General features: G+C 31.7%; 5 protein-coding genes and 1 pseudogene across 7 annotated transcripts; 4 read left to right on the forward strand and 2 right to left on the reverse strand.

Annotated features, from left to right (window-relative positions):
* The first annotated feature begins 833 nt into the window (after positions 1-833).
* On the forward strand, positions 834-6,212 carry LOC145576268 (protein CANDIDATE G-PROTEIN COUPLED RECEPTOR 2-like). Its single transcript, XM_081634050.1, has 6 exons — positions 834-1,271; positions 4,379-4,570; positions 5,247-5,406; positions 5,517-5,613; positions 5,710-5,791; positions 5,884-6,212. The coding sequence occupies exons 1-6, from the start codon at positions 969-971 to the stop codon at positions 5,959-5,961; spliced, it is 912 nt and encodes a 303-aa protein (XP_081490176.1). The 5' UTR covers positions 834-968; the 3' UTR covers positions 5,962-6,212.
* A 517-nt stretch (positions 6,213-6,729) lies between these two features.
* On the reverse strand, positions 6,730-9,395 carry LOC145574559 (acyl carrier protein 2, chloroplastic-like). 2 transcript variants are annotated; one of them, XM_081632379.1, is made up of 4 exons: positions 9,169-9,395; positions 7,989-8,081; positions 7,558-7,680; positions 6,730-7,120 (listed from the first exon to the last, which is right to left on the reverse strand). In XM_081632379.1, exons 1-4 carry the CDS (start codon positions 9,223-9,225, stop codon positions 7,001-7,003), a joined length of 393 nt encoding a protein of 130 aa, XP_081488505.1. In that variant the 5' UTR covers positions 9,226-9,395; the 3' UTR covers positions 6,730-7,000. The 2 variants fall into 2 exon arrangements, with proteins under 2 accessions (XP_081488505.1, XP_081488506.1); XM_081632380.1 differs by having other exon boundaries at positions 7,989-8,078; positions 9,169-9,384.
* A 17,518-nt stretch (positions 9,396-26,913) lies between these two features.
* LOC145576269 (vesicle-associated protein 2-2-like) lies at positions 26,914-33,072 on the forward strand. Of its 2 annotated transcripts, none has more exons than XM_081634051.1 (9): positions 26,914-27,471; positions 27,900-27,994; positions 28,184-28,257; positions 28,404-28,485; positions 30,011-30,126; positions 30,213-30,323; positions 30,938-31,276; positions 32,099-32,176; positions 32,465-33,072. In XM_081634051.1, the coding sequence occupies exons 2-9, from the start codon at positions 27,949-27,951 to the stop codon at positions 32,576-32,578; spliced, it is 960 nt and encodes a 319-aa protein (XP_081490177.1). In that variant the 5' UTR covers positions 26,914-27,471; positions 27,900-27,948; the 3' UTR covers positions 32,579-33,072. The 2 variants fall into 2 exon arrangements, with proteins under 2 accessions (XP_081490177.1, XP_081490178.1); XM_081634052.1 differs by having other exon boundaries at positions 26,921-27,471; positions 28,187-28,257.
* Positions 33,073-37,278: 4,206 nt separating this feature from the next.
* LOC145574555 (sodium/hydrogen exchanger 2-like) lies at positions 37,279-46,376 on the reverse strand. The gene is made up of 15 exons (XM_081632376.1): positions 45,934-46,376; positions 44,769-45,149; positions 44,531-44,649; positions 44,301-44,398; positions 42,492-42,551; positions 42,361-42,407; positions 42,075-42,269; positions 41,916-41,962; positions 40,090-40,156; positions 39,809-39,909; positions 39,621-39,722; positions 39,344-39,482; positions 39,187-39,249; positions 38,960-39,043; positions 37,279-38,020 (listed from the first exon to the last, which is right to left on the reverse strand). Exons 2-15 carry the CDS (start codon positions 44,943-44,945, stop codon positions 37,664-37,666), a joined length of 1,656 nt encoding a protein of 551 aa, XP_081488502.1. The 5' UTR covers positions 44,946-45,149; positions 45,934-46,376; the 3' UTR covers positions 37,279-37,663.
* Positions 46,377-59,994: 13,618 nt separating this feature from the next.
* Positions 59,995-60,540, forward strand: LOC145575195 (F-box protein GID2 pseudogene; annotated as a pseudogene).
* Positions 60,541-63,532: 2,992 nt separating this feature from the next.
* Positions 63,533-65,442, forward strand: LOC145576270 (large ribosomal subunit protein eL36y-like). The gene is made up of 4 exons (XM_081634053.1): positions 63,533-63,672; positions 64,694-64,798; positions 64,922-65,121; positions 65,212-65,442. The coding sequence occupies exons 2-4, from the start codon at positions 64,697-64,699 to the stop codon at positions 65,240-65,242; spliced, it is 333 nt and encodes a 110-aa protein (XP_081490179.1). The 5' UTR covers positions 63,533-63,672; positions 64,694-64,696; the 3' UTR covers positions 65,243-65,442.
* The last annotated feature ends 6,647 nt before the right edge of the window (positions 65,443-72,089 follow it).

Genomic DNA, 72,089 nt, shown 5'->3' on the forward strand with positions numbered 1-72,089 from the left:
TTCCCCTTCTTTTGCCTCGACCTCGACCCCTACCATAAACCGAAAACTGGCCACCCCCTTTCCATATCACCACCGGAATCGGCCCCTCTCCCTGTTCTCTCCACCGAAATCGACCCCCTCCCCTTCCCCTACCCAAAAAACGACACCCCTAACCCTAAACCACCTTAAACGAGTTTTAGGGTTTCGCTTATGGTGGTTTTGGGTTAAGGGTGGCCGAAAAGGGTAGGGGAAGGGGGGGTCGATTCCGGTGGAGGGAACGGGGAGGGGGCCGATTTCGGTGGGGGTATGGGAGGGGGTGGTTTCTGGTTTGGGTGGGGGTTGTGGTCGGGGCAGCAAGAAGGGGAAAAGGGAGAGGGGTTGGCTGCGTAAGTGGGGGAAAGGGAGGGGGTGTGGTTGCCGGCGCGAGCCGAAGCTGTGGGCGCCGGTCGCCGGCAGGAGGGGGGGAGGGGTGGCAGTGGGCTGGCTGACAGTGGTTGGGCCCTAGTAACGAAAATACTAACGGAATAAGGCATTAGGTAGTTAATTTTAACAAAGTGTGATTTGGGTGGTAGTAAAGTAAAAAAAAAAAAATTAAACCGATAATAAATGTGAAGCACAGTGTTTTTAGTGATAGCCAATGTCAAAATTTTCCATTTTTGGCTGAGCAAAAAAACTAAAAACTAATCTTGGTTTCATAATGAGATTAACGAAGGTAATGACCACTTGACAAGGGTCCAATTCTTGAGAATACCCAACGTGTCATTGAAATTTCATTTTCTCTCTCCTAATCAACCACTAATCAACTTCTATTCAAAAAAAAAAAAAAAAAAAAAAAAAGCCTAATCAACTTATTATCAAATCTCCAGCAGCAGAAAACAGAATTCCAGTAGCAAGCAAACTTAGGGTTCGTAATTTCCCCCAAAATCCCCAAGTTGATCCCTCTCAAATCTCAATGATCAGCTAAAACCCCTAAAATTAACAGAAGAAAAATGTCATCTCTACCACTATCTTCATCTCTTGAAATCCCAATTTCATCGGAATCAAATTCTTCAGCCGAAACTATCAGTATCAAACCAGATGATCATCAAGTTTACAACTGGTTGTTGAATTGCCATGGATTTTGGCACAATATCTTGCTAATTTTACCTTCCGCTTTGTTCCTTTTGTACTTGGCATTTCAAGTGAAGAAGAGCTACAGGAAGCTTTGGATTGGAAGGTCTCACATTATTAATTCGTATTATGGGATTGTTTGGCTTGTTAGTCTCCTTAATTTCACTTGGTGTTGTCTTCAGGTAGTCTCTTTTTCTTTGATTTATGATCCTGTGTTGTTTTAACAAATTGGGTCTTATAGACCAAAAAGTCAATCTGGGTCATTTGGAATTTAGTGTTGTAGTTGAGTAATTGTGTTGATGTTGTTGAAATTTGTTGTTGTTTGTCCTCTGATTTATGGGTTTTTTTTAACTTAAGAAGATTAGCTGAATGAAATGAAAGGGGTTGTGATTATTGGTTAATAATTGAGAAAGAAGTTAAGTATTGAACTTATTTTAGGTAGATTAATATTGTGTCATTGAGACGGAACATGGGCCAATGTTTTGTAACATGAAGGCATTTCTTGGGAGTGGGAGAATAATCTGTTTAAGATGTGGACTAAGGTTTGCTTGGATCAGGGTGTGGAAAGAGAACATAATTGGTTTGCTGGAAGATTTTGCAAATTTGATGGAATGACGTGCTGGATTATGTATGTCATGATTAACCGGCATTTGTAGTGGGATCAATATGGGGTGTTAAAAGATTTGGAACCAAGCATGTATTTGTTATTCATGTTTGTGCTTGTGTAGAAGCTGCAATGATTATTAGAGACTTGTTATTCTTACGTTTTTTTTAGTTTAAATTTAAATACTCATTGGGTACTAAGTTAGGATTATGCAAATCTAGAGTTTTGCAAATCTTACTCCGCAACCTAACACTTCTCATTGTAGGAAACAGTTAGTTTAGTGTCGAAACAATCTTAACTAATAATCTTGTGTTAAACTGGGAACTCATGCCAAATTTGCTCATTAAGGCAGCCTATGAAGTACTAAATTTGGATCATTTTGGTTAATCAGCTTGTGACAACTTTTAGTGAGACAATTAAACCTCTTCTTTGACTCCTTCACCCTCCCCTTTTTGCCTTCTACCGAGTGTTTCCTATGATTTTGGCTGTAGTGGGATGGAGTGGGATAAGACTGGAGTTTGCAGTAGCTTATGGCAGGCTTTGATGTAGCTAGTTGGCTAGTAGAATCTATGCTAAGTTTTTCTTTTGAGGCATGATAAAGATTTGCATAAAAAGTGAATTCTCACTAATATGTTGAATGTACAATATCTTACATCATCTTTCCATATTTCATCAATATCAAATTTCTTATCATTTCATATGTAGTACTATCTAGTAGCTACTCTTTCCAATATTCTAATTGCATTTGGGAATACAATCTTTTCAAGAGACATGGAATCATTGTGTGAAATTGTATAACCTTTGTAAATTGTAACTATAACCTTTTGTCTGCTATCTATATGTCAAAAGTTGAATTCCTTAGCAAAGGTGAATAATTTGGGGATGTTAAATGAGAACAGTGACTGTACATTGCAAGGGGATACAATTTCATGACATCTTTGTCTTTACTAAGGAGTTAGGTGCTTTAGGGAGAGAAGAAATCCGCAAGAGGGCATATGCGTCTTTAGTGGCTTGACATCCAGGAATCAATCTCCCCTTCAGCTTTGAGATAATTTACATGGCCTGCTGCAAGCCTGCTAGATCCTAGACACTGCACCCTTATAATCTTCTCATACAGATTTGGCTTGTAGTGGCTCCCACCCTCTCCTTCCATTCTCACATTTACTTTCTTTTGTATGCATATATGCTCATAATTGTGCTGTTACTTTGTGTTTCTCTGCTCTAGATTAGTACAAACAGAGCAGTCATGTTTATTAGTTTACCATCACAAATTCAGTATTCACCATTTATGCTTCTCTCGGTTTTTTAATATCTTCATCATTATCTTTTACTTCCTTTTCCTTTTTCCGCCGCCTTCTTTCATTTTGCTTTGTGAAATGACTGATGGTCAGAACGTACAGCATTGATTGATTTAATTTCTAGAGATCACCTTCATCATTGTTTTCTTCCTTAGCCTTTTTTCAGACTTTTGTTATGGTGGCAAGGAAACTAAGACATGACTTGGATTTTCAGGGAATTCCTTATGCTCTTGTTTGATATTGGAGTGACTGATTTTGTATCTTATCTGGGTGTACATTGGTCAGAATAATTTCTTTTGGTTGAAAAAGGTTTGAGTAAGGTATGTTTTACTTGGGTCTATAGCAGAAATTTAGGAGAAGGCTAGGAGTGGGGCCAGAGGAAGGTCAATGGGGATCAAAAATATTTGACTTAATATTATCTCCACTTACTACATGCCTTGAGATACTGTGAGCCAGTGTATATTATCTTATTACTCATAAGAATAGAGTATGGTGTGGATGAATTCGAAGAGGTGTGTATTGAATTATTTGAGCTAGGGATGAAACCTGGAATTTTGTCCGTTTTTGGGTTTGGGAAAGCATGGATCAATAACAAGAATCTTATGATATGCTGAGAATCTTGTATGATAATCATCGACACCTAATACATATTTTTTTTTTTTTTTTTGCCCTCGGGTAAATTACAGTCTTTATACTTATTAATTGATAAGAGTGTGATTTTCACTTTAAGTTTGATGATATCTAATCTGGTACAGCTGCACTACCATACTATTTTAAATATGAGAAAATTTGACTAATGTGCTGTTTTGTCATACTGTCATAATAGAACTGCGTATCACTTTGCTCATTATTTATGTTTCAGCTAACATTCGAAAGCTCTATTGTATAGTCTTTGAAACAGTTATGCTCTCTTTATCACTTCCTATCTTAAGCTGTAGTGACTCGATGTGGTTATCGTTAGATCTGTTATATTTTAGTTTCTTCGACCTGTTAAATATTTCTTTACTTTTTGAATGCTAATTACCAGCCATATCTGATAGGTATTATCTCTTAATTCATTCCCCTAATTGACTTGAGGTCACTTGATAGTTTGTGTTACGTTTTCTCATTAGTTTTCAGCTTGACATATAGAAGAGTCAGTTTCAACACATGCTATTAGTAATTATTTCTGGTCAATATTTTGGTGAGAAATATATCAACGTAATTCTTACTTTACCTTCACATATATCTAAAAATAATTATCCCTGGTGTTTTTTATCCTTCTTTTAAGAGACTGAGTAAAATCTTTAGGAATTAAAAAAAGTCAAATTTCTTTTGTGCATGGTGCGGGTGTCTGAATCTTTATATTATTTTATCTCATAATTTTATTTATTTATTTTTTTTACAGACTTGGGAGTGTACTCCAGGAAAGACACTACCATGGAACCTTCTATCACTATTCACTACTTCAGGGTTACTTTTTCTGGAAGTGAGTTTGATTGCATTTCTTCTACAAGGAAATTATGCAAGTGGGACAGAAGCTTTGACTCGTACTTTTGCTATCTCTGCCATCTTAGTTGGTTTTGATGTCTTTCTGAAGGTATTTCTTGTTTATTCTCTACAATTCTTTTTGAGAATTGGCTTAATCAACTAAGTGAAGTTGACGAGTCATGAATAGAAAATGAGGATATTTTGAATGATGGCACATTGGCACTATTGACCTCTTTTTTTTTTCCCTGTTAAAGTACCTTGTGCCCTTAAGAGTTAAGACTATCAAAGCAGCAAAGAATTGTCTCTTGCCAGGCCAGATAGCTGTAAAACTAATCTTTGGGGTTGGTGGCTTCAGGATCGCCCATATAATAATATTCTCTTAATTACCCTGCTAAATACCTATATCCCTTGATTTGATAGAATTCGTGTTTTTATCTTTCACCAGTACGGTAGTTTTGTGAATTTGTAGCCATGTTTGATATTAACATGTAATTGCTGTATCTTAGAATTGAGGTGAATTATTATGAACTTCATTAAATTCTTATTGAGGCATTTATAAAATCTGTTGATGGCGTCCATTTTTAGCTTCATAACTTTGCCTCATTATTTTGATAATCTTTGGTGTTCATCTGGCTTTCGTTTTTCATGGCATACTAAATTACTAGTTTATCTGTGCTAAAAGATGTGTACACTTACATATAAACATCAAATTTTTGGTCTGTAAGCTAAATGCAGTTTCTTTCATGGACTAAATGATGATCCAGTTTATACCTTTTCCTCTTCAGGGAATTTATGTATTTGCATTTGGAGTCCCATTGTTCATTGAGAATAATGACGCGCATCGAATGAAGTGGGGCTTGTGGATTGTGCACAAGCTAGTGCTTACTGCAGTCTATGGCTTCATACTTTTCATGTACCATTCCAGCTGGAGAGAAAGACTGCCTGGTGAGTTTGGCGTATACTGTTTTTCACTTTTTCATTACTAGTAAGAGTTATAAATACTGAAGATGCAGTTATTTTTTGCTTTCTTTAACATGGTATTTATTGCTTTGCAGCAAGACCTGCATATCACAAGTACATCACTATCATGTTCGGTGTAAATGCGTTGGCTCTTTTTGCTTGTATTCTCAGTGGAAGTGGTTTTGGGTTCTGGTAAGATTTCTGCTGTGTTGGTGGTTGTTAGTTACCGCTTCACTGGTAGTCCGGCTCCACCAGCTTTCAATAACCTTGTTCTTAATTCTTCTGCAGGCTGTATGACACCCTTGATATATGCTACCATGCATTTTACCTTCCTCTCATATATGTCACCTTTTTAGCAGATTTCTTTCAGGTAATTTGTCTTTGCAGTTTTTTAACTTTCTATCCATGGTAAATGACGTGCATTCTGATGTCATAATATTTGCTTATCTTGGTTGAATTCAGGAGGAAGACTTGAATTTGGAGCATGTATACTACTCAGAGATGAAAGACGCTGGGTTCTTTGATTCTGATTGGGACTAAAGACAGCTCTAACCTTTTTGTTTGCTACTTGTAACTTTTTAGTTTGTAAATAGAATTGCTCGTGTAGTCGTGTATGTTAGTATAAATAAGTATACTAATTGTTATGTAGAACCTCCTTTGTTTTAATTTTAAATTTTAATGCTCAACACACTAGTCTACAATGTAAATGGAGGCCTCTAAGACATTTGCCATCTTTAATTCTTAACAGTGTATCCGTGAAAAGTACTCTGTAAGTCGGCATTACCCTAAAATATGTGCTGGTTTAATCGCAGAAGGAAAAATTCTCAGAGTGACTTATTCTGTTTTTACTGAATAATAACATTGTTAAGTCAAAATAAATTAACACCTTTTACATAGTATGTTGAAAGAGTTTTGTGAAGAAGCTGATTTACAGTGGTATTTGACTCGCGAAGCCCCAGGGCAGATACCAAATTACCAATGTGTTTAGAAGGGTTTAAGCTCATGATGTTTGGTTGATGACTTCTAATAACAATTTTTAATTTATATCTCAAACCCCTAAGGTGAGTTTGGCGCTTTGGCTAATATGAGTACCAATACCTACTTTGAATGGTTGTAACATAATGAGCCTTATCTAATCTTTGGAATGCAACAAATTTGTAATTTTCAGGTGGATTCTCTGCCCTAGTATGTTTTTGAAATCAGACACAAGTTAAAAAAAAGTCCAGCTTTAACAAGTTGGCAAATGAGCTGTACAAGATATCAACTTGGAAAGCCAATTTACAGGATTGTCAATTGGCTCTTCAGATAAGAGGCTTTAATAAAAGTTGGAATTCAATCAAAATTTTACTATTGATAAAGAAAATTTGAATTAATGTCTTAAGGTGTAATATCAACTAAAGCAGAACTGTAACACAAACAATGCTCACACGAGGTGACCAATTTCATATACTGGTCAAAACGTTCAAACAAGAGGTCTAGATCTAAAGAACATAGATGAGGAAACGCAAAGAAAATCTTCAAGTGCTCAACCCTACAAACCCAATATTTCCATCCATTGATGAAAAATCCTATTGTCTGTCTACTTGTTCTGAAGCTTCTCGATCATATCTGCTGCTTCTTGAATGGTTGTGATGGTTTGCGCATTCTCTTCTTCGACGGTGACACCAAATTCCTCCTCAAGCTTCATCACAATCTCCACCTGTAAAATAAAGTTTGCAAGAACTGTTAGCAACTGAAAATCAAAAGTATATAAAATCAAGAGTATCTCCTTACTCTTAATAATAGACGTCCACTCTACAACAATAACAAGAGTATGAATAAACAACAGGAAATGCACGTGCACACAACTATTACCCCTTATTAATCAAACATCTATGATGCCCTCTCCTTGTGCTTGTGAACCGCTCATGAAATATTTAGAAAGGCATATTCAAAATCTTCATCTATTGATCCACCGATTTGCATCACAATCAACAACTCATGCTTGATCAAAAATCACAAGACTAGAAATCCTACCAAACTAATCACTTCTTAGAGTGCACTTTCTAGACACAAGAAAGTGATGAGAAAAAGAACAATATACATTACGAGTTTAAGACTCCTGTAAAATTAGAAAACATAACTAAGGATACTTACTGTGTCAAGAGAATCAGCTCCGATTTCTGAAAATTTTGTTTCACCAGTAACTTTAGTATCGTTTGTCATAGCTAGCTGCTCCCTCACAATGCTGCTGACTTTCTCAAGTGTCTCGGGCTTGGCCTGCACAAGAACACCAAATGTAGAATATTACAATCACAAGCTCTCGTACAAAAGCAGATTCTTGTTCCCTTTAAAAAAAAAAAAAATTAAAAATAAAACAGATTCTTGTTCCATGAATGTCCATATTGTTTGTGAATTGTGACAAACATAACTTTTACAATCATACTTAGAAAATTTTCCATCATATTACATAATGATTACCAAAAAAAACCAAGGGAAAGCACTGGTCATTGCTGCTCACACTTCAAAAAGAAGAAAAATGAAACGAAACAAAACACGGATATAAACTGGGAAAGGAGAGAACATACAGCACATGAGATGCTCAAGCCTCGTGGCTTCACTTGATTTGCCCTCCAGAATGACACTGATGACTTCAGGCCATGGTTCTTGGAGTTAAACTGCTACGAAATAAAATTAACAAAGCATAAGTTCACAACTAACTTACAATACAATATAAACACCATATAATTTTGAATCCTATAACATAAACTGAAATCATTCGCTTCAAGATTCAAATGATGATAAAATCATACAAATTCCAACAACGAACAAACAAAAAAAGAAGCAAAATAAGCATTTGGGACAAGACATGTAAAGAGACTGATCAAACAGCCTTATCAACAAATGTGAAAGAGTGAAACTCGAGAACTCGACAATAACATAGTAAGATCACAGCTTATGGCATAAAACCATAGTGACTTTATCAAACGAATTTTGTCACACTCCATATTAATTATCCTGGTGCAGATCTCCCCTGAATTAGGCTATTTAACATTCCAAATGACTGATATCTCTAATACTAAAGATAGAACAATCAAATTTAACACAAAAAACAATGCTGTAAACTAGGAATTTCCCAATTATCAATTTATCATTATTCACAAATTTATATAGCTCAAAAATAAATCAAACTAAATAAAACTTAGCTGAGAAATCAAAATTCAAATAATTTCACAATTATCAATTTATCATTATTCACAAATTTATATAGCTCTAAAATAAATCAAACTAAATAGAGTTTAGCTCAGAAATCAAAATTCAAATAATACAATACCAATACACTAAATTCTTCACACTAAAATTTCGAATGATCAAAATAATTTTTTAATATATAACATAAAAATTTCCGCCTTATAGTACAAGCCGAATTTGACTTATTGAGGTCAAAGTAATAAAAAATTAGCTACAAAATACTCCGTATGAGATCTTGTTAGTTTCATCTGAATGCATACATTCAAATAATAATATAATATTCGTTTTAACTACCAAAACGTAGAAATTAATTAATTATGGAAAGGTACATATCAAACTACCAACAAAATTAAACAGATGAACAAAAATCACAACATCAATGCAAATCAACAAAAACAAATCAAATAGAAGAAAAATCGAATGTTTGAACAACAGATCGAAAACCTAATCGACAAAAACAAAATCAGATCCAAGCAAAAAAACGGTGTAAATGAGAGAATAGAGAGAGAAATATACCGAAGAAGGAAGAAGGGCGCACTTGAAGGAGACGGAAGAACTGGTGAGGGAAGCCATTGAAGAAGCTTAGAGAGAGAAAGAGAGTGGAAAGCAGAGGAGAGAGAAAAGGAGAGAGAGATATTGAGGAGGAAGAAGAGAAGGGGTTAAAATAGTAGGGAAGGACGGAGAATACGAAGAGCGTGAGAGTAGTGATGGGATATAAACGGATACACCAAACTCTCTCTCTCTCTCTCTCTCTCTCTCTCTCTCTCTCTGCTGACCTGATCTTCCCTTTGCCTACTACGGAGTACTGTCTATTGTGTTGCCCCTCTTTTTTTACGGATCGTTTTTTTTTTTTTTTTTTTTTTTTTTTTTTTTTTTTTTTCCTTGGGTCTTTTCCAATGTATGTTGTTTGGTCTATTGTGAGATGGTGGGCTAACTAAAAACCAAAACTATTGTGAGGGGAATAAAATTTTAAGAGTTTTTGATTCATGTCTCTAGGTTGGGTTTAATTAAAGGTGTCAATTTAGGTAATTGGGTTGATTTGATTGAGTCAGGTAGGAATCTAGCAAATGGGTTATTTAGGTCAAGTATGGGTTGAATTAGTTTGGATTGAGTGGATTAATTTTGGGTCAATTAATATTCAGGTCCGATTGATTTTGGTTTCAGGTTAGTTTCGGGTCAGGTCAATTTGAATTTCGGGTCAATAGTTATTCGGGCCGAGTATCGAGCCGATACTTCAGGTTAAGATCGGGTTGGGTCACTTTGGGTTTTGGTTCAATTCAAGTATCGAGTCAAGTTCAGGTTGGGTCAGTTTTGTGTCACGGGTTAGGTCATGATTGTCAGGTCTAGGTTGGGTGTGATTTAGTTCTAGTTTAAGTCATGCTAAATCATTATGCTAATACAAGTCAAAATCTAAATTGATTATTTTTCGTCGAGTCATATTTTTAACACTTATAGGGCTTTTTAGGTTTGACCTGATTCAATTAGGTCGGGTCTAATCCAGATTTGAATCATGCTAAATTATTGTTGTTACACTGGTCGGATTTTGTACTTGATCACTTAGATCGGGGTTTAGTCAAGTTTGGTAAGTTTTTAATGCATATAATATAGATGGGTTGATTTCGAGTTATGGTGAAAATAATTAATTTCATAATTACCGTAATTAGTAACTTAAATACAAGAAATGATAAATGAATCAAAGTCGAGTTGATTTTGTTTTGTTTGAGTGTTTCTTTCATTTTTTTTTTTTTTTTACTAAGATTTAGATCAAGTTTCAGGTTGGGTATAAGATTGTCTAGATTAAGTATGTGATAAATTTCTACTTATTTTTACTCAAAATAATCATGTCACTTGAACTTTCTTAGGGTTGGTTTGACAACACTATTAATATAAGCAACTTTCAAATTTATGGTTCAAATTGTAATATAATATAGGTTGTATTATAAACATTTACTTCCTCCGTTTTTTAATACTTGCAACAATTTCCTAAAATGAAAATGTCACAATACTTGCAATACACCATAAATGGAAGTTATTTTAGGGAAAAACTATAATATTTCTCTTATTTAAAGCACATGGCCCACTAAATTACATTCCTAATAACCACTCACTCCATGTGAACTCCACATACCTTAAATACCGTAAAAAAAAAATGTGTTTTGCAACTATTAAAAAGCGGAGGAAGTACGAAGTAAATCATAATCATGCTGTTTTTGAAAATGTACAATTGACCACAAAAAAAATATATACGTATAGAATTAACTTTTGTTATTTTTGTGGTTTATATGTTTTGGTTTTGGTTTTGGTTTACAAAAAAATTGAAAGAAAAACCAATAATAAATGGTCCCTTGTGTTTAGAAAGTTGTTTTGTGGTCCATTTGTTATGGTTATGTTATTATAACCTTCCGTAGTAGATATCGGGTTATTGACATTGTATTGGAGATTTTGATGTGAAATGAGAGAGCGTGTCCAAAACGAAAGATTTTAATAAAATTCTATGCTGCATCTTATACCTCCGTTCAAGATTGTGGATCAAATCTTATTATACAATCGATTACCTTTTAATTGTTTGCCTAATTTGCTCAACTATACTCGGTTATGTTCTATTGTATATACTTGTTTAATCCATCTCTACATTTATAAATACCCAAATGTTGAAGTATGCTTAAATGATTTCCCAAAGGACGTACCAACTATACTCACAATTATGCATCTTCATTTTCATCAATAACTCAATGTCACTTTTTTCATGGTTGTTGGTGATATCAGACTTATTAGTTAGTCGCTTTCCATGCTTATGGAGCTCAATCTAGCTTCTTGTTTTCTCCCTTTTTGTATTCATTTCCTCTAACATTAATTTCCTCATTTTAATTTACATTTTTCAGCTTATTTAATTTCATCTTATCAAGCTATATCTTCATTTAGGCATCTCCGAAATTAGCAAACCCAAAGCATGTAATTATGATATTGTCATCTAAAATTTGGTTTTTTCTTTTTTTCTTTTTTTTTTCTTTCCTTCATCGAGAGTGGTAATTTTTTGCTTATCGATTACCGTTTCCTTAACTACAATTAATAAAACACAAACTATTGAGTCAGTCAAGCCTGACCAAACATTTCGTCAGTCCAACTATTATTCGCACGACAATACAAATTTTTCACACTCTCATTTCCACTCACCATCACCAACAGTACTCCCACTCAATCCTATTTCACTTTCTCTCTCCTTCTACACCTTTAACCCACCCCTATTTTCTCTCTCCTCAACTTTATGCTAAATTCTTCTATTTTATATGTCCATGATTTATGCTTAAATTGAAAAGGATGGAGAGGAGAGAGAAAATAAAGATTGTTGATATATTTATCCATGATTTATGCTTGAATTGGCTTGATAATTAATTGAGATTCTCGGATTTTTCGAAAAATGCCCAAAAAAATCGATTTGGGGTTTTCATGTGTGATGTATAATTGTTGAAATTGATTGTCTTATGTGATTGTATATTGAATTGTGAGTGTTTTAATAACATATCCATGTATTTTGGTTGATAAATGAGCATGTTATGTTATACCCATGAGCTTAGTACGGGACCTTCAATGGTGGTTCCGCCATTGTTGACCTTTTAAATTTTTTTGTAAAATAAATTTTATTATGTAGATTATGTCATCCATAAGTTGAATGATATCCTCCATAAATTAAATGATATCATGTATTGTGTTTATAATATCATTTAATTTATATCTCATGATATCTCCTCTATTACCTCGACGATAAATTAGAGGGAAATATTACAACTTCACCAGGTGAATTGCATGGGAGAGGTAAGGGGAGGAACCCTACAAGCTATGCCACACATACGTACCTTCGTCAAGGTGGAGAGTGTATGTGCCCAACGGCATGTCCCTGTCAAAGGATCAATCAACCTTTTATTTTATTTTTATTAATTAAAAAAATATATCAATTCTCCTTCAAAATAAAATCCTCTTTTTTTTTCTTTTTTTCCATTTTTTCAATTTTTTTTAATTAATTAACTTTGTATTTTTATTTGCATCAAATAATACATATCATCCAACAAAATTTACATATCCTCTATCAAACAAATTATACATACATATCCTCCATCAAATAATATATACCCTCTAATAAATAGTACATATCATCCATTAAATAATACATATCCTCCAAAAAATTATACATATTCTCTAATAAGTTGTACATGTCCTCTATCAAATAAAATATATCCTTTAATAAACTGTACATATCCTCTATCAGATACTACATATTCTCTAACAAACTGTTCATATCCTCTATCAAATAATTCATAACCTTCAGCAAACTGTACATACCCTCTATTAAACAATACATATCATATATAAATTGTGCATATCCTCCCTCAAATAATATATACTCCCTCTGTTTTTTTTGCATCAGTTTGACCGACACATTTGCCGACACACAATTTTGACCATTAATATTTTTAATTGTTAATTAGTAAAAATTATAACAAAATTATATTATGAAACTAGACATTATGATAAATCTAATGATATATTATATAATAATATTTATTTATTTTATAGAGATGAAAAAATTAAGTCAACCGTGGTATGTGAATAATGCAAAAATCAAAGTGATGCATTTAAAAAAAAATGGAGGGAGTAACCTTCAACAACTTGTATGCATCATCTATCAAATAACACATATCCTCCAACAAGTTATACATGTTCTCTATCAAATACCACATATCATCGATAAATTGTACCTATGCTCTATCAAGTAATACATATCTTCTAATAGACTGTACATATCCTTCATCAAATACTACGTACATATCATCTAATAACCTATACATATCCTCCATCAAGTAATACATATCATCCAACAAATTATACATGTCCTCTATTAAATAATTCAAATTCTCCAACAAATTATACCTATCCTCCATCAAATAATTTATATCCTCCAATAAATTATACATATCCTCTATTAAATAAAACATATCCTCTAACAAATTGTACACATCCTTCATCAAATAACTTATATCCTCTAACAAACTGTACATATGCTCCATCAAATAATTTATATCCTCCAGTAAACTTTACATGTCTTATATCAAATTATATATATCCTCTAATGAAATATACATATTTTCTAACACTGTACATATCCTCTATCAAATAATATATATCCTCAATCAAATAATTTATATCATCTAATAAATTATACATATTCGATCCTCTATTAAAAAAAACATATCCTCTAACAAATTGTATATATCCTACATCAAATAATTCATATCTTCTAACAAACTGTACATGTCCTCCATAAAATAATTCATATCCTTCAATAAACTTTACGTATCCTATCAAAAACTATATATCCTCTAATTAAATGTACATATTTTCTAAAATATTACATATCCTCTATCGATTAATATATATCTTCCAACAAATTGAACGTATCCTCTACAAAATTGTACATATCCTCCATCAAATAATACATATCCTCTAAAGAACTATACATGTTCTGTAACATAGTACATATCCTCAATCAAATTGTATGTATCCCCTAATAATTTTTAAAAATAGAAAAAAAATTTAAAAAATTTATATAAAAAAATTATTTTTAAAAATTAATACGTCAACAATGGAGGAACCTCCATTGAAGGTCCCAACTAAACTCATGGGTTTAACATAACTTGCTTATTTCTCAACCAAAGTACATGCATTTGTTATCAAAACACTCACAATTCATCATACAATCCCATAGGACAATCAAAATCAACAATTATAAATCATACAGAAAAGCCCCAATTTGATTTTTTTAGGTATTTTTGAAAAATCCGAGAATTTCAAGCAGTTATCAAGGCAATTCAAGCATAAAATATGGACAAATATAATCAGCAATCCTTATTTTCTCTCGCCTCTCCATCCTCTTCAATTCTCTTCAACTTTCTCTCTCTTCCACCATAGATGACGTATTTGATCCTGACGAGTTTCTCACCATTCAATTGTATCTCGCATAGCTTGTGATTGTTGTTGTTGGGATGATTGTTGAGTTTGTTGTTGTTGGGATGTTTATTGCCACACGAAATCCCAATACCTTCTCTTAATAAAAATATGCTTTGCCACAAAATAAATTTGATAAAATTATACTTCCTCCGTTTTTTTTTTTTTTAATAGTTGCAACAATTTGACTTTTACACTATTCCTGTGTTTCACTTTGATTAGCTTTGACGATTTATATATAAATAAAAATATAGTCATATGGGATCTTGTTAGGTTCGTCTCAATTTGTACAATTTTAATATCTAAAATTTATAATTTTTACATATTGGTAAATGATATTAACGATTCAAAACATGCATCGGCAAGCGTGAAAAGAGAAGTATTGCAACTATAAAAAAAAACAAAGAAAGTATTATTTTATTAAATTTTCTTTAATTTTTTATACTACATAATACCATCCATGGATATTTGAGAGGGAGACATATGATAATTGATAAAATGTTACCAATTGGAAGTTGATGTAGTGGTGATTGGGATTACACTTGGTAGGGAAGATCTGTGTTTGATCCCCCGCAACAACAATTGGGAGGGGACTGGAAGTATGGAACCTAACCGCCCATAACTGCTCCTCAAATCCGGATTAGCCTAAAAGGGTGAATCGGATGGAACACCAAAAATAAAATAAAAGTGTTTGTGGAATTATAAGACAAAATTTAACAAGATTACCCCTTGTCTTGTTTTAAGACTTTTTTTCCATGCGGCCATGCCACATTAATTTTATTTACACACTTTCCCATGCCACATCAGAATTTAATAATTTTTATTATTTTATTATAATTATGTTAAGACTCGCTCTTTAAGATTCAACTAAATTTAGATTTTCATTCCTAAGAGTTATTTAAGATTTCTTAAATATACTTAATATATATATATATATGATACATATTACATGGCTAAAAAATGACATCGAACCAATAGATACATAATTATAAATAATATTGAAATCATATGAATATTGTAATGTATTATAATTATACATAATACCATAGCTGTACAATTTACATTTTTTCTTATAATTTAAACTTGTTGAGGAAAACAATGGCAATAATAGAATACTATAGATTAAAATACAACAAAAAACAGCAAATAATATTATAATTTATATTAATATACAACAAACAATTATATCAATAAAAAAAACAAGAATCAATTGCAAATAAATGTACACTTTGGTATACGTATTTAGGCACAATACAGTATATAGAGTAATAAGTTGAGTCTTATGTTGAGCCTTGAATTTTCAAGACTCCATTCAAGACTTTGTTGAGACTTTACTTCATAGCTACGTAAAATTTTATAAAGTCTTAGCAAGAAATTTAATAGTGACTTGCTGATGTCATGTTGTCCAACAAGCAGAGCTCCTTGAATTGGATCCATTTTTCGCGAATATTTTTTTCTTGAATACGTATTGATTTGAACCCATAAGTGGGACCAGGACCACCACCCAATAGCATGTTGTCGTCAGAAGTAGAACCCGTATTTCTTCTAGGGGAATCTCCTGATTGGGCTAATCTTGCTCTTACACTGACAATTTGATTGTTCATTGTGAAAATGAACCAAAAAGAATTGGATCAATATAAATGAGCAAAGAGTTATACATTGTAACTTATAACCAATTGTATTATAGAAGTTGCCACCTTTATTATGATGGATCAATTTAACTTGTTACAGATTTAAATAGATTAATGATGATCAATTTAACTTGTTAGAGATTTAAAGAGATTATGTTTATGAAAGAGATAGGAAAAATGGATCACTCCCTCTCTTTTCCCTTCCCTCTTCGAATCCTTTACCCAACCAAGTGAGTTTGTCCTCCTCCCTTCTTCTTCCCTTCTTTTCCTTTTGTATTCTTATATTCAAACAAAGTGTTAAATTGATGGCTTTCTGTCCCTAACTTTTACAAGTATGAGAGGACTATTATGAATAGTATTTGGACAATTATACTATTTAAAGTGTTTATTTACTTAATTACCCCCATTAATAGTGTTTGGACAATTATGTAACTTTTTTTTTAAACTCTTAACAATAGTGTGCGGACATTTATACCCCTAAAAATATTAGTTTATATATCATTCCTCATTAATTTTACTAACAACTAAAATTCTGACGTAAAGTCAAATCAAAAGAGTTTCCCAAATATTGCTAGTTATGGCTCACGCATTGCGCACGTTAGCCACCTTATTTACTACTCCCTCCGTCCCCAAAACTTCGACCCTTTTGGGTTGATTTTGCGTTTATTAAGAAACTTAAATAAAAAGAAATAAAAACATATTAGAAAGATAAATTTACATGGGATTTGTAAAAAAATAGAGAGATAAAGTATTAAAAATACATGAAAAAATAAAATTTTATATAAGGAAGTTAATTTTGCACAAATATTGTTGTAAATTGGTGGGTGTATTAATGCAAATGGATCGATTATTTTGGGACTAAAATTAGGCCAAAAGGGTTAAAGTTTTGGGGACGGAGAGAGTAATAAAAATAATTTGAAACAAGAAGACACTTCCTTACTAATATCTAGAATTTGAAACAAGAAGACACTTCCTTACTAATATCTAGAATCTGAATTTACACTTTAATTTTGAATTGGGCTATAAACACCTACGTGGGCCCTTTCCAATAATGAGCTGAAATGGGCTCCATACTTTCATTGGGCTTAGTGTTCACCGATTAGGCGACATTGAAAGCGTTAAGTGTTACGTTGGATTGGATTTCTTTTTTTATTTTTGACACATGATTGGATTTCATTCATCTGTACTCCATTACTCCTACGCCCAAATTTAAGTTGTGAAGGCTTTGAACAGTGTGCAATTTAATTGTATTATCTTGCTTATAATTATTTTTCCTACCATGATTGTGTTATAAATCCGATCTGAATTTTAAAATCTTATGGATACTGTTATAACATTTTCAATTATGTAATCAATTTTGATCTTAAGTAGACATAATTCAATCTTAAATTTTAGATATTCAATACCTTGGTTTATAAAATTGTGTAATTTTAATGATTTAATTTTATACGAGTACTAGTAATTCGATTTCATGTACATCTACCCATCCAAAGGATAACAACATTGTTCCCACTACTTGAGGTTCTTCTTTAGAATGCCTTTCAATTCTCTCTTTCAACTAGGTTTAGTTGAGAAATCAATTCAAATTATATTATTAATATGAGTAATACATTTAAAGAATCGGGAATGAAATAGTTGAGAAATCAATTCAAATTACATTATTAATACGAGTATGATACATTAGAAGGATAGGAAATGAAATTGTCATCAAGTATTCAAGTTTTGCTAAAATTTCAACACCATAAATCCATAATATTTTAGATGTTGCATCTCTTGAAAAAGACAACATAATCATTGTACGAAGTAGGTCCTCACTTTCTACATTTTTTGATTAATTAGCGTTTGACTGTTTTGCACTATTCATATACTTGTAATATTTTGTCTATACTAATGTACGACTTATAAATAAAATGTTATCAAATCATGTAATGTAATATATTGTCATATTAATATTGATACGAATATATCTTCATATCAAACTTCTATAATTTATATTAATACTAATATATGTGGTCAAAACCTGTTCATTATCGAGTATGTTCAATCAAACTATGTAAGAAGTATACATATCATTAACTAGATTTAGGGTTTATTCACATTTATTGAATACTAAGCTAAACTGAACTGAACTGATTGGAGCTAAACTGAACTGAACTGAGCTGAAATGAATATTTTATGAGAGAAGGAAATTAGAAGCTGAACTGAACTGAACTGATTGGAGCTGAACTGAATTAAACTGAAATTAAGCTAAAGTAAACATGCCCTTAATTAGTTCTTAGTTAGTCGAATTTGAGGTAACATTAAATATTTACTCTGTATAATATTAGAGTTAGGCTAATAATCTTGAACAGTTTAAAAAGGGGTAATTAATAGTCAACACTCAATACTGATCCAAAAATGAAGGATGATCAAGATCAAGAATTTGATGCTACAAATCATTGAACAATGTGTTGCTCTCAACTTTTGTAGGTCGTAAAATATGATGATGAGATAAAGTCATAAATGTGACTTGGCAACGGGTTGGAACGTGGTCCAAATCTTAGTTGAGAAACTTGAAAGTACCAACAAGCAAGTAACTTAATGTTGGCACACTAGTAGGGTTGGTATACTAAATTTCTCAACTAAACCCAGGCCATACTTTTATTTCTTTTTCACTAATTAAAGTAAGCCTTTTTCTTCTTTCGGAAAATATGGTTGGTTTGATTTCATTTTCATTAATTAAACTAAACATGGTATATTTGAATGGTCCATATAATAATAATTTTTGGTAATATTAGGTAAAATGATACTCTATGATATATAATTTAGGATTTTCAATTGAAATAAACATCAAAATTAAGATTTAAAACAAGGAACATTACAAATAACTAGTTAGATCAACTAATACGACCGAATATTCTAATGGTGTAAGATAAAGTAAGAAAGTAAATGTAAAAAAAGGTGAAATTGTGTAAGAAAATTAAAGTGTGAATAAAGTGGGAGAAATGGTATGAAAAGGTGTAGTTATTGTGTGTTTAAGGGGTATGTCATAAATAAAATAAAGTAAAATGAGCCGAATAAGAAAGAACGACCTAAAATAGAAAGTGAGTAGAACAAAAAAGGATTGAAGAGTACTTCATAATCAGTATTTTTCAAGACAAAAAACATGCAAAAATTGTATACTTGTAAAATATAAAATTTTGAACATATCGGGAGTGCGTGGTAAGTTGGTAACTAGTGCTTTTAGCATATAATATTACTAAGTTGTCGTTTTTCCTTTATAAAAAAAGAAAAACTAAGGGCCTGTTCACTTCAGCTTAATTTCAGTTTAGTTCAGCTCCAATCAGTTCAGTTCAGTTCAATTCAGCTCAGTTTAGTAAATGCGAACAAGCCCTAAATTGTCGTTTGGTTGCACTAGGAATGAAATCACACTTTCTATGAATTTGTAATTTCTATGTATAAATATATTTACACTTATTCCTATACTTAGAAATTCAACACGGAGTAAGGACAATGATACACATACATTGAATGTATGTGGTTCCAACATACATTACCAATTAAAAATTGACAATTCATCATTAGCTAAAAAAATGAGAGGGAAAAGTTTTTGGTGTTTGGCGCCATTTACCATAAGAAGGCGGGACAAATTTCATTGGCGCCAAATAATCTTTCTTGTTACTAAAAAAATATTTTAGGTTACTAAAATATACAATTTTGTTACTGAGAAAAATAGCATCCTAGTCAACGTCATTAATGAAGAGAGATGTTTATTAAAAGAATCGAATAATACTTTATTTAACGATATTTTATAAACTACAAATCAAAAAATTATTATAAAAAAAACTAATGAAATTATTTTTTAAAGATCTTTTTATAGACATCCATATTGATATATTTTCAAAAAATTTATGAAGTTGGATAATTTTAACCTTACTATGTTAACTTTTTTAAAGAAGTGTTAGTAATTTGTCATTATTGTTACTACAAAAATTTCAAACATACAAAAAAAGTACAGATTATATTTTTATTACATATAAGGAACTATATAAAATTAAATAGGTGTTAGCTACAATTATTCAATTATCAAGTGTTGTACGGATTAATACATACATTGGAGGGTTTTATTCATTTCTTGAAGGTTTTTAATCAAATAATTGAGAGTTAACATGAAATCACAAAAGCTAAGGCTACACACAAATTATTATCACTTATTGCTAAATACTTTCGTGTGTTTATAACTTATCTTTTTTATTTGCTTTACTAAATAAGTTGGTTTAATTTTTTTTATTTGATTTTATCATATTTTTGTATACTAGTTTACTCATATTATGTTTCAATATATATATATATATATATATATATATATATGGAAAAAGACTAGTTTGCTTATAGTATTAATAAATACAAAGTGTTATTGAAAAAATGATGCTTTTTTTTTTTAAAAAAAGGATGAATTATATGCTTGTAAACATCAAAATTGAAACATTATTGAGGCCCTTGAGAGTTACAATCTAAGTGCATTAGATTTACTTTATAGATTTGAAGATTTAAATAAAATAATTAAGAGTTTACATTGAATCATGATTGGTTACACACAATATAATTATTGTCACTTATTGCCAAATATCCCATGTGTTTACAACATATTTTTTTTAATAATAAGTTATTACTTTTTGTTTTTTTTTTTTTTTAAAAAGGTTGTTACTAAAAAAAAGTATCATATATGAATAAAATATATAGTTTCTAATACTATATTTTCATTTTTTGTTACCATATAATTATGTGATTAAGGAAACTGTATTAAAAAACCGTTGTGATTAAGGATGAGATATGAATCTGGTACCAAATTTAATGTATAACAATTTATGAGCAATGTGTTAGTGACCAACATCGTGAGATATTCTACTATTCACCATATAAACATTTAGCAAACAAAATATGTTATTCTTCATTGCATTGTCGGTAACTAATCATATATTTACAGTTTTCACATCAATGGTTAATATTGATGTGAAACTCGATTACTATATATTTACTTATTCAACTTTATTTCTTATGACTTTTCAGTGACTGTGTCTATTTCACATCATCAATAAGTTTAAATACTTGTCGCCTCTTTTTCTCGGACATGAAAAAAATTTAAACAAAAATCATTACACGTGATCAATATAATGTTGCCTTATTTCCTATAACGATTAATGTGTTTTATTAAGTTAAATTATAAGGGTAAATTGGTAACTTTGAAAGTTATAACTATGGTCTATGTATAGTATTCAAAGTTTGAAAAATTATTGAGAATTATATTCAATATATCAATTTATTACTAATAATTATATGTTCACAATTTTTTTTGGGTTTTGTTGTTACTAAAAAGTGTATTTATAAAATATAACTTACTCAACACAAGATTTAGGATAATATATTTTGTTATATCTTTGTAAATATCAATTGGAGGGTAAGGACAAATAAAATTTGAAAAAAAGGTAACTCATGTTCTTGTGAGGGATCGAATTCGGAGACAATATTTTATCGGTGCAAATTTATGTTCATCGTTAGTAATCAAGATTGCAATATAAACATCGACATTTGTAGGATTTTTTTTTTGTTAATAATAAATAGTGCCATGTCTCTTATATTTGGTTACCAAACATAACTGCTTGTGTTACTAAACAATCTACTTGTGTTACTAAATAAATTAGTAAGTTAAAATGTTTAATATTATCGGGATTTTATTTGCCATTTTCGCCGACCTTTTATCTTTTTCAGCCATTGTTGAGGTCATTCGACTCTCCATTTTTTTTACTAACGAATACGACTTTGACCACTTTTGTTACTTTAATAATTATTGTATTTCAACACAATTCCAAATTCAATAGAAAACGAGAAGAAGAAGAAGCAGATGACCAATTTCAATAGTTCAATAGAAAAAGGAGAAGAATACTAATTTCAAATGTTGTAGATGATTAAATGATGAAGATTAACTCAATTAAACCACAAACTGTATTACACATTAACTTCTGATTTGACTTTTTTACGTTTTTTTTCCATCTTCCATGGCGGCCATTGTACTTCATGGTGTTGACTGTTGAAGATGAACAAGGTTTTTTCTAAAATAAAATGTTGTCATGTAAAATAACTAATAGGCGGCTATGATCGGTGTGATCTTATAGACTAGACAAATATATTATACAACAATATGCATGTATGTGGGAAGGGAAAGACAAACAAAGCAAAATAAAAATTTAAGGCTAAGTGTTTCTTTGCATTTTACCGAAAAATCAAAGAACCATAAAAGATGTAAAGAAACACTAATCCAATTAGAAGAGGGTTATCTTTTCTTCAAAGGGTCATCAGACTCATCACGACTGCAGTAACACTTATGCAAAGAAACACTAATTTAATTATACATTTATTTTTTTTAAAAAAAAAAAATTTACATTGGAAATGACAAAAAAAAGGAAAGAAAAAAAAAAAAAAATTGAAATTCAAAGTTTAAACCAGAAATTTATTTGAAATTCAAATAAGAATTTCATATATAGTGGATTTTGGGACTCATTTTACTAACCAATGAAATGCTGCTATATCACAATGTATGTGGGAACCACATACATTCAATGTATGTATAGCTTTTTCCTACGGAGTAATATTGTTTGAGTGAACAGGAAGTTAAAAATGAAATTCTTTTATTAAGGGGGAACTAGATAAGCAACTTCCTCCATTTTATGAAAAATTAAACTTTGTAGAAAATTCTGCTCACACTCATGTCAACCATTACCTCTATAGTTTATAATTTATTTCATGTAAAATAAAATTTCCATAAATTGTCAACTAAAAAAATACATGAGAATCTAAGCTCTTGAGACCCATAAAAAAACAAAGCATCAGAGAAATCATCAACAACTATGACGAAACATTTTCTAATAATTCAGTGCATTATATTTCCACAAATTAAGCTACTCCATCAATCACATGAGAATCAATGAATCACGTATTCAAGATCTTGTTGGTCAAACTAACTAATCATAATCTTTGGAGTAATTAAGAAATCTTGCATGACATGACTTGTACTGTAAGAACGAACCTTCAAGAAGATGCTGCACGTATTTATCATTTATACCACATCATGAAAGTGAGGCTACATAACGAAAAACAGTGATATTGGCATATTGCTCAAGAACAATTTAAAAAATAAACTTCATTTGTTTAGGCAAAGTTATTGTAATTCACACAATCATGTTAACTATCCATTCCTTTGAATTCGATTTGAGGATCACTACTGTCTGAAACAAATTGAACTAACGAAAGGCTTCGATCTCTTCCTGAAAATGCTATAGTAGACGGTCCATTGTCATAGGTTTACGATCACTTTGTACGATCACATAGTGCTGTATAGGAGACGGTCCATCAGACATGGCGTGACGAGAAAAGGCTTGCTCGACTTGGATGGAGAGGAAGAGCATGATTCGCTTTGAAATTCTTCTACTGGTATTTTAATTTTCTAGCACGACAGAAGAGTCCTGATGCATGCTGATTTTGTTGAGAAATTCTAAATTTATAATGGTTTTAGTCAGATATGACTACAATAAACTCCAGTGGTAATAGATTATTTTAGATGCTACCAGTGGCGGATCTTGAAATCTTTTCTTTCGGTGGCCAATAATATCTAGCATAAGTGTACGTCTAAAACAATAATAATAATCGATAGACCTTCTTCATGATTATGTATTCGGGTAGGGGTATCTTCATTAACTGGATTATTTTCGTCGGGTGTTGTGTCATTTTCTGGCTCTTTTCGTTTGAAAAAGGAGGTAATAGATTTTTGTTTGTTCATATTTGTTTACCTGAAATTAATTATATGTTAAATTTATTTTAGAAATGTCAACAATTACGTTTTAATTAATTATTTAATTCTAACAAGTAGCAACCAATCAAAGAAAATAATATGAAAGAAAACAAGAAACTAACTTTAAGCAATCAAGCATACATTCATAAGCGACTAATTTGTTAATCATCAATGCATTACAATTCACAAATCACAAGTATAAATCAAAAGTTAAAAATAACTTATCAATCGATAAATATTAATAGAGAAATAAAGAACGACGTACTGAAGGCAAAACGTGCTCTATACTTTGAACTAAGTAATTAATTAACTTTGATAACGTCTTGTCACCTAAAATTATCAATTTGTTTATTAATGCTCAAATTAATCATTAGTACATAGTATAATAACATAAAAAAAAAAATTAATTGCAAAAAGTAAAAAAAATAATTGAAAACAAAAACTTAAAAACAAAAAATTGAGAAAGTAGTCGAGTATATACCTGATATAGTGATATTGTAAATTTGTAATTTGTTCTTGGAAGTTGTAATTGAATTGGAACGAAAAAGTAAATTGTTTAATGGAATATGTACTCTGTAATACGGAGGAGTAAAGGGAGGGGAAAAACCAAGGGTTTATAGGTTTGTCAATTGTTAGAGTGCATTTTTAGGGAATTGGGAATTGGGAAGGAATCTTTCCTTTTCTTTGATTTAACTGCCGCCTAGAAGATAGAAAGCATCAGTTTTGGGTTTTTTTTTTTTTTTTTTTTTTTTTAAATGGGCTTTAAAAATTTTTCTTCAAAAGTTATCAGGGGCCAGGCCCCGTTTCGCCCCTATTAAGGTCCGCCATTGGATGCTACTATCATTTTATACAAACAAAGAAATATATTGATATCAATTATCAAGTTATCAACACAAGTATAACACAACACGGCTATTTATAATTATATCAAATTTTAAAACTTTAGTTTAATATTTAATTGAGGCCTTGATATCTTTTTCTTTAACACAAAATAGGAATATATTAATAATAGGAGGAAATCCTTACATAAAAGATACTACAAAGAAAATTGATGAAGGTTGCCCAAAGATACCAAGCATAGAGGCTTAAACTAGAGTTCAAACGATAAAACAGAAGATAAATAAACATATTACACAAACTATTCCATCCTAGAGCATAACATAAGGAACAAATAACCAAATCGAGGATGGAAGAACTAAACATTAGCAACAGCAGCAAGAGGCCCCAATTCCCTCTCATACATATTCTTGACACAATCAGGGATAGTGAGATAAGTACTGTGCCCTATGCTTATATCATTGCCAACTTCAGCTAATTGAAATATTAAATTTCCAATTTAATCGCACGCATCGCGCGCGCATAAGGCTAGTAACCCTGAAATAAGTGAGTGCGTGCACAGAAAACTAAGGGCCTGTTCACATTTACTGAATTGAACTGAACTGAACTGATTGAAGCTGAGCTGAACTAAACTGAACTGATTAGAGCTGAACTAAACTGAACTGAATACAAGTAAATGAATTTTTTATGAGAGAAGGAAATTAGGAGTTGAACTGAACTGAAGTGATTGGAGCTGAACTGAACTGAATTGAATAGCGAATACAGCTGAAATGAATATTTTATGAGAGAAGGAAATTAGGAGCTGAAGTGAACTGAACTAAACTGATTGGAGCTAAGCTGAATTCAACTGAACTGAAATGAAATTAAGCTGAAGTGAACAGACCCTTAGTAAGCCTTAAAATAAGTGAATAAGGTGAATAGAACATGACCTAATTATTATATACGATCAAAGCATAATACATGAATAATGTAAAAATTAAAATATTGCAACTAAAAATAAAAGGACATTATACTTCTATTGACTTCTTTGTCCTTTATTTATAGTCTTTGCAATAAAACAAAAACACTATATGTCCTTTATTTTAATGGTTAGCCTTCTAATGTTTAACCTTGAGATCAAACCAAGAAAGGAGGCTAGGATAGTGCATGCACGCAACATTTTATGGGCCTTTTTTTTTTCTTTTCTTTTTAATGTATAGTACATATAGATATAAATTGTTTCATATTAGAAAATTAAAGATGGTCAAAATGAATCGGATCAAATGGTCATTGAAAGGATCAAAACCATGACCGTTGTACTTTGGCCGATGGTCGGGAAAGAATATGGCCCCACACAACTCATCTATTTGTGCCGTAACAACATAAGATGCACCTAATTATACATTGTATATTGCCATTAAATTAGTTTTTAGTTTTACTCTAATAGAATTTGGTGAGATTAATAATATTTATTCTATGTCAAAGAGCTGAGATTTGACTAAAATCCATTACTCATCCAAGTTTCAAATTCTTTTCATTTGATTGTTTTGGTATATTTTTATACCATGACACATTAATTTCTTTTAATTGGTTTTAGTATATATTGATTTGTTTAATCACTTTTCTCATTTCATTTGTTTGTTAATTTGCATTTATGGTACAATCATAATTTTTCACATGTTTTTTTTTTTTTTTTACTTTCCTTAATTTCAATATAATTCATTTAATTATCCACTACAAATAACTATAGAGAAGGTAATAAATAAATTGTTTTTATTGTGTTCAAAGTTAATTTATAAATAGTACAAAAGTCAAACCTGCATTACAAACATCACACCCCGTTAATAGTAGAAAATATGTTTTGATATCAAACATATCAATCTACTCGATATCAAATCACTATAGATTACAAACAAACTTTACTCATTTTTAAACCAAACCAATTCACAAATTCAAATAAACTCTCAACCCAAACTCCAATAATTTAAATTACAACCCACAAACGCACAATTCAAATCCAAGATCTAGACCGCATTCTGAACAGCTCTACGGGGACATCGATGTAACACCAACAACTAAAAAAAAAAAAAGAGCAGAAACGGAACAAAGAAGAAGAGAACGGCCGGTGGGTACAACGGCCTCCACTAAACAAAACCCAAAACCCCCAAATTCACAGCCAACTCTTTCTTTCTTTCTTTCTTTCGTTTTCTTTCCTTTTTCTTTATTTTAATTACTTCACACCAAACACCCTTCTATACATCACCATCTCACCATTACTCCGCCATTTTTACTTCCCTTTCACTTCTTTCTGTTCTTCATCACTCCCATTTTTCTCTCTCCTCTTAATAATCAACCCCCCATTTTTGTTTTTCAATTTCATCAAATTCAACAGCATTAATTGATTGGTTGATTGATTGTACTTCTGGAAATTTTGAAAAACAAAAAAAATTCAAATAGTATTGGGTTTTGAGTAATCTTAACGCCATTTTTCACGCATTCCCAATTTTAGTTTTTGCCCATTTCTCCAATTATTGCGATCATTTTCTTGTACGATCTCTTTCTCTCATAATTTTTGTTGATTTATTCGTACAATTTTGTTCGCGAATCTGATTCTGTATTTTGAGTTCAAATTCCGAGTCAAATTTTGAGTTCGATCTATTTTATTTCTTTTAATTTTGTCCCCCTTTTTTGTAATTTGAAAAATTTTCGTCGCTTTTCGAATATTCTGGTAATCTCTTTTGGGCGCTTTAATTTATCTCATGATCGTGCTTTTATTGCTCTAAATATTTGCTACTTTAATTTTCTTTAATCAATGCAATTATGCAATTACTGTAGAATAACTTTTAGGGTTTTATTTGGATTAATTATTGGTTTCCCTTTTACCCTAAATTATTCGATGCATTTTTTTTATTCGCATGCTTATAAAAAATATGTTGAATTATAATTATGTTATGCTAATTTCGTTGATTTTGCAGGAATTTTTGGTGTATATGCTTAGAGAAACAATCATCATAAGAAGAAATTATGGGTTCTCAGTTGGAAATTCAACCTCGTGAGCTTAAATTCATCGGTTAGTCGCTAATTTTACAATTTTGATTGGATGTTATTATTAATTCATTTGGTTTGTTTTCAGATTTTTGCAATGATTGACTTTACCTTTTAATTATCGCGATTTTTGCAGTAGTTTGACCACTTTTTTTAATGGGATGAACTTAAATGATTGCTATTATTGACGTTTAACTTCTTTTTTGCGGACTAGTAGTTGAATTGAACAAACAGATCAAGTGTACGGTTAGCCTCAGCAACAAAACTGACCAATATGTTGCTTTCAAGGTACAATTTGAATGTCCTTTGGTTTGTATTTGCATTGAAGTATTATGGATTGTACTATTGTCCTGTTGCTTGCTCGAACATTTCTGTATTGGTTAATTGATGATATGAAGGAAATGAGTTTTGTGACCCTTGCATGATTGTTGCAGGTTAAGACTACATCGCCGAAGAAATATTGTGTGCGGCCTAATGTTGGTGTCATTCAGCCAAAATCAGTCAATGAATTCATTGGTATGTCATTATATATCAAAATAAATATTGGACTTCAATTATCATAGTTTATTATTTTGATGACCATGTATCAACATTTGAAGCATTAAATTTGTAATTGTGAATTGCAATACTTAAAACAAAAATATGTGCCTTTGTAAGAGGATACTTCTGTTATTTTCATTTTGATGATATGCAGAAAGAAATAATGGTTTAAGTTAATAAAAGTTGGCTATGTAAGTTGACATGGTCCATTATATTTAGTAGAGTATTTTTAACTTGCCTGGTAAAGGTTTAGCATATGAAGAAAAGAATTGAAGATAACAGGAGTTTTGAGGTACATTTTAGTAACATTTAGAGCCATTTTTTGAGGAAAGCCCTCAGCAATTACTCCTTTTGCCTTGCGGGGTTTGTCAATGTATACACAAATATGGCAGATTTAAGTGATTATAGAATGCTTTTATATATATATATATATTTTTTTATTTTGTTGATAGAGAGTGCAAGATTTACACGAACGTCAAAATGGTAATTAAAATTGAGGAAGCAGGTGAATATTATATTCCCAAATGATGCATGAGAGCACTTTGACGTTTGTGTTGCATGATGATATTCTACTTTGGTTAACTTAACACAGGCAACTCTAATGTGGAGCTGTTGTTTTGTGATTATTACTTTGAAGTAGAATTTTTATACCATAAAGCATCCTCTGTATCGTAGTTCTTGGGCCTTGATATAACCCTTTAGAGAGGATGGTTTAATTTGAATGCTCTGCTGTATACATGGTCACCTTTCTTCTGTTAGCAGATGTTCTGAATTTTTTTATTAATTGTTAAATTCTAAGATTTATAGGATGGGAGGTTTACCAAAGTGGGTACTTAGTGTGTCTTAGCCCTAAGCCTCTGTTAACCTTGTCATGGTGAACTTGCATCACTCATATCCCGTTACTTCCCTAAAATATCTCTATAATATCTTTACTATTGAGATCAAGTGTAGATTTTGTATTGAGGCCTTTAGGAATTGAAACAGTGAAGAATTTTGGGAGAAGTTCTTATATGGGCTAACATAAGTGAGTGTTTTTATCATTTCTAGAAATTTGTTATTACTCCAAAAACATACCATCTGATCTTTAGTGATGATCGACCCATGTAATCTGTTCATTTTCAATAATTTAAGAAGTCAGTTATTGTATATTTGGTGCCTGGGGAATTAACAGTCTCATTTTTGAGTCTTGAAGCATACTATTGTTGCTAGAGACCTGTAACTTATTTTGGCTGGTTCAGCGTCCTGCTTTTCAAGGTTTAGCTTTTGAGATTTGAGAATAATGCGGAAAAGTAATAAGGATGAGTCAGATAATTAGATAGTGATGTCTACTTAACCAGAAAGCAGAGCTACTAGTTCAGCCTCTTTTAACACTCCACCTACTTTATTCTTTGCCTTGTCTTTCTCCCTTTTCTTTCTGCTCCATACCACTGTTTGAATATGATTAATCTTAAATGATGCAGTTAGAACTCAGTTTCCTTTTTCATACTTTTTTTTGGTGCAGTCATTATGCAAGCTTTGAAAACAGCTCCAGCTGATATGACTTGCAAGGACAAGTTCTTGGTTCAAAGCACAATTGTTCCTGAAGGAACAATGGAGGAGGACATTACGTCTGAAATGGTACGAGTCTGTTGCTGGTACTGATAATTTTAAAGTTTGCACATATGCTTATTTTGGTGGACTTATGGTTACTGTTTATCTTGCAGTTTTCTAAGGATGGTGTGAAGTATATTGAAGAGATAAAAATGAGAGTGAATCTTGTTATCCCAACCCCACCATCTCCAGAGTTGTTACCCCTCAACGGAACGGTGAAGCAGGTAACAACTTCTGACATCTGAGTTGGCAGATGATTACTACAGTGCAAACACTCCCGATCACAATTGTATGAAGCTAAGTAGGCATATGATTTGGTCTTGAATTCTCATTTGCAACCCATTCTGTGCTTTAACGCTGAGCTATTTTCATGTTGGGTTATATGTCTACTTCTCTGTTTTTGTTTGATTGCAACACTTCCATATTTAAGGTCAAACTTACTTTGACCTTGCTTTTTTTTTTTCAGCAGATGTTACCATGTGTGGTCTTGCTGGATCTCTTTTAATATTTGTTTGAACACATCAATTTTTCATAGTATGGTACTGATTTGCAATTTAGTATAAATGTTGTCAGAGCTGTGCATTGTAGATTGTAAAAAGACTAGTGTTGCAATGTAAAAGAAATTGGGGATGCATTAATTTAAGAGTTTTCAAATCTTTTGCTTGCTTCATGCAATGTGTTTCTGGTTACATTGATTTATTTTTCATATGTTATGCTCCCTGAATATAGGATAGCAAGTTTCATTTTATTAAATTCTAGAACATCAAGATTTTTGGCAAGAAGGTGGTGGTGTTTATTCCCTTTTTCTTTTCTTTTTTTTTTTGTTTTTATGCTGTAGGTTGATGATCATGTTGAGTCTAAAACAGTAAACAAGGAGGATTTGAAGCCAGTGAAGGATACTGTCCATACGGATGTTGCTCGATCTCAGGATGTGAAATCAGAACCAATTAAGCAGATGAATTTTGATCTAAACAAGGTTGTTGACTCAAGTGTGCAGAAAGATGTTGAGCCACAACTCACGAAGGATAGTAAGGAAATAAAACCAGTAACAAGAAACAATGAGGAATCACAAGTTATTGAGTCAAGAATCCCAGTTATTGAGGAGGATCAAAGATTATTCAGGGATGTTGAAGAGATGAAATCAAAATTACATGAACTTGAGTCGAAATTAAGCAAGGTCAGTTTTTGTATTAGATTTTGCTTCATTAACTGTGACTTTATGCTTCTCCTCCTGTCCTCGTTGGTTTTCCCCTGTCCTCTCCTCTCCTGGGTGGTTCTTCCTTTTTATTTTTTTCTTAAGCCTGTTCTTTTTACTTTGACTTCCTTTCATAGTGCTAATTTTTGAGTATTGTAAAGAATACTCTCACGATTTTGCTGAAACTCAGATATGAAATTAGTGATGCTTTTTGCTAATTGATAGCCTGGTGTACAGTATTCTGTATGTTTTTACTAGGATGACATTGCTGGTTGTGCTTGAGGTTTGGAGTGTTTTTACATCATTACTACATTACATATCTTCTCTCTCAAACATTTCTCTTTTCTGATTGACATATGTATTAAGCAAGCTTATGGGGAGTGCAATATGCGAAACAATGGGAAAATTATCACGTGCTAGGAAATGGCTAACGTTAGGGTAATTGCACATAAGAATAAGAGAATTAAAGTTTAGAACTTTGAATGGACCACATCATGGATTCATGGTGAAATCTCTCTTATAATTTTCTTATAGCATTTCTTTTTTGTTAATTCAACATTCCAAATGCAAGACTCTTTTGAAGTCAACTTACCATGTATATATCTGGCAAATAATAATAATGGGTGCTCCCTTCTGTTGTAGATACTTCAATGATTATTCCAAATTAACCTGGATCTTTATCTGTTTTGCTGAACTTGATATCATCTGACATGACCTCATAAGCCTTGACTGCTATCCTACGTTATCTGGTCTTTTGTTATATGCTTTGCAAATAACCAAAAATTTGTCTTGTGGATTTTGCAGGCTGAAGTGACGATTTCAAATCTGACAGAAGAGAGGAGGCTGGTCATTCAGGAAAGGGAGAACCTGAAACAAGAGATGGTACTTTTCTTTTTATTCTAATTTAAAGAAGTTTAAATTTAAGTTTTTCGAGGAAATTAGCAATAACCTCTTTTTGATCGTGAAGTTTAGACTGAAGACATCTTTGTAATTGCATAATCTGGCTGCACTTAATTATATCTCATATTTTGCCCTAGGCAAGTGTCTAGTTCAGGTTATGGCCATTAGGAAGCTTATTATTGACTTGGCTGCTGCTAAAAATAGACCATGTTGATCTCATTTTTGGCATTTGTTTATGGCTAATGCCTTGCCTTATAAAATTTTCTGCAGTCTTTTCTAAAATCAAGAAAAGTAGAAAGAAGAGTGCAGGATGGATTTCCGCTTATGTTTGTCTGCATGGTAGCACTCATCAGTCTTATCGCCGGGTATGGCTTTCATTTCTGAGAACAACCAGTGTTTGAGGCCTGAGCATGAACCACATCCTTAAGCCTCTTCCGCTCTTCAAATACAAAGCATAGTTGAGGCTCTCTTTGTCAGCCTAGTTTCCAGAGTCAGGGTAATGTGAGAATGTAGTTGTGGCAGCCATGAGGTATTGTGTATATGTTAGAATTTCAGTCGATATTATTTGTACATGACCATAACAACCCCCCCCCCCCCCCCCCTCCCTCCCCTTCTTTCTCCCTTTTGCTCTCTCCTATTTTTACTCTTGAGATGATGAGAATAAATCAATAGTGTTGCTCTGTATGTGTGGATATTTTATATACTCGTAGATGTATGTTTTGCCCTCTAGTAAAAAATACAAGGATTTAATATTTCCCCTGTTGCGATACTGAAGTGGACTGCAATGTAATTGATTTCCCTTTCATTCTGGCAATTTAGCTAAGTTAAGATGTTTTGAAACAGCTTATTCCTCGAATGTTCAGTCCATTTTGATTGTATTTTGATTCAGTATAAGATGGTTTGAAACAGCTTTTTTTTTTTTTGGGTTTTTTTTAATACCTTTCCACTTTGTATTTTGTTTCAATGGTACTCGGTAACTTCAGATTATTTTGGCCGTCTCCCATGCACCATGCGGCTCAAATTGTTGGAACGAGGAGAAAATTTAAAAGCGGGGTGTTATAAGGATGAATTGGGTTGTACTTTTGCCAATTCCAATTTCAGTCCAAGGACTATTCCAATCTAGAAATTTATTTAGTTCGAGAGTAAGGTGCAGCTCAAGTGGTTTGAGCTCTATTTCCGGTTCCAGGAGATTTAGAGATCGATTCTCATCACTTGCCCTTGTGGCTCTCTAAACACTGTAGATAACATAAATTTTTGCATGGTTAAATTTGCTATATAGGCCAAAGATTAACATAAATGTAGATAACATAATATTCCAATGATTGACGACTCTGGAAAGGACTTCATGCTTTTCTGAGTTCTCAATTCACTTGCTATCTTGAATGCTTTACTCTGTAGCTTAGAACAAACCTCAAATGACAAGCATGTCATGCGGCATATTGATCAAACTGGCTTTATAAAAAACAAGACGCTAATGATATGTATTTGGACAATTAAGTTCCATTAAGTAATTGATTATCACTCCCTCTATTTTAGTATTTGTGCATCTCTTTGAATTTTATATAAATTAGTAAATTACGAGTATATATTAACTTAACCATATACTATTACTAATATACATAGATACTAGTTAATGCCCGAGCTATGCTCATATTTTTTAATTAATACATAGTTGGATTATTTTTATGCATAATAGAGAAAATAAATTTTGTATGTTGATTTACTTAGTCGATCAATAACTGGAATCATCAATCGATAACTATATACTAAAAGACACACCAGCAATGACACGTGTCATCACCTGGTGTGTCTAAGTGTCTTTAGTTTTTTTATTTTTATTTTTATTACAAAAATCATTTTTGAAAACAAATCTTTTACTGTACATAAATAAAAGATAACATATGTATACATATATAAAATATTTGATGTATATTTTCAAAACATATTAACAACTATATAAACATAAATAAAAAAAATAAATAAAAGTGAATCAGATATTTAACAAAATTTTAGTCAAATATTACAATAAATATTTTATTTTATTTTTGAATATTATTTATTTATATATTAAAAGCTCCAAGAAAATAATTTGAATATCAAATATTTAAAATTACTTAAGATAAAATAAAAGATTTGATATAATGATATATCCTTCCACAAAAGATATTAATAGCTATAAATGATACCAATTTATTAGTGAAATCAAATAAAAAAAAAAATGCATATTTTAAGATACATATCTGGTCAATCAACACCTTTTATATACACACCCGGGTGTCCATGAAGGCAAGCGTACCCAAAGACGTTATTTCCTTATTTGACAATTTTTTCCTTCTCATTTTATGATTTAAAAATGAGCAAAAAAATATATATATTAAATGAGCAGAAAATACCCTAAGTGTGCCTTGAATCTGATATACACAAATTTTTTTTCAATTTGCTAACAGGTTCCTTTATAAATTCATCATAATATTTGAGACAAATTAATAATTTATAATTAAATGTAGTGTTAATATGAAAACAATTACTCAATTCAAAATTACCATTTTGTCAAAGAAAAAAAAAAGTATCGTGCATGGCACGGGACCTAACCTAGTTATCAATGTATAACGAACTTTTTTATTTTTTATTCGGTCAAATTGAACCTAGGATGTATATGTTGAAATGTTGAAATTGAAATTTTCTGTCTTACCTTTTACCCTGATAAAATTAACTTTTAGCTATTTACTTTTAAATTCCAAACTTTAAAACTAACTTGAAGTTATTTATTTTTTAATGAAAAAAAAAATTGACAACGAAAACAATAAATGTTTTGGGCAGAAATTTTTTTTATGTGGTGTTGACATGTGTAATATGTGATTTTATTTTCCGGAGATTACTTTACTATTCTATATAGATATATAGATAGTAGTTATGTGTCTCTTTGGAGACATCTATTAATTGTTGTTATGTAAAATGTTAATGGATTAATCAAATTGCGTATTTTGGTTTCAAAAAAAAAATGCTTATTTTTATATTACTATTTTTTTTATATAATTTTTATAAATAGATAAGTGATTAAAGATATTGATGATTAAAATTGTAAATTTAATATAAATAATTCAAACATTTAGACTTTTTACATTATTCTATAGTTTGACTACAAATTTTTCTAAAATAATATATAGTTTGACTTTTTTATTAATATATATAATTGTACAAATTTGATGATTTAGATATTCAAAAGTTATGTATAGAAAAAAAAAATGTCTTAAAACAATAAGGTTTTCTTTTTGACCAAACAAGTAAGGTTTTCAATGGAGGAGATAACAATGAAAAAATTATTTCACGAATAACCAGAGAAATCCTCTAATTATTTCTACAAGTTAGGAGACACACGCGCACTGCGTGTGCAATACGAAGTATAAGAAATCTATATGGCTTGATTCTTCTTTTTTTTCCTTAAAATATTATCTACCAAATAAAAAAAATTAAAAAAGTAATAGTGGATTTCTGAAGAATAGGTAGCTTTTAAATGTTTTAGTACGTAAAGAATGGTAATTTTTTTTTTTAAATTAAAATTTATCATCTAAAATCCCCTTTCACTTTATATATTACTATAAACTATAGATTTAATCATTTAAAGTCTAAAATGGACAAATAATATTCATCACCAAAAAAAACCTAGCCGTCCCCTCCTCTCTAAGCTCCTCCTTTTTTTTTTTTTTTTTTTTTTTGAGGGGATCCTCTCTTCTCTTCTAGGGTTTTAATTATTTTTGTCATTTAGGCCAAAAATAATCTAATTTCTGACCCTTTAGTCTTGTTTTCCTATATTGTTGCATTTTAGATTTTAATGAATCGAAAAATTTGCCAATTGCAGCCATTTAAAGTTTGTATTTTGCAAATTGCAGTCATTTAAAAAAAATTGCAAATTGTGGCCCAAAAGTTCTTATAAATTGTAAATTGCAGCCCGATTTAACTTTTTCATTGGTTTACGTGTCAAAAATACTCGGTTAAAGTTTTAGGGGATATTTTAGCTTTTAAGGGCCCGAATTGAGCTCGGAATTAGCAATAAAATAACGTAAGTGCTTCGTTTTGCGTAACAAAAATGTATCGATTTGTGGGGAACTATTTTTTGCTGTAAAACGAGGCACTTACGTTATTTTTTTGCTAATGTTGAGCTCAATTCGGATCTCTAAAAACTAAAATGACCCTTAAAACCTTAATCGAATATTTTTTGACACGTAAACCAATGAAAAAGTTGAATCAGGCTGCACAATTTATAAGAAATTATGGGCTGTAATTTGCAATTTTTTTTAAAAATGACTGCAATTTGCAAAATACTAACTTTAAATGGCTGCAATTTGCAAATTTTCCCAATAAATCTACACATGTGGTGTATATATTCGTTGTCTCCATATTGTGGAATGTGGAGTGTCTCTCTACGGTGAAGTCATTAGTTTTTGTCACTCCATAGTTTAATTGTTTACTTTTTGTCAAGGTTTATTTGTGTGTTAGGGCTTATAAAAAAGTAATCATTTGTTTGCCCTATTATCAATTCATTGGTAAACATTTGTTTGGGATCGCAACGGTTGTCGAATTCTCAAATGCGTTCAGGTAAATCATATAATAATCATCCTTACAGCTACAACAAATCATTAGACGGGCTCTCCGTGCATTTTTCAGCGATGTGTGCAAAAGATGTACCACAGTGCAAGATCTTTTTAACAATCGTAGCTTTGATGAAGGAAACCTTTATTTGATTCTATTTTATATATTTGTTAATTTAAATTTTATTTGTAGATGTTGAATGACTTTTTATTAATAAATTGATTTTGTTCAAAAAAAAAAAAAAAGGTCTAAAATGGACAGATAATCAATGTATGCTCTCAAGTCAATTTTGAAGTGCATTTAGTTGAAAAAGCCCCAAATAAACAATAAAGAAATCAACAAATGTGGAGCTCGTTTTTAATTAAAAAATTATTAATTTTTTTATAATTTTGCCATTTTTTTTTAATCAAGGAGATAAACTTATATTTTCTCCATTTAGTAGAACAAATGGCAAACTTATTGTTTCATAAGAATATAAGTAGACAATGATCAAATACAAACACAAACCTCCAACATTGTTTCTGCTCTCTGTTCTAAGGGAAGTTTATTCTACAGTAAAGGAAGAAAAAAAAAAACCCAAACTTCTGCTTGCAAAAGCGGTTTCGGGGGAAAAAGAAAATCCTAACTGAATATAGGACTACAAAACATTGGAGTATTCTAGCTACAGCCAGATTAAAGAATACATCAACAAATCGCCATACTGTTTGAATATACTGATAATTAAAGCTGCAGATTGATTGTAACTTACTATCTATTAACAGAATTATTGTACAACTCTTCAAACAGGAACGCCCACGAGACCAGACACCAGACTTCGTTGGTATGGGGCATTTTCCGACCTCCCAAACTGCCAGTAGGTTAAAGCCTCAATTTACTTTCCTATGTTCTGTCTGCCAAATTGTGGGTGCTTTGTTCAGTAGGTGAACCAGGGACAAAAGGTACAAAACCTCGGCCACCAAACACAGGCCGCATGAAAGAGTCATCGAATTTGCGCCAATAGTGATGGACGGTATGAGTAGGTGCATTTAGAAGCATGCGGAGGCTACTAGGTCGAACTATAGTAGGCTCAGTGCCATTGTCATGGTTCCCCACATCAACTTCATAATCTTGATGGCCCTCAAGGAGTGGCGAGTATGCTTTTGGACTTCCTAGATCTGACACGGTGCTGCAACTAGTAAAGTGTTTTGGTTGAGGCAGCAAAAACATAATGAGAGGCTTCGTCAGCAACCCAAACACCTGCAGGATTGACAAAGATCAGCAAGGATATCAAAACCAAACCTCTGTTTCTTTCCCAAGCTTGTTTAGTATTAATACTACAAATCTACAAGTACACTCTACAGCTAGCTCAATACAAAGACATTAACTGAGGAAATACCTAGCTGAAATCTTTTCTGAGGGAATAGTAATCAATCTGTACATCCTTTTTATAATAGATACCACAATGTCAATGGTTGCATATTGCCAATTTCAAGAATGTTCTCAACTCTATTGACTTGCATTTTTACTGACAACCACCTCCCAAAATGATAACAAGTGGTAAACTAGTACTGAATAGAAATCATAAGTATAAATGAATGTGCATTATCGTGTTTGGTTCATCAAGTTGGAATGGATTGGTATGGAATCTCATACTAGAGAGGTACGGATTCTAATATCCATACTAGTCCAAAGTTGTTTGGTTTTATTGTTGGAATGGATTCTAACCTTCATTAATAGAATGGATTGTGAATCTTGGGGGGAGGGGTGGGTATGGGATTCCATGGGTATGAGGGGGAGTTAGAACCCCTTGGGTATGAGATTCCATTACTAAAAACCTCAACGAAACAAAAAACTGGATGGAATGGATTCTAACTCCATTCCAAATGATCCAACCAAACGACCCCCTTAGACTAAGTAACACCATGCAAAATCCAAAGTTATTACTTTTAAGGCCAATGCTTGAAAATTGGACCTTCAACCAGGCAACCAAACAGATGTCCAGTGCAATGCATAATGATTACAACTTCACCAAAAACCACTTTCGGTGTACACTGGAGTAAAAGTATGTTGAGATAACTAATTATTTAGATCTCAAGATATTGAGTGATGAAAGTGAAAACAGCAAAAATCCAAGAAATGATGTCGATAATACATTTTTAAGAAGAAAGCCAGGCTGCTGGCAGCATAAATACTTACCATTGTACTGAATAGGACAACAGTTATAGTGCTGGTGATCATGATTGCATTTCCCCTCAGCTGTGTGTGCCCTGACCTCGTAAACTGCAAAAACCATTTAATAAACCAAGGATTAACAAGCATTTAACTGCTAAACTGTAAAAGATGATGATCATGACATGCATAATTAATTTAGAAAGCTTGAGCACTATAGATAAGTGATCATCAGAAATGAATCAGTGACATACCTGATTATAAGCAAGTGCCATGGAAACAGCACCTCTCATAAGACCAGCCCACCATATGACCACCTATATTTAGAAATATTGACCAACAGATAAGATGATTAAGAAGCAGGAATATATACCTTTGAAATTTTTTTAAGTAAACGGGAAATTTACTTACCTGCTGGTTGAGAGAGACCTTTTCGCTATGCGATTTCTTGGCAAAGTTCATTAACCATGATAAGGGGAAAACAAAAGCTGCTCGTCCAACCATGATCAGACCAAGCAATATGGAACTCACAGCAACAGAAGTGCCAGGACTGCAGCGCACATCAAGAGTCAAAAGAAATAAAGTAATAGAGTGAAATTTTCGAAGTGGAAACTTAAACAGAACAGGCCCAGAAGATGGTATTTATGTCAATAAAATATCAACAAAATTCTTCAAGAGATAATAATACCTATCACTCACGAATCTCCACTTCTCAATGTCCAATGCATCCATACCAACATATAGAAAGAGGAAAACCTCAGCGACAAAAGACAGTGTTGCAAAAGCATGCCTGTTGTAGAGAAGTGAGGAAATCACAGATTAGAGCAACCATAAAATCTTAGAGTTTGGAACAATTTAAAAGATAAGCAGTAGTACTTGGTGGTTACTCTTGAGCTCTCTGTCACGTTGTGCCATGTATAATGGGACATGACAATTCCACAGAAGAACACTGTAAGAATTCCGCTTAAATAGAAAAGCTGCAAGAAATAAAAATTATTAGCTCCTGACAAAACTAATACATAATTAACAAAACAAGTACTGGTCTAGTCCCACGAAACAAGACCTGTATAAAAGAAGATTGACTTCTCAGAGAAGTTAACAAAAGATGGGGGAATTCAGAATGAAAAACTTCAATCAAAAGACTTATAGAAGCTTACTTCAGCAAGCATGTAAGATAGATAAGCCATAAGCATCATTAAAGCAACCTCGCGATCAGTGGAGTGCCTGCAATATTGCAACTATTAGTAAGATATCATCTTTACAGATAAGCACATTCTTAACACTCTTGAAGAGGTGGATCAGAGTTCCGAAATACAGATGACAGATTAATGCATTTGCACTACAAAGAACACAAAGCAATAACATAGGAGAGTAATAGTTATTGTTAACTAGTGCAAAAACTAGAGAAAGCTTTCAATTTCCTTCTATAAACGAATTACACATCACAAAACATCCTAGGATATAGCATATAAAGACAATTGCCCCCCCAAAAAAAAAGCTCCAAAAAGTTCAAGATAACAAGTATGTGCCAATTCAGGACCAGATATAGTGAACCCAATAAGCTGTGAATGAAAAGTATGGATCGAATTGGTTTAAATCCATCCCTACAGGAAATACTATGATGTAGTGGAAGCCATAAACTGAAACTTGATCTTAGACTCCAATTTATTTAAAAATAAAAAAATAAAATAAAAATAAAACAAGAATGCTGTTAGTTTTGTTTGGAAGGATATTGTTCAAAATAAGAAGAAAAAAATGTCCATATCAAGTATATAAGGTAATCCCAGGCAGACAGGACTGAGGACCACCCAATTAGTGTCATCTGCATGTGAGCTTCTCCAGCCAGGGATCATTTTTTGCTTCCATAAAGAATGTTTGCACCCTCAAAATATGGAGCAACTGCCAACTATTTATACCTAGCCATTATTTTGAGAAAGTAACAGATAGCTGATGATTGGCAAATGGCATACCATAAAAGGAAAAAGTGGAAGAAACACAAAGAAACTGAGTGGAATGCATGGCTCGGAGCTCCAGCACAATCATAAATGGCAGCTGTGAAATAACTTATCTGTATAGAAATCCCTAATGCAAAGATGAAATGTAGAATGGGTTTTCAGTTTTCTTATTTTTTCTTATCTTGTTTTAATTCTTCCCTTTTTAGAATGAATTGAAGAATAATAAAAGACAAAATAAAAAGATTGCATACTCTTTTTTTAATTAAAAAAGATATTCTGATGATCCATGCCAATGCACCTAATCATCGGACATTCTCACAACTTGCATATATTTCTAGCCAACAACCCTACCTAATTTACACAAGAATGCACAATAGACACCAATCTGATCAGAAGCAACCATTTAAAATGACTGAATGCCGAAATCCAGGTACCTACAACTCTACAAGAATCAAACTATAGAGCAGATATCTCTTTAGCCATCTTTGACAGTTCAACATTACACATGAGTTTTTGTTTGATGACTTCAGGTACATGTGTAATTAAGCATGCATATCTGCATGAAATCATGTAGATTGCTGATAAATGTTCAGAAATCACAAATAAAACTTCAAGAGACAAGAATGAGCATTGCAAATTCAAGCATAGCTCTTATCAATGAAATTTCAATAAGGTCTGGCAGACAGTAACAATTACACGAGGTCCATTGTCCTCCACACATTAAGATAGAATTTTGTATGCTGGATAAAGTTAATGTCCTTAGTTATCCAGGATTCAGACGGGTGATAAGAGTTTTAGCGTAGCATAAGTGAACTTAATAATCTCCATAGGAAGTAGCAGACTTCATGGGAAATGAACATTTAATTTATTTGCATACATATCTTAAATTGTATGATCGTGGACATGAATTATAAACTGGAAAATGTCCATATATATTTTACTACACAAGGCAAAGAACCAATAAAATAAAATGAGTGGAAGAAAATTGCAAACATCCAAGTTTTTTTTTTTTTTTAAAAAAAACATACCTTCCAAAGTACAACTTTTTGATAATGTAAGCACTGAGCAAGCCAGTCTGCAAATAGAACAGAGAATTATTATTCCATAACAAATCAAACCACGCATAAAAAAAATGAAGAAGCAGGAACGGGAACGGGAAAAAAAAAAGGAGATGGGCATAGCCTTACAAATGCTCCAAGAATAGTGCTTGCGATAAATAAATATAAGAAGTTGCCCATAAATTGTAAGGCAATTCTGTGATCGATTGTTGTGAGGTCAAAGCTCTGAATCGCATTGAAAAGCACCACTGATGTGGCATCATTAACAACACCCTCACCAAACACCAAACTGTAGAGCAGAGGGGTCTCATCCTGATTGAGCACCTGTTCCATAATAGGCATCTTTTAAGTTCTGCACTAATAGAGCAAAAGGTCTTTGCTTTCAGATTTTTACATGGGTTAGAAATGGACTTACCTGCAATGTGCAAACAGAATCTGTGGCAGCGAATATTGCACCGATAGCTGAAAGTAAAGGAGAACATTAAAGCTCAAAACAAAGAGAATAACATGTGCTGTGAAACAACATGATGCAAAGAAAATAAATACCAAGATAGTCTGCCAAGTCCAGAGAACCAATATCCAATTTCTTAAAAATTGACAACGCTCCTGCATCAAAATTCAATAAATAAATAAGTTAAAAAAAAAAACAGCAATTCCTTCAGAAACTTATAGTTTGCCAATAAAAGAGACTCGTATAATTTTTTGCAGGAATTTGTGTTCCACTTACTATCACCTACCATAAGCTCATTGGTCAAATCATAAATCCTAATGTTTTTTTTTTTTTTCTTCTAGTCATCACTTCATTGGTACACAAACAAAGAACGAAGATGATATTTAATACCTAGTTTTCTTAGAAAATTCTAGAAGTGTACCAAGTTCCAATTTGCCCGCTTCTGGTCAAGGCTTGAGGGGGATATTCAAAGTAGGTAACACTTGATATAAGTATTAAATAAGTCTTGAAGCAATGTCCCATCAAGTCAAAAAGATTCTGTAGATCCAACAAGAATAATGGAAAAAATGTCTGTAGCACATCAAAATAGTAATGTGCCATCATTACGCACATATGCTATTGGAAGTGACAGATAAAAAAGCAACTCTATCTTCTAGTTAGCGATTACGAGCAGAGAAGATGGTTTGAATTGTCAATGAATGCAAGAAGGGTCAAGGCACTGATAGCAGCACAAGATAACCAACAGGTGTACTTAAAGCTATGAGAAGAAAGTTCGTTCAACAAGTGTCCTTTTTCTCTCTGTCTTGCCCTGTGGGAGGGGCTTAGTTGTTATAATTTATAAAAGGAAGTTTCATTTCACCTAATAAATACTTGTATTACAGAGATCAGGGGAAGGAACCTAAAAAGCCAGTAACATAAAAAGGAAACAAAAATAAAGATATGCAAACATCAATGGGCAGAAATACAGCATTCTAGGAAGGATCCCTATGGGCCCCTCGTCATGTGCTGATATTACACACAACAATAATGCAGCCTACACCAAAGACCGAATCCAAGAAAGCACCAAGGTGAAAGAACCTGGGGGAAACAGTTCAACAGCAAAAGTAGTAACATATACCAATTACTGGTCCATCCCCTCTCTGATATTTCATCAAATTCTTTCTCGCCAAATGAAAATTTATAGAACGGTACAATCACATCAATCAGTATGAATTCCATTAAGAGACAACCTAAGTATGTCCAAAAATACGCCACCTCCCCCCTAAGCTATCATAGAGGATGTTTCCAAAATAACCACAAAAAAAAGTAAAAGCACTAGTAGTGGAAACAATGGGAAAATATATCTAGCAGACTTAGTAAAATCTCACAAGTAGATTGTGAGAGCATTATAAAGGTTTATCATGCATGAAATGTCATGGGGTGACAAAAGAAGATGATTAAGGTATTTTGTGGGGTAATTGATTAGCATGATAATCTACATATTCTTACAAAAGGGATGGAAGTCACAATTATCTTTCATGGGACCAGCTTTAGGATAGATATATGTATTTATTTAACTTCTTGGTAAGCTAGACGAACTTCAATTTCAAAGAATCTGAGGAGTTGGGTTTCCTTTTTGTTTGTTTGTTTTCAACTAAGGACATATTGTCCTCTTGCTTTGTACAGTCATTTAGATTTTACTTCTTTCTTATGGAAAAATTAGTTAGGGCAATACTAGGCTACTAGCCTTGAGGATTGGTGTCACACTTATAGCAGTAGGAAGTCAACACCACCCAAATAAAAAAATGACTTCGTGAATTTTGGCACACTACTAATCCCCATTAAAGACCACATCTACTGTAGTACTGTTTCAAAAGAAGCAAACAAGAGCATAGCATAAGAGAAAACATAGTTGTTTATATTACCAAAAGATATGATGGTGAATGATACCAATGTACCAACAGCTCCAAACAATATGATAGTAATGAAGTTGCGGAAGAACTGCTTCTTCTTCACCTGAAAGCTGGATAAGACAATTGAAGCTAAGAATATCAGTATCCAGACATGAATTCTAAATCTTTGTCGAAAAAATAATAAAGAAACAAGTGAGAGCAAACAGGTTATTTAAACGATTATTGAAAGAAATCTAACATACCCTGCATTAAATATAATCGGTGGAAGAAGGTATATGAAGAAAAGATCTTCACTGAAAACCAAAAGATGCGAACTCTTTCCTCCACTAATCAGCAGAATCACAACCCCAGTAGCCAAACCCTGCCAGTAAGAATCAAACCACGTTGTAGAAATTAGATCGTCAACCAACACTCCAAAAGATAAACCTTGATAATTTAAAGCATAATCAAACCAATCTAATAAATGTATTGGAGTCTTACTATAAGTAGAGCAGTGATGGACTCGTTCATCCAGCGATTCTCCTCCAGAAGATGACCAATTACGATGCAACCACAGAGCAGTGCCACAAACATATTCATCGAGACCACAGAAGCATGATCAGAAGTGGCAAGAGCGTCCATCTTGCCAGACAACAGAGAGCTTAACTGCGACCACATTGTTTAGCTACTTTGTTCACCCACACCCAGACAACCACGATAATGTATACTTTATACAAGTATATGAATATACGTAAGTTTTATGTACGGCGAATCTTCAGTAGCTTCTGAAATACAGCTTTATGAAGCTTAATGATCTTTTCAAATACTAAGTCTCCTCGCTGTCCATATAATGACCCTCAAAGCTCATACACCATCAAAGTTCTGCATATCACGAATTCAACAATCAACATGAGCAAAAAAAATCGTTAGTCCTACAAAACAATCAACAACAATTTACAGCTTCGTTCCATAAGCTTAAATGATTAAATCTCAAAAATCTAAAGCTCAGAATTTAATTATTGGTGTGCATAGCGCCACAAGGGCAGTGATGTAGACGGGATTCGATCCCAGTTCTATGCCACCCCTAAGAGTACAACCTAGACTAGTCAGCATCCTTAAAGCTTTGCCAACATAACTACAGGCTTACAGCTGAATATACTGAGTACAATTAGCCCAATTTGATGATATTATAATGAAGTACTCCCATTTTTATACGCTTTAATTACAGATACCCAGATGCATGATTAGCATGAATTACCATAAAATCACATTTAATAATTCACAAAACTTAAAAGTAAAAAGACAAAACCCCAGTTTTACTAACTTCAAGAACAATAATTTAGCCATTATCATCTATATAAACTTAAACCTTAAAAACCCAAATGCTTATATCAGCAACCGATGATTCCAATCACAAAATTGAGTACAAAAACAAAACCCAAAAAATCAATCGATTAAGATCAAACATGCACTGTGACACCACTTGATTATGCACTATTATTACAAAATAACATCTTAATTATTACATTAAAATTATAATAGTACGGCGATCTCCGAAAATATTTCAATGCCAATCAAATTATAAACATTAAATAACAATTATAATGGCATTAAATAAAAGAAATTTCATCATCATAATTTAGTAGATTAACAAAAAAAAACGTACCAATGCATTTCCAAGTGTATGGGAAGTTAAAAAAGCAGCGATAATTCAGGAACAACACAGAAAAATCTGCTCTTTTTTTAATCAAACTGATTTCCAAGAAAATCCCAATAATTCCCAGAAATTGTGAAATTTCAGGACAAATGAAAACAAAGAAACAGAACAACAAAACGAAAATTCAGGTGAGTAAGAAAGAGATAAAAGGGGGTAAGAAAAGAGAAAACTCTGGAAGAAATGAGAGAAAATTCAGGGGAAAAAATGAAAAAAAATTGGAAGATAATTTTTTGTTTTTATTTAGTTAAATTATTGAAAAGAAATGAAGCTTTTATTGAAAGTAAAAATCAAGAAATGATGCCAAATACGAAATGACAAGTGCCAAAAGAATAAGGAAGAGAGAGAGGCGTGTTATACGGGGTTATATATGAAATTGATGATATCCACGGAGCATCTACATAAAAATCCTAAGCTAAGTTAAAGTTTATAAAAGCCAATTTTTATGGTTTTTTTGTGGGTGTATCACTCGTGATTCTCTCTTCTTATATTATCATTTTATTTAACAATTAATCTTAATCAGTGGATCTTGATCTAGTTTTGCTAGATTGATACTAGTGTTAGAGTGTAAGGTGTCTTCGATCTGTTGACTATGTATCGATTTGTGATGTGATGGTGATTCCTGTTAGAATTATACCGTCGGTTTAGTTACTGAATGCTCGTATGGTCTGGTATAGCTATATAGGTATAGAATAATGTTTGTATTTAAATCTGATTTGCTTTGTTGGGTTGTATGTGTGTGGTGGTTAACTAGATATTGCTACGTACTTATCTTGATTAGGAGGGGAGGGGGAGGAGGAGTTGAAGTTAATGCTCATTGATAATGGAGCAAATATGTATGATTATTTATACTAATTATAAGTATAAAGTTTTTGCCCGTTATAAATAATTGATGACAACTAATCAAAATCAATACGACATCTATAAGCGCTACGAGCTTTTCAAAATGAAAGTTCTCTTTGGAAGCTACATTCTCTGCATCTTTTCCTGTACTATTTAAGCATCGATTGTTGAATCCTTTTCTTAGAAAAAAGTCAGTTTCAAAACAATACTTAAACTTTTGTAAACACGTGCTATCATTATTGAAACTTAATTAGCTTCTTTGAATAGGTCATTGCATATTACATCTCTCATAATACATTGTAAGTTATCATTGAATTAACGTTCTATCATTTTTTTTTTCATCATTAATTGACATCATTTTCTCCATCATAGAAATTCCGGCTCCTATCATAACTAGAGGAGCTTATAAGTCTTACTTTGTAATTTATACCTAATTATTTTGTGAGCTCAAGACACCTTTAAAATTTTACAGCTAACAACTATTTTACCAAGCACACATACTCAATTATTTATTTTCACATGTAACAAACTAGTCACTAGTTAATACACAGACAACTAACAACTACTACAACAGTTACCTGGCCTCTACAACTATATTTTGCCAAACACGTCGACAATTAGAGAAGATAAATGTCAAAGTCATGTTTCAACATGTGTATTTACTCAACATGTAACACTTTGAAAAAAAAAAAAACAAAAATGATATATTAAGATAAGAACCCCCTTAGATTTTGTGTCTTGTGTTGTTCTACAAATGCACGGGCTACGGACCTGTTTTAATTTACTAAACTGAGCTGAATTGAACTAAACTGAACTGATTGGAGCTGAACTGAACTGAATATTTTATGAGAGAAGGAAATTAGAAACTAAACTAATTGGAGCTGAAATGAATTGAACTGAAAATAAGTTGAAGAGTACATGCCCTGCACCAGCTAAGATTCGGGCCTATATTCCAATTTTTGTCAATTTTTGTAATTTTATCATCTAATAATGGTCTACAACTAAATTACATAGATATTTTAAGATTTGCGTATTTTTCCTTGATTATTGATAATAAATAAATAAAAAATAAAAAAAATTGCTGAATAGTGATGATGAAATAGCAGAAAAATACAAGATCTAAATTGCATCTGAAAACGAGACGGTTCAATAAATCTCTCAGTACTCTGGGATTTGGCATTTTAGGTTGAGCTGTTTATCTTCAATATTCCAGCTTGGCATGCATTATTAGTTATTTATGAACAAGATAAGTAACCTGTCTTATACTCACTACTTTGGTGTTTTAACGTGCTAAATTCCAAGCCGCCCATTTTTTATTTGATATTGTCGACACATCTCATAATCACACATATATGAATTATATCCAAGCTTATGAATGAGATTTTTTCTTTTTTTATTTTACTTATATTAAACTATACGAATTACGAAGTATTGGTTTATTGCAATATTAAAAGTAATATATTACACAAAATGTTCTTTTTCATGATCTTAATTACTACTTATTCACGCCCTTGACTTTGAGTGAAACATATGACTCTGAGTTTACCTAAACTTATTCGTTTGTACTACTTGTAGTTGTGTTCTTAAATAAAAGTTCAATTTTTCTTCTATATGCACAATTGTAGACTTCTAGTAGATAAATTCTAGCGGGGCATTAGTGATTTAAGTTTAGGTTGAATATATAAGGGTGAAGCTAAGGTAATGAGAATACTTTTTTCTTTTAAAAATTAATAAGGATTTCAATTATGATATATATACAGCAACCTCATTGGTGCATAGTAAGAATAATTTTGGAAATTTTATTATGACAAGACAACACATCAATGGGTGTAGTTAATGATAGTTAATTCTCATATATAATCCTAGAGCAACTCCAATGGCAAGCTAATTTGACAATTAGCTTAGCATGTCACTTAAACTTTTAAACTAATTGTCATTGTACCTACTTTGACCTCCAATGGCTGGCTATTAGCTTACAATTTAAATTTTTCACCTCCTTAACTAACTTTTTTATTTCATTTTATTGATTCTATTTTTTAATTTTTTTGGTAAGTTTTTCTCCATGCAAATTAGCTCGACAAAGCTAATTTGCTCAGCCAAGCTAATTGCATTTTGTAGCTCCAATGGTCAAACTAATAGCTAGTGATTATTTAATATTGCAAACAACTCCCTAACAACAACCATTGGAGTTGCTCTTAAAAATTGGATGAAATATTAATCTTCATTGTAGTAAAGTGACAACACTATGTAACCAATATAAATTTGGGCCTCATTTTCTCACCATGCGTACATTTACATCAATAATTGATTGTTATAAATACTTTTGAATTTTCCTCTTTATAGGTAGTAATTATTGCCTTTACTTGGGTTACCTTTGAGTCAATTAAAGAGAGAAGTTAGTTTCTTAAGAAAAACAAAGAGAGTAATAATTTGCAAGTTTGCAACAAAAATATCTTTCAATCATATACTCCTTGATTTCTAAAATAAGCAATGTTATTGTTCTTTGAGGTATGAATTTGACAATAATATTTATCTTCTATCTTGACAATATGTAATTTGCATATGAATTCGGTTTTAAGAAAGAACTTCATATTTATTTATTTACTAGTATAAGACCCGTGCCATGCACGGATAGAATTGAATTATTATTATTATTATTAATCATGGTCATTATATAAGATCTTTTTGTAATGGATTTTGTTTTTTTATTTTTTTTTAATGAAGAATTGTTATAGGGCTATATCCATCTATAAGAGATGGTTTTTTTTTTATTTTTTTTTTTTTACGAAGAATTGGAAGTTAAATTAGTAAGTGTTAACCATTCTTATAATCATATACTTTAATACATATATCGTCACAAGATTGTTCTTTTATATTGAATTTTTTTTTATACCATACAACATTTTTGTAGTTAAACTTTTAGATTCATATATAAGGTCGTGGCAGGTACATACTCCCTCCTTCCCTTATTGATAGTCACTTATACCAATTTTAAATCCCAAAATGATAGTCCTATTTGCTTTATTCAAGTACCATTAATATCATTTTTTTACCAAAACTTCCTCCAATTCATTTGCAACAATATTTGTGCAAATTTAACTTTTCCATGTAAATTTGTCTTTTCCATGTTCTTTTATTACCTTGTCAATCATGCATAAAAGTAATATTTAATGGTAAATTTAACTATATTTAGATAGTATGTATTGTGGAGTATAAAAATAATATTGGAAGTTTGAAAAGATTTTATACTGCCTTTTTCACATTATTTCTATTTTGTGAACGATATCGTTGATATATTTACTATGTATATATTTTCTTATATTAGTTTAATAATAATATTATGCAATAGAATCATACACAAATATTATGTTATAATAATATATAAGAATATAAGTATATAATAAAATATAAAAAAAATAATAATAATATTATAAAATATAATAACAATTAAATACGGAAATAATGAAATTGGCGGGAAAACAGTTAATGAAATTGTGCCAAGTGTCATTATAGGTTCGCTTTTAGTATAAGTTAATAGATAGATAGATACCTAAATATAATTAATTAATTACAATCTCAAACCACCTGCGCCACATGTTTCCTTTTCCTTTTATCATCAATATATACATTTTTAATTAACTGTCATTATCATTATTCTTTCTTGTAAAAAAAAAAAAAAAAAGGTATTATCCTTGTATCACAGGCATATCATATGGTGTTTCTTTCCTATTCATTCTGATTTAATTTATTTATGCCTTTAATGTCAAATAGTCAAGCCTCAATTAAACATTGGGTGTTTTCTTAAAAAATAAAATAAAAACAAACATTGGGTGTACTCTGCTCACCCTTGAGATGCGTAATACGGAGTATAAAGTAAGGAAATGAAACAATAATACATATACTAGATTACTAGTACATGTTTAATATTGGTTATTTTATATTCACTTTGATTTAATATCATTAATGAGTATATTTCTCGTGTCTTTAATTTCATGAAATCAAGCCTCACTTAAACTTTTGGTATTACTGTATTAGCTTATTTAGCTGAGATTTTGTAGGAAAATTGTCTTAGCCTTCAATCCTTAATCTTATACGTGAAACAAGGTATACATGCCATGAATTAAATAAATGTAGTAGGGTAGGAAAGAGAATTTAATTCCATCACTGACGATGTTCATGCAAACACTAGGATTAGATTAGGAGTATTGAGTTCATGTCTTGGCTACATTGTTAGTCATACTCATATGTATATGATGTGATGTTTTCTTAGTTGTTTGGTAAAATTAAGTATAGTGGACCTATTGACCTAAACTCGTTGTTAATTGGGTTGTACTAGTACAAATTGTGGGAATACATGAACGAAAGCTTACATTATTCAATCATTTATGTATTTGTCAATTGTATCTATATGAAGAGTCATAATTTAAACCCAAAATAGATGTGATAATGTTCTCATAATTGAGTATGTTCTTTAAATTAGTTAAAACTAAGGGCCTGTTCTGTTGAGCTTAATTTCAGTTTAGTTCAGTGTAGTTCAGTTCAGCTCACCTCCAACCAATTTAATTCAGTTCAATTCAACTCCAATCAGTTTACTTTAGTTTCTAATTTCCTTCTCTCATAAACAATTCATTTCATCTTTATTCTCAGTTCAGTTCAGCCTCAATCAATTCAGTTCAATTTAGTTGTTTTAAGTAAATCAGAACACACCCTAAGATTATTGCCAAGAAGCTAATGTTAGAGAAGAAGAAAATTTAAAAACACAAAACATTGAGGATAAAAAAGGCTTGAAGGCATGATTGAAACTTAGTACTCCGCATTTTGTACATGCAAATTAAGGGATTATATTAGTACTCGTATTAGGGCTGTTCAGAGTGCGGTTTGGACCGCACCAAACTGTAATTTTGCTATTTGGTGTGGTTTGCGGTTTGAAAATTGCGATGCGGTTTTCGAAAATGACCAAATTGCACTTTTGCGGTTTGACGCGGTTTCTAAAATATTTTTGACCAAACCGCACTGCAAATCGTACTTTGATGCGGTTTGCAGTTTAGTTCGTCCAACCGCAAACCGTATACCAATTTTATACTATTTCTTTTTTTTTAAAAAAAAAAGAATTTTCACTACAAGAAAATAACCTTTTCGTAGCAATTATTTTAACCTTTAGTATCGATTATAATTGCAACAAAAAGCTTTCCCAACGAATGGTCATTCGATACAATATCCTCCGTTGCCTTAGCCTTTAGTAGTGGTTTTAATATCGTTGGGGTTGGCCTCAATAATCGATACGAAAAACTACATCCAATCGTGGTGATTATTGTAGCGATTACAATCGCTATAAATGTTGAACTCATTTTCTTCAAAAAAAAACAAAATGCATAACTATGATATTTATAAGATTCGAACATGCAACCTCAAACTCTTATAGTAAATGTTTCACCAATAAGCTATGATATATTTTATGTTTTCTTTGTCAAACAATATTTATATATCTAGTGTTGAAAAGACTTTTCGTATCGATTTTTGGGATTTAGTGGCGATTGTAAATGATACGATTTTCAAAATTATATAAATGTGTAAAAATAGTGTGGATATATATTATTATGTTTTCCGTATCGATTTTATTTGGGAAAACCATGGCGATTGTAAAATGATACGACTTCCTTAATGATTTCACAAACATACTTGCATATTGTAGCGAATGTACAATCGCTACGAAATAATCGCTACAAAAAGACATTTTTCTTGTAGTGTTTATACTATTTCTATTAAAAAGTACATAAAATAGCTTAAAATTATTATGTAATTTTTTTACTATTAGCTAATTAAAAATTAAAAAAGAGTTTAATATTTAAATTATATATTAATAATAATAATCACAAAATAAAATAAAAAGTTTTTTTAAAAAAAAATTATTTACAATTTTTTAAAAAATGTGGCTAAACCGCAAACCGCACCGTATCAAACTGCATTTTGCGGTGCGGTTTGGTGTGGTTTGAAAAAAGTGCAAACCGCAATTTTGTGGTTGGGATCCAAACCGCACCGCGAACACCCATATTCGTAATATACTATTGCATTCATCTTCTTTTATTTGCCCCGTAAATCTATATTATTATTGATAGAGTATATAAACCGATCTAACCATTAGCCTAAGTTTTTGGTTGAGATGGTCCTTTCACAACTATGTTTACTATGCCCATTGTATCTCTTTCTACTAGCTAGTTGTAACACCCTAGAAATTCCTTTCTTTTAAAATACCTGTTTTGCTCTGTTTAAAACTTTAATTAGGAATATCTAAGATATTACCGCCACCGTGATAACGGCTAAGGCAACTATCAAAGACACACAGCGGAAGACTAATTTCAAACCCTTTCAAAACAAGTCAACTTAAAAAGTAAATCAACGAAAATAAAGTCAAACGAAGTAAAATAAAATCAACCTACAACTTGGAATCATTATAGGCCCTTATTAAAACCAAACCAACTTCAAAACCTTTTCGTTAGCCACGCATAATAATATTATCATAAATAATTAAAGCGATAAACACATCATAAACTTATGGAAACTAGCATGATACGCTCTTCACTCATGCCCCTTCATGAATATGCTTCAACACCTGAAAAACTTATCTCTACCTATTTCCACTACTCTCCATTGAAAATGGGTCATCATAGGGCCAAGATAAAGACAAGGCCAACAAACACACAGAACACACAATCAGCAAGGCTGAGTACATAAGCGTAATTAACACACTAATATACAATTTCCTATCAACACACTACTTACCTTGTTGCACCTGTTTTTCAAGCATACCACATTCAATAAAAATTCTCACTAGACACTAAATAATTTATTTAGCATTGATTACGCATCGAACGGGTTTCCCCCTAGCCTCCCCCAATAAATTGAGGTTACTGACACGGGAGCTAACCGTGCCAGCATCAAAAACCACACATAGGTGGCGGAATTCCTGCGCATAATAATAATAAAAAGGAATATACAGCGTCCTGTACTCCATTAGAAGTTATGGTTAAATATAAAACCCCATAACTCCCCCCATATGTTCATACTCAAGGTATATACGTTGCAAGAGTTTTGGTGCGTAATCTCTTTCACTTTACGTTATTTACCGATTATTTAACTTGGTGATGACTCTCAAACCATAATCATTCAATCAACAATAATTATTCAAACAATCAAATACATCAATTTAATTCTTGAATAGTTAATGATCACATAATATTTAATGTTGAACCCTTTTTAATTCTACCTCGGTGCCAATGACACCTTAAACGCATAAAGCGCCACAAATCCTATCCCTCGGTGTTTAAAACACCTTAAGTGCACTAAGGCACCAACATACAATTTATTCCTCGTGTACATAGACACTTATATAGCTCCTTCCTCATGCTTAAAGCATCAATAAAGATTATATGAACCATAATAAAATTCCTTTTCAATATTCCAAACCAAATTAAATATTTAGTTGAATCAAACATGCTCTCTATCATGCCATAAATAAATATGTGGTTCATAATTAATATTCCAAACTATTATTTTCCATCCAATATTCCATCACAAATAAATCATGCTTCATAATCCAATCACCAATAACATCCAAATCATAATTTCCAATCCAAACCTAGCATGATACTACTTGTAATCAATCAAACACATTTAGCATGCTATTACATCAACATAATTATGCTAAGTACGCGAACGTACCTTGAATACGATCTTAATATCGCCACAATTAATAGAAATCACTCACTTCAAAGTCTCCTACAATTTAAAATCATAAAAGAATATTAAAACCCACTCTACACAAATTTCCAGCAATATATACTATTATAAAACCCCTCATAATTTATTTAAAATAAGCTGAAATTATATTTAAAACATTATAATTAAATCTCAATTAATGGGTAATTAAAATTTCTTAAAGAAACTTGATTTCTAATGCTTTACCAAAAATTCCAGCACTTTATTTTAATTAAATCTTGCTGTAAATTGGTCTTAAAACACTTTAATCAAAGGTTTACACCATTATATATCATAATCCTTCAATAATTTATAAATCAAGAACCTAGGGTTTCAAAAATTGGGGCTTTTTAATTAAAAACATAATCTGAAAATTAATTAATATAATACTTCTAATCAAACATGAAAAATCAAATCACAAAACCCATAATTAATATTTAGATCTAGGATTAAATTGACTTTTAAAACAAAATTAACATTTTTTTTTGATAAAATATCGTTTTATGGTTAATAGGGTTTAAGATAATTTATAGTTGTTGATAAAAGGAGTCCTATTTAAATTAAAATAGGGTTTTAAAACTTTCCGAACTCTAAAATAAAAATATGAGAATAGGAAAGTTATTTAATAAATAAAAATAAACTATATATAAAATCATAAAATATTCGGGTATTACAATCTACCCTCCTTAAAACAAGTTTCGTCCCGAAACTTATAATTAGGAAGTATAAAATATATAGATACAGTAATAAAATAGTAGGGGTATTACATACTATCCCCCTTAAAAAGGAGTTCGCCCTCGAACTCAAAGCTAGTCACATAAAAAGAAACACATAAATAAGCACGAGCACATAAAGAAACACTCTTGAAATGACTTAACCTATGTCAATTTTAATCCTAGTTCTTTATTAACAAGTTCATTCCTAAACAAAAACCACGTTGGGATATGAAGATCCCTACGTAAATCCCACAAGTGGTTACGCTCTGATACCACTTTGTAACACCCCAATAATTCTCCCTTTTCCAAACCACTTACTTTAAATAAAATAGTGGAGAACCATTGACATGTTACCGCCACGTGTTAAAACGTTAAGGCTTTATCAAAGTATCGCAGCGGAAAAATCAAACTTAAGTATTTAAAATAACGTTGTTTAGAAAACGAATAAGCCAAAAATTACAAATCGGAACCATAAAGGCCCTTATTTAAAATCAAACCAATAATCAAAGTCCAAAACATAAATGAAATTGCAAAGCATAAATAAGTTCAACACAAAAAAACGAATACACTCAATCACACCATCCCTTGACAATGCGATTGTCAAATCCCGAACTGCACATCATCAAGCTAGCCTGTGCAATACTGCTCCCCAATAATACAAGTGTAATAATTGGATCATCACAGGGTCATTGAAAGGCGAAGGCCATGACCAAAGATAACACACACAAAAGCACGCAATCAGCAAAGCTGAGTACATACAAGCTACAACGTACAAACCTAGCATGCTCAATTAATTATAATAAATAAACATACAACACGAATTCATTAATCAAGACTCCACACTTAAACAATTCAACTATCTCAACATACTTACTAACTAATTCCAAACACTTGACTCATTATATTCAATTTAATTAATTTAGTTTGGAGTAAGCAATAGACCAGGTTGTCCAATCCAGGTCCCAAATGACCATTTGAAATAAAAGTTTAGCGCGATGCAAGAATGGGCGCGACTCCATTCTCACAAAGTTAGTCTAGGATCCCATCTAACTTTCATTATAAAATAAAATGTAAATACCAAAAGAGAAGAGGACATGTTGATCAAACAAGCCTCGAAAAGCCACGGGCTACCACCGTGTACCCCAACCCATAATTGTCAATACTCTAGAAGTGCACGCTTTCCAGAGTTTTATTGCTCATCCATGTTTCACTTTACGTGATTACAATTTTAATTAATAGCCAACTCAATCAAGAAGACCATACATAACAATCATACATCAATTCGTTTTTAATCTTATTTAGGACAATGGTGATCACATCACAACTTAACCTTTAATTCCATTAAACTTCCAAATTATCCAAAATTGTTGAACATAGTCAACTCACCTAGCCATTTCGGCTTAATCCACCTTTACTCAACATACTAACAAGTTATGATTGAGTAATAAATAAATAATAATAACCTTGTGGAATAATTAATAACTTCATTCCACTTAAACCATTCGATTCCAATCCTTTAATCATCCAAATGTGGTTAACAAACCAATCCAATAGAATATGTTTGTATCAAAATTCCATACAAACAATTAATCCAATCTAACTCAACATGTTTTCATCCATAATTCCATACAAACATAATCAATTCACCAAAACATATCTCATAAACATAAGCACATGAATTAAATCAAGGTGTAACCAAACAATTTCCATCCAAGTGTTCACTAATCATAAAACTAAGTTCTTTCCTTTTGGTACCTAAACATGATACTACTTATAACGAAGTAGACATGTACGTACCTCATACAAACAATCCTTTTGAGCCACTTTTAATCACTTAAAATTCTCCTAGGGAATAATCACTTCCTAGAAAACAACCAACAATTAATATTACTATCCCAAGTAATTTCCAACAATATAATATGATGAAAAACTTATTAAAATAAATAAAACATATTTATATGCTTAATTAACTTTAAACATAATTAATTTTATTAATCAAACTCAAGGATAAAATTTTAAAAATAAAAAAAACTTCGTTAAAAATGAAAAACTGCCCGAAAATCATATTTAGAGGCAGAATTTGGCCACGAGAGGGTGGTGCTCACTACCATAGTAGTGAGTCTTTCTTAAAACATCGTTTCCACATGGAAAACACTACTTTTTTGTCAAAATCGGATGAGTTCAGAACCTGATCGGGATTAAAACGGGATTAATATTAACGAACCGAAATCTAAACATTAAAATACGAATTTACGTGTTCAAAATAATCTGGAAACTAATTAGTAATATAATCACCAAAATTTTAAAACATCATTACTATAAAAGCCCTAAATCAATTGTTCATAAAAACCCTAAAATCATGATTTTCAATAAATTGAAACCCTAGGTTTATAATTCATAAAATATGAAATTTATAACATAAGTATAATCTGAAATTTATAATCTTTATACCATTAAAATATAATTTAATACTAAAAATATAATCTTTATACTAAAATCAAAACCCAAAACAATTAAATTACATTAAGCAAAATAATGAAACAAAGTAGGATGAAAATAAGACTAACCTTTTTGTGTGGGAAATTTTGGGGATGTATGGGGTATTTATAGGAGAGAGAATGGTGTAGGGTTAGTTTTAAGATTGGGCCTCATAAAATTAATGGGCCAATTAAGAAAGGAAAGTGGGTTTGGTTTGTTTGCTGGATATAAATTAGTGAAGAAAGGTTCATAAAAAGCTCTTTGTAATAAAATCGTTCATCAAACCCAAAAATAATTTGAAACTTTTGAAATTAAGTCCGAAAAAAATACAAATAAATATTATGAATAAAATATAATTTCATTAATAATATATTTAAAAATACGGGGGATTACATGGTGCTGCTGGCGGCGGCAGCCACCTGCTGCCGGTGGCTGGCAGTGGTGGTGGGGGTGGCCGAAAAAAAAGAAGGGGAAGGGGAGAAGGAAAAGAAAAAAAAAAGAAAATAAGGAAAAAGGAGAGAGAAGTTTACCTTGGGTTTTCTCCACTCTGGGCAAAGTTTGATTCGCCTCATATGTGGGAAATTTATACCCTTCTCTAAAACCCTTCTCCCTAAACTTTCCCATTTTAATTTTCCTAATCCTATCCCTAATAAAACTTTACTAAAATAAACTTTCCTAAATTAAACCCCAACTTAATTAAAATAATTAATTAAATAAACTTTTCTTTTATAAAATATTTCTAATTTATTAAAATAAATAAATAAAATACTTTAAATAAAACATTTAAATTCAATTAAATACTTCTCAAATACTTATTTTAAATAAAATACGTATAAAAATACGAGATATTGCACTAGTATTGTTTATTAATTTCCAAAAATCCACTTGTACAATATTTTACTCTATTCAACTTAACTTCTTCGTATACTAGCCAGTTAAATTGGCACAATTTTTAAACAAAGGACTCGAAGTTTTGTGGTTGAAGGTTAGCATAACTGCATAACCACCTTTTTTTTAATTACTTTGTACTCCCTCTGTCTCCAATTGTTTGCCCCAAATCATAAATCCACTTTATTAAGGCTTTGGGCAAAAAATGGTGCACATGGGTTGACACAAAATATCAACGAGGAAAGAGATAGAGAGAGTGCAAGTGGGAAAACATGCCAAAAGTCGTATGGGGCAATCTTTTGGGGACACCTTAAAAAGGAAAGTGGAGCAAACAATTAGGGACAGAGGGAGTATTATATACTATGTACTACAGTCTACGGAGTACAAATTTGCTCATTTAAGCTTAATGAATACTCGTAAATGTTACTACTGCACCATTAATAGATAGAAGCGAATGTATAGTACTGTGGTGCATGAGGTAAAGATAGAACTGGGCCAAGCCGGATTGAAGCCTGGCACAACCCAACACGAAAAAAGCATGACACGGCGTGACACGGACGCGAAAAAAGCAAGACATGATAAAAAGCACAACACGAAACTGTTCGTGTGGGCCGTGTGCCGCCTTTATTTAAGAGAAGCATGATAAGGCACAATATAATAAAGCATGCTAAAATCAATGCAATTTTTCTTAGACACGCAAGCCATCATGATGACACGTGGGCCTGGGCCATGCACGGGCCAACTTTTCGACAACTTCGGTCCGCGGTCCGGCCTAACCAGACTCGAAAGTCATGAACAAGGCCTAACTAACCCAAAGCACGTAAGTCTGACACGAAGCACGACCCAACACAACCTAAAACTATTTTTAGCATGAGGTGGTGTTATTCACGTAGAATGAACATTTAAAAACGCAAGGAGTATCTCGTACTAATCTATGGAGTATTGTACGAATAATTAATTAATCAAATTTGGGGGGGAAAAAAGTTGATTAACTCAGGGTCTGTTTTGATTTACTGCACTGAGCTGAATTGAAATGAAGTGAATTAAATATTATATAAGAGAAGAAAATTGAAACTGTACTGAAATGAGCTGGATTGATTGAAGCTGAAGTGAATTGAAAATAAGCAAAAGAGAATGATGGTTGTCATGTTGTTGGAAAGTTGGATGACCGGAAACCCGTGAGGTGGGTTTCCCTCTCGCCTATGCCCCCTCTTTTCCACACAACCCACACCCCCTTTTACTCTCTCTCTTCTTCATTTTCTCTCTCCTCCCTATCTCCTCACCTTTTACTCTCCTCCCACCCAACCCAACCCAACCCACCATGAAACGAGCTATGAACTCCGATTCCAATCCAAATCCCTCAACAATCTCCAAAAAACCCAAATTCATCCCATTAATTCAACATCAAAATCATCCCAATTCCAATTCCAATTCCAATTCCGATTCTGATTCCGATTCTCAATTCGCAAAACTCGACGAAAACCTCCTCTACGAAGTATTCAAACACGCCGACGGTAAAACCCTAGCCACAGCCTCATGCGTAAGCAAACAATGGAATCGGACTGCTCAAGATGAACGATTATGGGAGTTGATCTGTACTCGTCAATGGAGTAATAGTATTAATTATAGTACTCGTCAACTTAGATCTGTTGTTCTTGCACTTGGTGGGTTTCGTCGCCTTCACGCGCTTAATCACGCAAAGACCGCCCCGTCTTCTTCGAGCTCTGCTCAGCCGATTCTGCCTCCGTCGACTGCGATTCCGGCGCGTGCTGTTAAAGGTGGGAATAATCGGTTGGGGAAGGATGAGGTTCATTTGTCTTTATCTCTTCTTTCCATTAGATTTTATGAGAAGATGAATTCTTCTAATAAAAGACCATAATAATTTTATTTTATTTTGATTTGTAATTTGTAATTTTTCTTTCTATTTTTTAGGTTTTTTTTTTTTTTTTTTTTGCCAAATTGTTGTGGTTGTTTTTAGATTCTACTATGAGGAATAAATAATGAATGTAATGAGTTTTCATTGTAATTTGAGTGTTGATTTAATTTAATGTATTTGTTGATTGGATTATCTTTGTAAAGGTAATCTCCAATATTCCCGATTATGTTTAGTTTAATATGGAATTATGGAGTATGCTACAATTGACCGGATTTGGTTGTCGGATTGTTAATTCAAATTACACTATCAATGTGAAAATTAATTCCGGATAAAGGAGTATAACTAATTCAGTACTATGCTGAGCAGATGACAGGTTGTGGCAACTGGCAAAGTATTCTAACTTAATTACATTTTGGTTGGGAGTTTAATAGTCAACCAGTACCAAAGAAAACATCAAATTCTAAAATGAACCAAAATTTAATCCAGTGTTTGTGACCTGGAGAATCTAGTTGACTATGCAAAATGTCAGGAGCAGTGTTAACACTGCCGAAGTTCAGTATCATTACAGTTTTCCTGCATACATTCTTGGATTCGAATACTCAAAGATGAAGGTTATGATTTCAAAGGCGGATTTATGTTTAAAATGAATGCCGAATACAAATGACGTAATTTAAAGGAGTACCAAGTATATGATGTCTCGATATACATGTCTACTCGATTGTATAATAGACATGTTGTAGAAAGGTGAGAAGTAGGATACTATAGCTATGCCACATGGAGATCAAGAGGGTGGAATATCTGGCAACAAAAGCAAAGATTATGTCATAATTTGATCTGTGAAATTCACATGTTAACAGCTTATCTGATCATGACTAAAGAGCAGCTAATCTTCACTAATTTAAAGTTGTGAGAGATTAGTATACAGATGAACACTTGGTAGGTTGGAGTTGGATTAGACGTGCATTGACCTGAAATGTCTTTGGTACTAATGATGTTGATGCTAGATTTTCTGAGTAATTATACCATGATGCTTCTACCATGTGTCTCAATCGAGTCCTCAAAATTGTACAATTTTCTTAAATATTTGTTTTATTGCGTAGAAAACATATTTAATGTCTATGCTCTTAATGTTTTTCATATTTAAAACTAAAACTTCATAATCTTAAACATATGGTAAATATGTGCTAGAAAATTGAATCTTGCAATTGTAATCCACTATTTTTTATCTTGATCCTTCATATATAATCCAAAACTACTTGTACGTGGTGATGGATTAATCTTTTAATTTTGATCTTGATCTTGATCCTTCATATATAATCCAAAATTACTCATATGTGGTGATAAATTAATCTCTTAGTTTTGATCTTGATCCTTCATATATAATCTAAAACTACTTCTATGTGGTAAGGACAAGTTCAATAAGGGTCTGTTCTGATTTACTGAGCTGAACTGAACTAAACTGAAATTATAGGAGCTGAACTGAATATTTTATGAGAGAAGAAAATTAAAAACTGAACTGAATTGAACTTAACTTAACTTATTAAAGCTGAACTGAAAATAAGCCGAAGAGAACATGCCCTAAATCCTTACATATACGGCCTATAAGGCTATAAGCCTATAAGTAAAAATATGCCATAAACCTATCAAATTGTTTAACCTTGAAGTAGATTTTGCTTGGTAGACAATTTATATAAGCATTTTTGTATCAATCAAATTGACAAAACTTTGAGTAATTTAATGTTTTTGAATTTTTAATTGAACCATAGAGGTGATCATAAATCAGTCCACTTCAAATTTGGGCCAAAAAAAATTACCCAAATTGAAATAGCAGGAAATGTGTTCTAAGCCATCCAAAAACATGGCCCAACCAATGGAGGTTGATAAAAGCTCTCCTTTCACCTGGGCCTAATATCTTCTACGTGTCAAATTAATTCAATATTCCATATTCTATATATTTTGCTTAAGTGTCTCACTTTGACTGATATAATTAGCGTAAAACTTTAACTAATGATAGTAGATATCTATACTAATCTATACAAAGGTGTTTATAAAAACGTCCATGTGCCACGCAAATCCTTTGAAATTACAACATGTCACTTCACAAACACTTCATGACGCCACATCACCTACCCATCTCTTTATGCCACATAAAAATATAGGATTAAGGTGATTCGAACACCCAATCATTTATAACAAAGTTGACTATTTAAACATCTAATACCCCTATTGCACGATTACAAAAGTAGTAACCCGGGGCAACGCTCTGGTTACTCACTAGTAAATTATTAAAAGATAGTATTTGAAAAAATTATATTGAGACGATTCTAACAAGTTTCCACATATTATTAATCTTATGTATAAAGCACAAATACTGGTCAAAGTGATTTATGCGATCTTAAATCAAACTTGGAGCACTTAAACAGCAAGGAGTGAGAAATTTTTATTTTCATTTGTTAATCGTAACCCTTTAGTAAAATGATGAGAATTTGATCAATGAAATACGCATATCAAAGGGCAAGGTTGTAAAATTTTGGACACAATTACTTAGATAGCTCAAATGATGGTTATAAATTTAATTACAAATTTGTCACTTTCGTGCTACATTGTGTGATTTAATTACAAATTTATCACTTGTATACGTAAATTTATATTTTCTTTTATCGATCATGAATTGATCAGACATTCAAGTTACCACCTCAATTTTTATATTATTTACAGCGAATTAACATATAACATGAGTAATAAATGTTTAATCGTTGCAAATAATATAAAGCGGAGATACAATGAAAAGTAGTACTAAGACTCAGAATGCCCAAGCCCCGCCCCGACGACTTCTTAGGTTTTATGTTTTTTTTCTTTTTTATAAAAAATAAAAGTTACTAGACCCAAGCACCCAATCCATCCATGATTAATCAATTAACCCAAAAGGCCAAAAGCCCAAACATTGAAAAGTCAATAAACCAACCCTACACCACCATATTATAAAGCCATCATAACCGTTGGATAAAGAAACTAATCCAACGGTTGAGAGAAAAACCCTAACAATATCAAAACCACTCGCAGTTGCCTCCACTCTCTTTCTTGTTCTTCCTCATTTCCATTCCTCAGTTCATCCCGAAACCCTTCGTTCTCCAGGTAATCCTTTTTTTGTTTTTTTTTTCCGAAGTAAATTCTCTAGTTCCATTTTAATTTTATGTTACTCGTAATTTTATTGTTTATTTCAAATTTAATTTGATATTTGGTTCATAATTGATCAATTGTATGATTATTTTATATTTTTTTAAATAATTATTTTGTCGTAGTAGATAATATTGCTTTTGAATATTTTGCTTGAAATTTTAGTAAATTATTTGGTTGTTTAATTTCTAACTGTTCATAATTTTGTTGCTGTATTATTCTAGCTTAATTAATTAGTGGTAGAATTAGCGATGCAACTACGTAATTAGTGCTTTATTGGGTGATTTGGATAATTGATATGATAGGGGTTTATTGTCTTAATCTTATAGAATAGAATTAAAAAAAGTGGGTTTGTGAAGTTGTGGAGAAGAAGGGAATGTGGATGATTTGAATTTCTTATTGTTGGAGGGATGAATGTGGAAATTTTGAATGTCTTATTGTTGGAGTGATGAATGTGTAGTAACTTTAAATGGGTTGATAATTGTGCTTTTATGTCATATGGGTGATGTTTCGGGTCGAGTGATTGATCTACATAAACACTTGTTTACCACTTTTATTCAATCGATTATCTTTCTATGCTCTATTCAATTGATTTGTATTAGCCGACCCTAAATCATATTGGGACTAAGTCATTGTTGTTGTTGTAGTAGTATTAAAATTTCTAAGCAAATCCTTTTATTATCGCATTTTGCGTTCCCTTTGAGTATGTTCTTTGCCTGCGTTCTTAAGTTTCATATGATGTGTGATGGTTAAGGGTGGGCTGGAGGATTAGGAGTCACTGATTCATTTTTGGTCCAGCAGAATTTATATGCTTCTTAATTCAACTGTTGATTTGGTTGTCTTGATTCTTGATCATGTTTTGCTTATGTTTTAATTTGCTTTGTTATTGACATTTCATTCAGTTGTGTGTACTCTTTAGTTTATCTTCTTTTTAATGTATTCATTGTTTTGATTTGTGTTTTGTGTGATTTCTTTTCAGGTAATGGCTCCGAAACCACCAAACACCGGTCTTATTGTTGGCCTTAACAAGGGTCACATCGTCACCAAGAAGGAATTGGCTCCAAGGCCATCAGACAGAACAGGGGTATGCTATTCACCCTAATATTCCATTATGGATAAAATATTTCAATGTTCTATACCTTTGTTACGTTAATTATGTCTGTGACTCATGTAAGTGTCGTGTGTTGACTGGTATTTTGCTTTGCAGAAAACTAGCAAGAGGGTACTCTTTGTAAGGAGTATCATCCGAGAGGTTGCTGGATTTGCTCCATATGAGAAGAGAATTACTGAGCTGTTGAAGGTTGGTAAGGACAAGCGGGCACTGAAGTTGGCCAAGAGAAAGCTCGGAACTCACAAGAGGGCAAAGAGGAAGAGAGAGGAGATGTCAAACGTTCTCAGGAAGATGAGGTATTTGACACTGTTTAATCTATATTTCATTCAGTTTATCATATTATCACTGCCTTTTGATTAACCATGTTTATTTTGATGTTTCTGCAGGTCTGCTGGTGGTACCGAGAAGAAGAAGTGATCTATGAGGATTTCAATTTTTATCCTAAAATTTTAGTTGTAGTAGTGTGCTCATTTAGCTCTACAAAACTTTGGGAATTCAATTAAAATTTTTGCTGTGTTGGTTTTTGAACGTTTGCCAATTTACCATTAATGAGTGAGGAGTTGTTAAGTGTCTGCTGAGTTTGAAATTCTTATTTCTTAACATTACACATTCTGCTATATTGTGTTGTTTGCTCCTGCTGGTGATCTATAAGTTTTCGCTGTTTTATTTTCAATGCTGAGTCGTCGTTTTGTAGACGGAATAGAGGCCTAGAGGTGATTACAGTTGACCCCTACTCGGCTGCTCTAATCTCGTTGCGTAGGGGTAACATTTGTTTGAAAGTAGTTTCCCAGTGGGTGAAGGTTGGTTGTTACTCATTTTTTTCATCTTCTAAGGAATAGGAAAATATCTTACCTTTCATTTTACCTTGAGCTGAATTCTCAATAACAATGTTCAGCAACCTGTATTCATTGCTTTAATTTCAGACTAGTTTGTGACTGTGCTGTGCAAATACATGAGTTAAAGATTTAATTGCCTGTTGATTTTTTGATACTCTCCTTATGTGAACTCCATTAGTCCATTGTTGAAGATCTTCCTTATTTCCTTCTTTTCATATTTCTTAATCTTAGGGTTTTCTTTAATTTGGCTGCAAAGTCACTGATTAGTATGAGAAGGTGAAGAAATAGAAGCTGGATTTACAAAGATAAGTGGCCAAGAAGCTGAAACGATCAACTAATCTGGGGGAATGAGATTCTCTCTCGCACTTAACTTAATTTGTCTGAAATTTTTCAAAAACGTTTATTAATGGAGTAAACCTTTCTTTTTCAGTCCACGTTAGCATGAAAAGTAAACTGTAATATCATAACTACTCCGATTTAACACGAACTTGCACACAAATTCAAGGCTAAATACAAGTTTCTCAAAACGGCATTTTGGTGGAAAATTTATGGACAATTTTGTCATTTATTTATTTATTTTTGGTGTTAGACAATGTTACTTGGTGAATGTTGACATGTTGGTAGTGGTAGAGTTTGTGCTCAGAAGTTGGGGGTACATGTATTTCTATTCATTCGAGGAGCATCTCCAAATGAAGATTTCAAAAGCTTAAGGATTGCTTCAATGGAGGGACATAACACCCCTACCCTACCCTTTGGGTTAACCACACCCTTTCTTTCTCCCTTTATTTTTAGGGTTTTCATTAAATTTGCCGCCGTAAATGGTAGTGGACATGATGGTGGAGACAAATGGTGTTGAAAATGATGAAAATGGGGGTGTCGGTGGAAGATGGATGAGGATGATGACGATGTAGTTGGACAAAAACTCAAGCTTCTTCAATTGAGTTAGCTGTGGGTAAAGGAGGAAGAACACGGGTGAAGGTGGATGGAAAGTTAACTGTGTTAAATCAGCAAAAAATTTAAAATATTAATAAATGTATACTTATTTTCATTTATGCCACTCCCTCAAAAAAAAAAAAAAAAAAAAAAAAAAAAAAAATCATTTATGCCACTTGAGAAATGGGGGTTCCCTCCAGATTTAATACTACGGAGTATAAAAAATGTCACTACTTGTTGGATAACAAATTTTTTTGTCAAAAAAAAGGGATAACAAATATTTGGCTAAGCATATTTTGTTAACATAAGATATTAATTGGGCTAGCTCGTTGGATGGGTGTATGTGGATCAAAAGAATATTAATTAAGTTAGTTTGAGTTATCACATTGAATTTAATTTAACTCGACCTTATATAATAGGAAAAATTGAGTTTATAAATTCCAACGTTGAGCTGTTTACTATGAAAAATTCCAACTATGTGTTATCCATCAAAAATCCTAACTTTGATATCCATTTTCTTTTAAAGATCCCAACAGGTCAGCAAACCTTTTACTTCAAGTTACAATCCACATGTCAACACGAGATTGGTCAAAAAAAAAAAAACTAAAAAAAACTAATTCAAAAAAAAAAAAAAAAAAAAAACTAAAAAATTCAAAAAAATTAATAATTGTTATGAAATTAAAGAAAAAGAGGAGAAAGTATGGGACAGAATAGATCTATATTCTTATTCCTGGATAATGTAGGAGTACATATATATATATATACATGTGATATAATTAGGGTTTCCTTATAGAATAATAAACCTAGTATATCTAATAAAGTATTCTAAAATTATCATAAAGGTATAATGGACATCCATTAAATACATATATTATATAACACTCCCCCTTGGATGACCATTATCGAACAGTGTGTCTCGTTAAAACCTTACTAGGAAAAACTCGATGGGATAAAAACCTAGTAAAGGAAAAAGATTACAACACTTTCGTAATACACAATGACATGCTGCCTCGTTAAAAACCTTACCAGGAAAACCCAATGTGGGACAAAACCATGGTTAAGGGAAAAACAGTGCAGTGCGTATTTTCTCCCCCTAATGAATGCATAACTTGAGATCTTCTAACATAATGATCTAATTCCTTAGTAACTTCACACTTATAGCTGAATAACATTCCTTGATAGTTGATCCTCCCTAATGTAATCAAACTTGAATATTCTAATCTTCATTGTGAGGCACCTTCATTTTTCCACACTCGTGAGAACAATACCTATGTTGCATTTACCACTACCTTATATGACATTTCTGTTTCAAGTTGTCTTACCATCAAAATTATGCCTACTTCTGGAGGTTGTAAAAGTAGCTATTAATAATCAAATATTGATAATAATTTATGGCAACTCGTGATATCTTGATATTATTATTTAAGCTTATATGAATTAGTAATAACATAAGTAATTACTATGTACTTTACTCATGGTTCTTCTGGATCATAAGAAGATTATTGTTCTTACTATTGTATATCTCATTACTATTCTTGTTTAGAAATTTTGCATTTTATACGAGAATTCTCTAATGTGTACAAAATCGATTAACTCTCACATGGTTAAACTTCAGGTTGATATCTTAATAACTTAGTCACCAATACTCTTCATGAGTTTGATAACAATATCATCAACATTGTCATTTTTCAGAATATAGAATTTGAATGGCTAGATATTTGAGTACGTTGTATGTAAGTTCTTCGGGAACTTTTCATGCATGATACATAACATGCAATTGGATCATCATCATATAAACTTTCATCACAATTATAAGCCCATCGGAGTATAAGTTTCTTCTTGTAAGTCTTCATTATAATTATAAACTCGTCATACCACAAACATTCACATACAACACAATTGTTGTTGTATAGAACTAGTACTAATGCATGCAATATGAGATGTGGAGTTCATGATAAAATATTAAACAAAATATATACGTGAAGAGTAATGCATCAAACTACATCCTATATATACAATGAATAATGCATAAATCTAAAACTCAAACTTGTAGATGAATTAAAGACTCAAAAATGCAAACACTATACAGTGAGGATTTCAGGAATCCATTTTCTAATTGGACTACTAGTCCATGATAACTTTTGATCATTAGCATTCATATTTCGTTGGACTTCCTGTCCATGATAAGCCTTTTGATTTAGTTTCATGTCGACATCAAAATGGACATATATTTCTAATTACTTATTCACAAGTCTATTCCTTCTGCATATGCATATTATATATCGGTTCCATCATATACCGGTAGCATATAATTTCTCAAGATACAATTTTAATTTGTATGCTATTTTGGTAATGATATCTGAATACATTTCCCATTGGTACCATTATAACTTTTCTTACCTAATAGCCATCTATTATAATAATTCAGATATCTATAATACCTATTAAGGGTATGTCACACATCATGGTATTAATATACTATAATTGTACTTTAAAAGTATCAACTGCACTATCTTGTCATATATCATATATTTATATTGAAACCGATCATACAATCTACACTTCAGGTGTAGTGATTTAAAGAAGACTTTGCAAGATCTATCTTAACGTATGCACGTAATATAATTATCACTATAATAAGTTGGCATGTAATTTTATAAAGTAAGTATCATTAGATGGATCAACTGATTATAATTTTATAATTTTGCCAACTTACTTCAATTCTTCCCCCTAAGTTGGTAAAATATATCAAATATTGGGGTAATTCTTCACCAATTTAAAATATATTTTCCTGTACAACAAATTTCATCTCATAGGATAATTATATATATTCAACAAATTTCTATCTCTTCTGGAGAATAATGAAATTTTGTTCTCTCTTCTAGAGATCAATATTAGGGGGATTATGAATTGTGCAGTTGTCTATTTTCTTATTCTCTTTCTTATGTGCTGACATATAATAGCTCCAATCAAGAGAATTGTTATACAAACATAAACTTTCTTGTAATTCCACTAGGTGGTGATCTTCGGATCACTAGAAACATTGATAGTATGATACTAGTTACTCAAAATTTTCACATATAACTTGTACGTGGTGAGCTTCTGGTCACCTAATATTTGTCAGCATATAAATTATTCTAGTGAACTTGAGGTCACCAATTATATTATCTCTTGAAAAACTCTTCTTTTAACACAAACTATTAAAAATCACAATCCAAATATAGCTCAATCTCAATGTTATGTCTTGCCATTCAAATTATTTCATATATTTAACATGAGAGGGCGTCAACACATTATTTCTTTCATATCAAATGAAACTTCAGGTTTCCATAACGGGGATTTATTAAACCCCGAATGGCCTAATTTTTAATTATCACATCCAATCATTTTTCCTTTAGTATTTAAATTATGGTCAGTTTTACAATACTGGTGATCACCTTATTAGAGATACTTTAATTTATGCATGACCATGAGTATTATGTGATATAAGTACATCAATGTGTTTCTTTCTACGATTGGCAAGACAATTAACTAATACTCTATTGATTGTAATCTTGATACATGCTAATCTTGTTGGACAACATTTTATACTCTTTTGGAGTACTTTATATAATCATAACATATGTTAATGTACTAAAAATGATCTCTTCAGAAGATCCATTAAAATGTGTCACTTTTTCAAACTTGTCATTGTCAATTATTGTTCATTTTCTCTTCCAAGAATTATTATTGTTGTAACCTTTTGGATTACCACACTTCAGGTGTGCTAGTTTCAATAGAAACTGATCGTGTCCTTCTAGGACATCAGCTTAATATGTACATTTATAGCTAGTATATAGGTAATGACATTTATTCATATACATCTTTAGAATGGTATCATTCTAAATATTTGATTATTATGTGGTCACCTCTATTAAATAAATTATTGATATTTATGCTAGTAAATATACCAAACTGACCATCAACATATTTAATTATTTTTGTGCAAGGATTACATAAAAACAATGGAATAAACACTACTTCCCCCTAATCCTTGCATATAGGGGTATAAAAATAGTCCAACACAATCTTTAAATTCCTTGCTCCTTTTAAGCCATAAATTCTTTTGCAATGCATGCATGTATCAAACAAAGCAAAGTTATTCTTTTCCTCTTGCCCAATTATATGAATCTTTATATTGAAAATTCTCAAAATTAAAGCATGGGTATAATGAATACATTTTTCAACTAAGAACCTCATAATATCATGCTTAATTTCTTTAACTCATTTTTTTTTTACTCAAATGAATATTATGTAGTCATGTTTGCAATTCTTATGAGCTTTTCCATGAATCAGAATCAATAAAGTGAATTAACATTCTTGTTATCCTTTTCCATCATACATCAATATCTCATTCACTTTGGGGAATGAGTAGAACTTAGTTATAAATATATATTTTTGAAAACCATACTTCATTATTTTACATATTTATCAAAAAGGTATCATATTCCATTCTACAAATTCATTCCACATATGATGAAGGATGAAGTTATAATAGAACAAAACAAAGCAAAATCACCATTATATATAGAAACAAACTTTATGATTAAGAATTCTGAGTTTGATAGGAGGACGGAAATGAACTATTCATAAGGTGAGTATGTTAATAGAAATTAAAGAGTATGAATATAATTAGCATGCACCTTCACCCCTTTTCAATAGATTAAATTAATAATTAGATTCGATCAACCATATCATAATATTGTATAGTGTTGCTTCGAGGAGATCAACAAAAACACACAAAAAAAAAGTGGTATTGAAGTCTAGTATATTACACAAGGCTACAATATATAACATATAAATGAAAGCATCTAAGATTACATATGCACAGGCAACATTGCCACAATCAACTTTTCTATAAGTTCAATAATTTATATAACCATAAAATTAACTATAAAGAGTATAGTACTTTAACAGTCTAACCATCAAGATAGCACACATAATAAATATATATGCAGTAAGTTGTACTTTAATTCATCAAAGTATGCTACCAATATGATAAACACCTATCATATATGATAAGATTTGGAATATGATATTTTATTATATCTTTGACAAAGCCATAATGCTTATGCAAGGCCTAAAAACAAACTTAGTCTAGGAATAAAAAGGAAATAATAATACAGTAGGATTTATGAAGGAAACTGATTCTGTGAGGTTTGCATTATCATCAAACATAATATATACAAGCTAAGAGTTAACAGAGGATCTCCTAACTAAATCCCTTATTAAGTGGGGTAATTATTGACTAAATTAAAGCCTAACTAATTGCTAGACTATTATAACTTTATAAGTATACAAAGAGTGAAGATATATACGGTAAATATAATACATATAAAATATACTCTGTATATGTTAAATATATATTCTAACAATTTAGAAAATTATACAAAACTGGGGAATTCACGAATATTTACTATATTCCTAATTACATTAATTAATTATATAGTGGTTAA

Source organism: Chenopodium album, chromosome 13, assembly GCF_948465745.1.
Source record: "Chenopodium album chromosome 13, dcCheAlbu1.1, whole genome shotgun sequence".
Taxonomy (NCBI): Eukaryota; Viridiplantae; Streptophyta; class Magnoliopsida; order Caryophyllales; family Amaranthaceae; genus Chenopodium; species Chenopodium album.

Excerpts from the sequence above, each read along its gene's own strand:
- LOC145576268 (XM_081634050.1), top strand. The coding sequence starts at position 969 with ATGTCATCTCTACCACTATCTTCATCTCTTGAAATCCCAATTTCATCG. Across the intron at positions 5,614-5,709 it reads GGAAGTGGTTTTGGGTTCTG|GCTGTATGACACCCTTGATA; the intron begins GTAAGATTTCTG and ends ATTCTTCTGCAG. Across the intron at positions 5,792-5,883 it reads TTTTAGCAGATTTCTTTCAG|GAGGAAGACTTGAATTTGGA; the intron begins GTAATTTGTCTT and ends GGTTGAATTCAG.
- LOC145574559 (XM_081632379.1), bottom strand. The coding sequence starts at position 9,225 with ATGGCTTCCCTCACCAGTTCTTCCGTCTCCTTCAAGTGCGCCCTTCTT. Across the intron at positions 8,082-9,168 it reads GCGCCCTTCTTCCTTCTTCG|CAGTTTAACTCCAAGAACCA; the intron begins GTATATTTCTCT and ends TTTATTTCGTAG. Across the intron at positions 7,121-7,557 it reads GAGCTGATTCTCTTGACACA|GTGGAGATTGTGATGAAGCT; the intron begins GTAAGTATCCTT and ends TTTATTTTACAG.
- LOC145576269 (XM_081634051.1), top strand. The coding sequence starts at position 27,949 with ATGGGTTCTCAGTTGGAAATTCAACCTCGTGAGCTTAAATTCATCG. Across the intron at positions 30,127-30,212 it reads AGGACATTACGTCTGAAATG|TTTTCTAAGGATGGTGTGAA; the intron begins GTACGAGTCTGT and ends TTTATCTTGCAG. Across the intron at positions 32,177-32,464 it reads AGAACCTGAAACAAGAGATG|TCTTTTCTAAAATCAAGAAA; the intron begins GTACTTTTCTTT and ends AATTTTCTGCAG.
- LOC145574555 (XM_081632376.1), bottom strand. The coding sequence starts at position 44,945 with ATGTGGTCGCAGTTAAGCTCTCTGTTGTCTGGCAAGATGGACGCTCTT. Across the intron at positions 44,399-44,530 it reads CCGATTATATTTAATGCAGG|CTTTCAGGTGAAGAAGAAGC; the intron begins GTATGTTAGATT and ends TGTCTTATCCAG. Across the intron at positions 42,408-42,491 it reads GGACTTGGCAGACTATCTTG|CTATCGGTGCAATATTCGCT; the intron begins GTATTTATTTTC and ends CTTTACTTTCAG.
- LOC145576270 (XM_081634053.1), top strand. The coding sequence starts at position 64,697 with ATGGCTCCGAAACCACCAAACACCGGTCTTATTGTTGGCCTTAACAAG. Across the intron at positions 64,799-64,921 it reads GGCCATCAGACAGAACAGGG|AAAACTAGCAAGAGGGTACT; the intron begins GTATGCTATTCA and ends TTTGCTTTGCAG. Across the intron at positions 65,122-65,211 it reads AACGTTCTCAGGAAGATGAG|GTCTGCTGGTGGTACCGAGA; the intron begins GTATTTGACACT and ends ATGTTTCTGCAG.